The sequence below is a fragment of the Dendropsophus ebraccatus genome, chromosome 2 (assembly GCF_027789765.1).
Source record: "Dendropsophus ebraccatus isolate aDenEbr1 chromosome 2, aDenEbr1.pat, whole genome shotgun sequence".
In the NCBI taxonomy this organism is placed as follows: domain Eukaryota; kingdom Metazoa; phylum Chordata; class Amphibia; order Anura; family Hylidae; genus Dendropsophus; species Dendropsophus ebraccatus.
Genome location: NC_091455.1, coordinates 204,732,557 through 204,804,645, shown reverse-complemented (window position 1 = coordinate 204,804,645; position 72,089 = coordinate 204,732,557). Strand labels below are relative to the sequence as shown.

At 47.5% G+C, this 72,089-nt stretch overlaps 3 protein-coding genes across 8 annotated transcripts in view; 1 reads left to right on the top strand and 2 right to left on the bottom strand.

The window, feature by feature from the left end:
• LOC138783921 (microtubule-associated protein futsch-like) overlaps window positions 1–17,333 on the bottom strand; it is an 88,833-nt gene extending 71,500 nt beyond the window's left edge. For all 6 annotated transcript variants that reach the window (XM_069959243.1, XM_069959246.1, XM_069959247.1 and 3 more), the window contains exon 1: window positions 16,839–17,333. The gene's annotated coding sequence lies outside the window, so the exon portion shown is untranslated. The remainder of the gene's footprint in view (window positions 1–16,838) is intronic.
• Window positions 17,334–38,213: 20,880 nt separating this feature from the next.
• Window positions 38,214–50,656, bottom strand: CDC25A (cell division cycle 25A). Its single transcript, XM_069960581.1, has 17 exons — window positions 50,415–50,656; window positions 50,127–50,325; window positions 48,859–48,938; window positions 48,207–48,258; window positions 47,247–47,285; window positions 46,785–46,821; window positions 46,577–46,675; window positions 46,094–46,213; window positions 45,883–46,014; window positions 45,097–45,168; window positions 44,874–45,017; window positions 44,698–44,793; window positions 43,278–43,340; window positions 43,101–43,199; window positions 41,150–41,280; window positions 40,314–40,425; window positions 38,214–40,013 (listed from the first exon to the last, which is right to left on the bottom strand). The coding sequence occupies exons 1-17, from the start codon at window positions 50,488–50,490 to the stop codon at window positions 39,873–39,875; spliced, it is 1,692 nt and encodes a 563-aa protein (XP_069816682.1). The 5' UTR covers window positions 50,491–50,656; the 3' UTR covers window positions 38,214–39,872.
• Window positions 50,657–50,773: 117 nt separating this feature from the next.
• On the top strand, window positions 50,774–71,105 carry LOC138784885 (zinc finger protein 723-like). Its single transcript, XM_069960580.1, has 5 exons — window positions 50,774–51,053; window positions 64,354–64,480; window positions 65,906–66,013; window positions 68,162–68,254; window positions 69,623–71,105. Exons 2-5 carry the CDS (start codon window positions 64,354–64,356, stop codon window positions 71,047–71,049), a joined length of 1,755 nt encoding a protein of 584 aa, XP_069816681.1. The 5' UTR covers window positions 50,774–51,053; the 3' UTR covers window positions 71,050–71,105.
• The last annotated feature ends 984 nt before the right edge of the window (window positions 71,106–72,089 follow it).

Sequence of the window (72,089 nt, the reverse complement as noted above, 5' to 3'; positions counted from 1 at the left end):
GAGAACACAGAAACTAGGGCCTCTGCTGAGGAAGGAGATGCCTCTCAGACTACAAATAAAAAACACATACACTTATGTATATAATCTGCATCGCTCCCCTGGGTTATGGTATTTCACATTAGGGCTGGGCGATATTGGCCTAAATCAATATCGCGGTTTATCGCATATGTAGCTGCGGTAACGATAATTGGACGATAACTATGACACGCCCCCTTAGTAAGCCACACCCCTTTTACAGGCCACACCCACTCGGCCGTGCCAAACTGGGGATAGTTTGTTTCAATAAAGTTAAAAAAAGTACAGTAACTCAATGAGCAGCAACCCAAGCTAGGTACACACTACAGGACATGTATATACAGGTATACAGCTATGTGCACACTACAGGACGTGTATATACAGGTATACAGCTATGTGCACACTACAGGACGTGTATATACAGGTATATAGCTATGTACTATAGGTACCCAGAGTATATATGATGGGTATATACAGTATGTATGATGGGTATATATATAGTATATACAGGTGACAGTATAGGGACGTACATTATAGGGGGCTGTAGATGGCACTGCACTGACACGCTGTAAAGATATCGATCTATCGTTCGTGACAGACGCACATCCAAGGCTGAAGTAGAGGGTGCTGAACACAGAAAGGCCTTTGGCAGGGGGTCCCAAAATACAAAGCAGCAAGAGTCCGCAGCACACCAGCATATAGTGAAGAGATAAGCATGCTTGAAAATGATTCTGGAGTGAATTGAAACGTCGTATCCTGCACCTTATTTGATGGAATGAACCACTCTTCACTACATGCTAGTGTGCTGCGGACTCTTGCTGCTTTATCTATTCTATCTATTCTCTATCTATCTATCTATCTATCTATCTATCTATCTATCTATCTATCTATCTATCTATCATCTATTTCCTATCTATCTATCTATCTATCTATCATCTATCTCCTATCTTCTATCTATCTATCTCCTATCTTCTATCTATCTATCTCCTATATCTCCTATCTATCTATCTCCTATATCTCCTATCTATCTATCTCCTATCTATCTATCTCCTATCTATCTATCTATCTATCTATCTCCTATCTATCTATCTATCTATCTATCTATCTATCTATCTATCTATCTATCTATCTATCTATCTCCTATCTATCTATCTTCTCTACGGGGAGGTGGGCAGGGGTGTACGGGGGGGGGCGGGCAGGGGTGTATGGGTACACAGGGGAGCGGGCAGAGGTGGATGGGTACACAGGGGGGCCGGCAGGGGTGGATGGGTACACAGTGGGGCAGCAGGGGTGGATGGGTACACAGGGGGGCCGGCAGGGGTGGATGGGTACACAGTGGGGCAGCAGGGGTGGATGGGTACACAGTGGGGCAGCAGGGGTGGATGGGTACACAGGGGGGCCGGCAGGGGTGGATGGGTACACAGTGGGGCAGCAGGGGTGGATGGGTACACAGTGGGGCAGCAGGGGTGGATGGGTACACAGGGGGTCCGGCAAGGGTGGATGGGTACACAGGGGGTCCGGCAAGGGTAGATGGGTACACAGGGGGGCGGGCAGGGGTGGCTGGGTACACAGGGGGGCGGGCAGGGGTGGCTGGGTACACAGGGGGGCGGGCAGGGGTGGCTGGGTACACAGGGGGGCGGGCAGGGGTGGCTGGGTACACAGGGGGGCGGGCAGGGGTGGCTGGGTACACAGGGGGGCGGGCAGGGGTGGCTGGGTACACAGGGGGGCGGGCAGGGGTGGCTGGGTACACAGGGGGGCGGGCAGGGGTGGCTGGGTACACAGGGGGGCGGGCAGGGGTGGCTGGGTACACAGGGGGGCGGGCAGGGGTGGCTGGGTACACAGGGGGGCGGGCAGGGGTGGCTGGGTACACAGGGGGGCGGGCAGGGGTGGCTGGGTACACAGGGGGGCGGGCAGGGGTGGCTGGGTACACAGGGGGGCGGGCAGGGGTGGCTGGGTACACAGGGGGGCGGGCAGGGGTGGCTGGGTACACAGGGGGGGCGGGCAGGGGTGGCTGGGTACACAGGGGGGCGGGCAGGGGTGGCTGGGTACACAGGGGGGCGGGCAGGGGTGGCTGGGTACACAGGGGGGGCGGGCAGGGGTGGCTGGGTACACAGGGGGGGCGGGCAGGGGTGGCTGGGTACACAGGGGGGCGGGCAGGGGTGGCTGGGTACACAGGGGGGCGGGCAGGGGTGGCTGGGTACACAGGGGGGGGGGCAGGGGTGGCTGGGTACACAGGGGGGCGGGCAGGGGTGGCTGGGTACACAGGGGGGCGGGCAGGGGTGGCTGGGTACACAGGGGGGGGGGCAGGGGTGGCTGGGTACACAGGGGGGCGGGCAGGGGTGGCTGGGTACACAGGGGGGCGGGCAGGGGTGGCTGGGTACACAGGGGGGCGGGCAGGGGTGGCTGGGTACACAGGGGGGCGGGCAGGGGTGGCTGGGTACACAGGGGGGCGGGCAGGGGTGGCTGGGTACACAGGGGGGCGGGCAGGGGTGGCTGGGTACACAGGGGGGCGGGCAGGGGTGGCTGGGTACACAGGGGGGCGGGCAGGGGTGGCTGGGTACACAGGGGGGCGGGCAGGGGTGGCTGGGTACACAGGGGGGCGGGCAGGGGTGGCTGGGTACACAGGGGGGCGGGCAGGGGTGGCTGGGTACACAGGGGGGCGGGCAGGGGTGGCTGGGTACACAGGGGGGCGGGCAGGGGTGGCTGGGTACACAGGGGGGCGGGCAGGGGTGGCTGGGTACACAGGGGGGCGGGCAGGGGTGGCTGGGTACACAGGGGGGCGGGCAGGGGTGGCTGGGTACACAGGGGGGCGGGCAGGGGTGGCTGGGTACACAGGGGGGCGGGCAGGGGTGGCTGGGTACACAGGGGGGCGGGCAGGGGTGGCTGGGTACACAGGGGGGCGGGCAGGGGTGGCTGGGTACACAGGGGGGCGGGCAGGGGTGGCTGGGTACACAGGGGGGCGGGCAGGGGTGGCTGGGTACACAGGGGGGCGGGCAGGGGTGGCTGGGTACACAGGGGGGCGGGCAGGGGTGGCTGGGTACACAGGGGGGCGGGCAGGGGTGGCTGGGTACACAGGGGGGCGGGCAGGGGTGGCTGGGTACACAGGGGGGCGGGCAGGGGTGGCTGGGTACACAGGGGGGCGGGCAGGGGTGGCTGGGTACACAGGGGGGCGGGCAGGGGTGGCTGGGTACACAGGGGGGCGGGCAGGGGTGGCTGGGTACACAGGGGGGCGGGCAGGGGTGGCTGGGTACACAGGGGGGGCGGGCAGGGGTGGCTGGGTACACAGGGGGGCGGGCAGGGGTGGCTGGGTACACAGGGGGGCGGGCAGGGGTGGCTGGGTACACAGGGGGGCGGGCAGGGGTGGCTGGGTACACAGGGGGGCGGGCAGGGGTGGCTGGGTACACAGGGGGGCGGGCAGGGGTGGCTGGGTACACAGGGGGGCGGGCAGGGGTGGCTGGGTACACAGGGGGGCGGGCAGGGGTGGCTGGGTACACAGGGGGGCGGGCAGGGGTGGCTGGGTACACAGGGGGGCGGGCAGGGGTGGCTGGGTACACAGGGGGGCGGGCAGGGGTGGCTGGGTACACAGGGGGGCGGGCAGGGGTGGCTGGGTACACAGGGGGGCGGGCAGGGGTGGCTGGGTACACAGGGGGGCGGGCAGGGGTGGCTGGGTACACAGGGGGGCGGGCAGGGGTGGCTGGGTACACAGGGAGCTGCATGCATATGCTCCTCCACCTTGAGATCTGACCGGCGTCCCTGCACACACATGACATTAATGTGCAGCGCTCGCCGGGAGGGGGAGTTGGGGGAGCGGCACCAGTCCTGTCCGAGCGCCCTTCTCCTCCGGCCGGCGAGCGCTGCACATGTTAATGTCCTGTGTGTGCAGGGACGCCGGACAGGACAGGATCACTCAGGAACATTCTCCCCTGGACCCTGCTGCTCCTCCACTTCCCGCGCGCACACCGGCGTCCCTGCACACACAGGACATTAACGTGCAGCGCTCGCCGGCCGGAGGAGAAGGGCGCTCGGACAGGACTGGTGTCGCTCCCCCAACTCCCCCTCCCGGCGAGCGCTGCACGTTAATGTCCTGTGTGTGCAGGGACGCCGGACGGGACAGGGGGAGGGCGGGCGCTCACACTGGACGGGTGCCGGGGGCGGGCATTCTCACCTGGGCCCTGCTGCTCCTCCACCTCCCGCTCTGATTCCGGCGTCCCTGCACATAACGTGCAGCGCTCACGCCGGGCCGCGACTGCGTGCAGAAGCTCTTTTGGAAACACAAAAATACCGCAGATACCGTCCTGGCTCAGTTGAGGTCGGTTAACCGACGCCAGTGACGGTATCGGTATTTTTGCGGTATACCGCCCAGCCCTATTTCACATATTGTAATAAGATGAGCCCCCAGGGGGTGAAAAGATTGCTGACTCAGTTAATGGACACGTGGGAAAGAAGAGAGACAGCAGCTGACCGGAGGTGTAACGCGCCCGGGACGCGGCCTCAAACACCGGCGGCTGCGGTTGGCTCATTCAGCAGCTTTCAAGGTAGAGGAGAGGGCCATGCTACAACTTGTTGCTATTTACTCTCATACACATAACGCTTCTATGAATACCGTCACACTTCTTCTCGCCCAAGTAGGAAACGTCCCGGCTGCAAACCACAAACCTTTCAGGAACGGAGCATAAAAAGTGCAGCCATGGAGGAGGTCATCTCAGATTACTGTCAGCTTTACAACACCCCCAGCTTTCCCACACTCCTGAATGGCACTGGAATGGGTTAAGAGCAGGGATGGGGAACCTTCAGCCCTACAGCTGTTGTAAAACCACAATTCCCATCATGCCTGGACAGCCAAAGCTTTAGCTTTGGCTGTCCAGGCATGATGGGAATTGTAGTTCTGCAACAGCTGGAGGGCTGCGAGATTGACACCTGTCAGTTATAGCATTGAATGCTCTTATAGCAAGTCATGGAAGACCCTGTGTAAGATCCTTACTGATCAGTGACAGGCAGCAGGTCTTTGTATGGCTGCAGATGCTACAGGAAACAATGCTGGATCCAGGTTTAATACGACTTTTGCCGCCTGTGACATGAACATGTAGATTATCACTGTATAATTATATAATGCAATGTGGATAATTTAAGCCATTGAAGGGGAAGAGCCAAGTCTCTGGGTAAATGGAGTGTGTGATGGATTTCAGGTTACTCCCAAGTAATTATTTCCTACTGCCGAGCCATTACACAATAACTGCAGTTGGAATACCGCCATGTAGTGACAACCCCGATCCTCCATAATAGTCTATTTTAACCCAACAGAGGCAGGGATGATCTTTCTATCCTTGCTCTCCATACATTGCCTTCTTGCCAAGCTTGTGCCTTCTCACAGCAACCTAGCAGTAGAAGTGCGGCAGCAGTGTAAAGCATAGAGGAAGAAGCAGTAGCATCCCACCACTCCAGTAGACAATGCAGCTAAGATCATAGCCATCCCATAACACAGCCTATTAAAAAGGATCATCATGGCAGCGTAACAACCTAACCATGTAAAGCTGCCATTGGCATCAGATCACAAAGCATTTTAAAAGAGGAAGTTCATTGAAGAATAGATCTTTCAAATCAACTGGTGTCAGACATATGTAATTTACTTCTATTAAAAAAATCTCCAGTCTTCCAGTACTTATCAGCTGCTGTATGTGCTGCAGGAAGGGGTGTATACTTTCCAGTCTGACACAGTGCTCTCTGCTGCTACCTCTGTCCATGTCAGGAACTGTCCAGAGCAAGAGCAAATCCCGATAGAAATCCTCTCCTGCTCTCCAGACTGTAAAGAATACACCACTTCCTGCAGGACATACAGCAGCTGATAAGTACTGGAAGACTTGAGATATTTTAAAAGAAGTAAATAACATATGTCTGGCACCAATTGATTCGAAATGATTTTTTTTTTGAATTACCCCTTTAATGCAAGACTTCCTGCAGGGCTGTATTGGTTCTGCAGTCTGCGGTTACAGATCTATGAAGCATTGACGCCCATGGTGTCATCTGTGTGCGGTCTACAATAACAGACTGAAGCCAATAGTCCAGGCCCAGACCACTAATCCAGACCATGTAATGATGACACGTCCAGACGTTGTGGTCCCCCCACAAACTTGTGGATAACTTCCTAAGATGTCATACAGACATGTCAAAAGTTTTGATCGGTTAGGGTCTGAGTGTACCGAACAAGCCGGGAGAGGACAGTGCTGCCACTCTTTTCTCGGAATTAGAAGAAGAAAAAAAAAAAAAAAAAGTCAGACTCATAATGGAGGACTATGGCACCCAACTCTTACTATGGAGGTCTATGGCACTGCCGGCTAAAGCGCTCAATGCAGTGAAATCACCGCAAAGCAATGCCCCTAGGATTTCACTGCATTGAGCGCTTTAATAGACAGTGTTATCTTTGGCTGGTCTCCCTGAGATCAGTGATCTGTTTCTCTTATGGCTCTACTAGGCATTGCTCCCACCTAGCCAGAATCCTGCTCCACACTGATGAGGGGCAACACCCCAAAACAGCTGTCTATGGATGCATACCTTGCCTTTGTGTCTCCCTTGTCATTACATTGACTTATAGGGCCACTTGATACGGTGGTCTTCCAACAGGAGCCACCCCTTGGCTGGGTCCTTCCCGGAGGGATATCTGGCTAGTCCTGTGTTTCAAGACTCAAGTGAGGCTCCACAGGCTCTTCTTTTGCACTTTGAGCAGTAAGCTTTATCTACTCTGTGGCCGTTTGCCCTTACAGCATAACTTAAAGAATGAAAGAAAAGGGCCACCTCACCCAGGACGCTACAATCTCCTACCTCCGTATACCACAATTACAGAATTATATGGGATTATTGGGGGGGGGAGGGATGACACTGTGTATGGTGGTGCATCGGCCACTATGCTTTTAGGACTAGAGTTTAGGCAACGCTTCCATGCTGGATCCGAAGTCTCACCTGTCAGGGAATATTTATTACACCAATAAAACAAAACTCCCTATAATAGTGGCAGCTCCTAATACCTGCCGGTGACACTGCTCAGGTTTATGGGTTGTGAAAGAGGAGATGTTAAATCCCTATAAATACCGACAAATTATACAAAGGATTACACGGGGCCGGCCGCTGCGCACATTCACACTGCAATCTCACTGCACCACATATAGGTTCCTATAGGGGACAAGAGAAAACCAGAGAAGGAAGGATCACTGTGGTTACAAGATCTGCAAGCTTCCAATGCCTGCATTCACTGACCGCAAGCAGACATGTGCAAGCATTAAAGGGGTAGTTCACACAATTTTTCTTTCAAATCAACTGGTGCCAGTAAGTGCCAGAGATTTGGAATTTACTTTTAATAAAAAAATCTCAAGTCTTTCAGTACTTATCAGCTGTTGTATGTCCTGCAGGAAGTGATGTATTCTTTCCAGTCTGGTGAGCAGGTGAGGTTTTCTATCAGGATTTGCTGCTGCTCTAGACAGTTCCTGACATGGACAGAGGTGGCAGCAGAGAGCAATGTCAGGCTGGAAAGAATATACCACTTAATTCAGGACATACAACAGCTGATAAGTACTGGAAGACTGGAGATTCTTTAATAGAAGTAAATTACAAGTATCTGGCACCAGTTGATTTGAAACAAAACATTTTTGCTAACTAGCCCTTTAAGGCAAACATTATCACCAGACGTATTTTTCATACTCTACAAACAGTAGGGGGCAAGGGTGAGGATCTGACTAGTGATGAGTAAATGGCTGGGTTACAGCATCTCCTAAAGTGTCCAAGGAGGGACAACCAGGGACTGGGTCATGGTACTTGAGGCTTGTTGATGGACGTGTGGGGGTGAATGCAAGCCAATCCCACAGAAGAGCTGCTGTAAAGCAAATTGCTGAAAAACTACTTTATGTCAGATCACACAGAGGACACTGCAGCTCTGTGTATGGGGTCCTGCAGACCGCCCGGGTACACATGCATCTTTTACCTGGGGAAGAGATGTACTACACATCCAGCTCCAGGCTGCCCTAATATATCATGGCATAGGCACTACAGTGCCCACATGCTGTGCGGTATGTGTATACATTAACATTAAGTCCATGCCACCCAACAAGGCTCAAAGCACAGACAGGAAGTTCTGAACACATAGGCCCAATGTCTACAGCTCTACTCCTGCTGCCTCAGATTACTCAGTAACTATTACACATACCTCAATGTACAGGGATGCCTCTGCTATAACACTACGGGCAGTGCCCTCCCTCTGCAGCCGGGCACACACCTCAATGTACACAGATGCCTCTGCTATAACACTATGGGCAGTGCCATCCTCTGCAGCCAGGCACAAACCTCAATGTATGCAGATGCCTCTGCTATTACACAACAGTGCCATTCTCTGCAACCGGGCACACACCTCAATGTACACGGATGCCTCTGCTATTACATTACAGGCACTGCCCTCCTCTGCAGCCAGGCACACACCTTAACGTACACAGATGCCTCTGCTATAACACTACGGGCAGTGCCATCCTCTGCAGCCGTGCACACACCTCAATGTACTCGGATGCCTCTGCTATAACACTACGGGCAGTACCATCCCTATGCAGCTGGGCACACAGCCCACAATGCCACCAGTGCTATACAGAACAACGTGCAGTGCCATTCTCTGCAATGGGCACACATCTCAATGTACACAATCCCTCTACTATAACATTACAGGCACTGCCATCCTCTGCAGCCGGCACACAGCCCACCACTGCTATACAGAAGCACGTACAGTAAAGACAAAGGAAGTAAGCAACGTTACAGTATGGCAGCCGTGTGCTTCCACGCTGGCTGAGGGTGAAACGTTATCCCTCCTCCGTGCTCGGATCCTCTGATGTAATGTCACAGCTATCTCCTCCTGACCACCGCTGCACCGAGCCAATAGCTGTCTCATCCCAGACAGAATGAACAGAAGGCCGGCCGGCCACGCCTGGAGCTGGAGGCTGTGTCATCTGCCAACAAAGGGGGGATACACGCCAAAGCGCAACACACTATACTGATAGAGAGGTGATGCCATCAGGAAAGCCCCCCATCCATATGTCCTATAAGAGCATATAACTCACTGCGACAGAGCAGTAGGAGACCCCATTCTGTGACCCTCCTGTAATAACTATAGACGCCGCAGAGTTCCCCAAACTGTGATTCTCCAGCTGCTGCAAAACTACGACCCCGGTCACTCCCTCACAGCTGAGGGTGAATCCTTACATCTCAGATCAGTGTCCCCCAACCTCTAGCTCGCCAGCTGCTGCAGAACTACAAAGCCCATTGTGCCTTGACAGCCAAAAGGTGAACTTTAACCTGACCTGCAGTTTTGCAAGAGCCGAAGTGCTACAAAACCCATCATACCCCAAAACAGCTGAAGGTTCATCCTTTGATCCTTGGTCAGTATTTCCCCAACATTTATAGTTTTCCAGTTGTTTCAAAACTACAACTCCCACCATAACGTAACAACCTGCCGCAGATCTTTTGATCTGAGCATGTTCGCTCTTAGGGCATCATGGGAGTTGTAGTCCTTCGGCTGTCCAGGCATGATGGGAATTGTAGTTTTGCAACAGCTAGAGGGCAAAAGGTTCCTCATCTAATAGAACCGGACCAGAGATACTAGATTTACAGTAAAAGGGAAATTTACCATGTGTACCTTCATCTCTCGCCATGGAAAGCACCATATAATCCAGAAATCCTATGTGTATCAAGACTCTTTAAGAAAATTTGAAAAGGACACTTTCTTATTGCACCTTTACTACTTGGCCTCAATCACACGTTCAATTTCACTTTCGCTATTTCTTCTCCGTGATCTGTGGGGAATGGTCCACAATTTTATCCGCAAAAACGTTGAATTGGTAAAGAATACAATAAATAAAAGACATTCGTAATTTGCTTAGATGTGATCTGTGTTTTCCACTGACAACATGGATGTGATATAGACTTCTATTGGCTAATCAGTGCTGTAATATAATCTACAATACAACATGTCCTGTTACTACGCGGGTTGCAGATCCGTGAAAGCGCAGAATGTGTGAGTAGTCCAATAGAAATCAATTGGGAAGTAGTTGATTTCTGGACAACTTTACTGAAGGTGTGAATAAGGCGAAAGGGCTTATTCTCATGTCCCCTATTTTACAGATCCTACAGACGGGGAAGCCCTGTAATGGAGTATTTCCCCGCCCGGCATGATGTATAAATATCATGCCAGGAGCGGGGAAACTGTTTAAATCTTCGCGCCTACGTCACAACAGTATGTCCGAGATTTAAACAATTTCCCCACTCCCGGCATGATACTGGACGTGAGAATAAGCCATTACTCCAAAAAAAAAAAAAAAAAAAAAAACGCTCCCATATACACATATAACGCATCCCTACTGCATGTGGGGGCTCCCCTAGATTTAAAATGCGGACAGTGTCTACAGGGTTGTCATCCAGCAAAATTAGTTACACCTGAAAGTCTAAAAACCATCCATGCAGCAGCTGGATCAGGATGAACACATGTGGGTGTTGAAACTGGGAGTGTACATAAAAAACTATAATTGGCAAGATGAATGCATTACATAGCAGACATTCTAGAAGTAGAGGCCTCCTGGACTGGTTCCACTGCTGTATTACAGGGTTGGTGTCTTCCTCCCGCCCCGGCCTATGTAACATTGCAAAATCAACTATTCATAACCACAGTCATTAAATATGGATGCCTGCGAAAGAGATGGTGAGAGACAGGCAACCTGGTAGCTGACGGAGGAGTAAAGCCTGCGGGGTGAAGCTGAGATACTCCAGCACATAAGTGTCGAATTCAATCAACGCACGGGAAAGGAGCCGCTCTACGCGACGTGTCGCCATACGAGTGACGCATTATGCACAGATGCTGAAAACTGCACCATCGCCCATGGATAGTCATGTGAACACACTGTCGCAAAACTACAACTTCCATCACGCCCTGACAGCCGTTTGCTGGATGGTAGTTGTAGTTTTGCGACAACTGGAGAGCGAAAGATTAATTGAGCGCTCTAGGAAGAGACCCTTTAAGTGCACACATGAGCACTTATGGGGAACAGACTCTCTATTAGTTCCCTATTTAGGAAGCGCAGTTAATTTCCCCCCCCCCTCTTCACATTGGCATTGCTGAACTATTTTTCTAACCAGAGAAATTAAGTTTTTGCTATTAATGCCAGAGCTGCACACAGCAAGTGGAGCAGAAAGAGAGGGTACGAGGACAACGCCAGCCAAGTGCGAAGATGTCAGCGATTAACTGTGTCACTGCCGGCGGCTGCCTGACACTACACATCTAACACAGACAAGGCCTAGATATACAGCAGGCCCTCGTAGAGTCACATGTGTAGGTGTAGTGATACTGAGAGTCTTGTACTATGATAAAATGATAGCTGTAGAGAAGGGTTCCCACAGACCTGCCACTACATAGGCTGATGCCCATGTCAGCCGTGTGTGCCAGCCAGGCTCTTATCAGAGGGGACCGGTAATGACAGCAGGATTGGCAGCCGCCTGTCCTCGTCTGCCCTCACAGCGGCCAGGAATCCCCATATAAGATGCTTACAAAGCCTGTCACGGCAGACAGATGATTGAGGAGAGAACGCTCCACCAACCCCCATACATCTATTCATTGAGGTCAGCCACATGGGAGTCCCAACAACTTCCCATTTAGTAATGATATCTGCTGGATGACCCTATAATAAAGTTTTTTCTTAAAAATCTTAATCTAAATTTTAACAGTTGTCAATGAATAGAAATGTTCCAACAGCAAGCGGAGATCTTAAAAATTCACAGGGATTGAACCATATTATACATTATACCCCGCCCCCCCAGCAATCTGCTACAATCTGTGGGGAAGCCTGACAGTAAGTGCTCAATTTCCCTGCAGCGCCACCACAGGAGAAATGATTAGTTGCAGTGTCCAATCACGCCATTGGGTTGTCTGAATACTGCAGGACAGAAGAGATTCTCCGGGGTGAGAGTCGCTCTCTGTAGCCGATCTCTACTCTGGACAAGATACCACAGAGCCGTGTGAATGAAGATTTCTAAACCAGACCACGACATGACACAGCACTGAGCACAGTGACTGCAGTAACACAACCACCAGCCTGAGCAGCTTTTACGGCCCAGGACCTCCTTTAAGGAGGGACCCTGTGAATATCATTTCATTTTGGAGTCCACTATGGAAACTGAAAATGGGGCATGTTTATCTCTGACGACCCACACTGTATAGTTTATGTATATACATAGAATAATCTTTGTGTGTCACCACTTCAAGTAACATTCTTGTGGTTTACACAGGACAGGCCTCCTTAGCGCTGGGCCCCCTGTCACTCCTGAGAGTTACCATTCACAGTCCGCAGTTCTCCTGCCTCCCCACACCTCCCACCCATTTATTATCACCGTCATCACAGTCTGCAGAGCTGAGCCCAGAACTTTGCTCCTTCACCCAGAGCACCACATGTAAACACCAACAGGGACGTCGCAATAGACAGGTATATAACACTGGATGAGCCAACCCACTGCCTCTGTATTACACCGCGTCCTGTCACCTCTCCCTGGATAGGACCTTGTTACATTTCCCTGTATACTGCTCTGTATCCTGTCATCTCCCTGTATATTACACTGAACTGAATCAAGGCTCCTTTGCTTGTATAGTCTGCTATTACTCTGCATATGATCCCCCCTGTATATCCTGTAACCCGTACACAGCACCCCCCTCCATTCCCATCTGTATACAGGCCGTACACTGCACCCCCACCATTCCTATCTGTACACAGCCCGTACACCACACCATCCCTCCCATATACAGCCCCTACACCGCACCATCCCTCCGGCATACAGCCCCTACACCGCACCATCCCTCCGGCATACAGCCCCTACACCGCACCATCCCTCCGGCATACAGCCCCTACACCGCACCATCCCTCCGGCATACAGCCCCTACACCGCACCATCCCTCCGGCATACAGCCCCTACACCGCACCATCCCTCCGGCATACAGCCCCTACACCGCACCATCCCTCCGGCATACAGCCCCTACACCGCACCATCCCTCCGGCATACAGCCCCTACACCGCACCATCCCTCCGGCATACAGGCCCTACACCGCACCATCCCTCCCGTATACAGGCCCTACACCGCACCATCCCTCCCGTATACAGGCCCTACACCGCACCATCCCTCCCGTATACAGGCCCTACACCGCACCATCCCTCCCGTATACAGGCCCTACACCGCACCATCCGTCCAGCATAGAGCCCCTACACCGCACCATCCGTCCAGCATAGAGCCCCTACACCGCACCATCCCTCCCGCATACAGCCCCTACACCGCACCATCCCTCCAGCATACAGCCCCTACACCGCACCATCCCTCCGGCATACAGCCCCTACACCGCACCATCCCTCCGGCATACAGCCCCTACACCGCACCATCCCTCCGGCATACAGCCCCTACACCGCACCATCCCTCCGGCATACAGCCCCTACACCGCACCATCCCTCCGGCATACAGCCCCTACACCGCACCATCCCTCCGGCATACAGCCCCTACACCGCACCATCCCTCCCGTATACAGGCCCTACACCGCACCATCCCTCCCGTATACAGGCCCTACACCGCACCATCCCTCCCGTATACAGGCCCTACACCGCACCATCCCTCCCGTATACAGGCCCTACACCGCACCATCCCTCCCGTATACAGGCCCTACACCGCACCATCCCTCCTGTATACAGCCCCTACAGTGCACCAACCCTCCTGTATACAGCCCCTATACATCAATATTGTACACTGCATCGCCACAATTCTTAACTGTATACATCATGTGCAGTGCACTCCTACCATTCCTCCTGTATACAGCCCATACACTGTACACCATTCCCCCCTACATATGGCCTGTACACCCCACCATCCCTCCCTGTATATGGAGCCTGTACAACCCGACCAATCCTCCCTACATGCGGCCTGTGGACCCCACCATCCCTCCCAGTATATGGAGCCTGTACAACCCGACCAATCCTCCCTACATGCGGCCATGCGGACCCCACCCTTATATGGAGCATGTACACCCCACCATCCCTCCCAGTATATGGAGCATGTACACCCCACCATCCCTCCCAGTATATGGAGCATGTACACCCCACCATCCCTCCCAGTATATGGAGCATGTACACCCCACCATCCCTCCCAGTATATGGAGCATGTACACCCCACCATCCCTCCCAGTATATGGAGCATGTACACCCCACCATCCCTCCCAGTATATGGAGCATGTACACCCCACCATCCCTCCCAGTATATGGAGCATGTACACCCCACCATCCCTCCCAGTATATGGAGCATGTACACCCCACCATCCCTCCCTGTATATGGAGCATGTACACCCCACCATCCCTCCCAGTATATGGAGCATGTACAGCCCACCATCCCTCCCTGTATATGGAGCATGTACACCCCACCATCCCTCCCAGTATATGGAGCATGTACACCCCACCATCCCTCCCAGTATATGGAGCATGTACACCCCACCATCCCTCCCTGTATATGGAGCATGTACACCCCACCATCCCTCCCAGTATATGGAGCATGTACACCCCACCATCCCTCCCAGTATATGGAGCATGTACACCCCACCATCCCTCCCAGTATATGGAGCATATACACCCCACCATCCCTCCCAGTATATGGAGCATGTACACCCCACCATCCCTCCCAGTATATGGAGCATGTACACCCCACCATCCCTCCCAGTATATGGAGCATGTACACCCCACCATCCCTTCCCATACACGGTATCCCAATAACCTGGCTTAGAAGACAATCAGGAAGCATCCAGGGAACCACCCCCACAGCTCAGTATCACAGACAATCCACAATCTGTCATCCTACACTGTAACAAAGAGAAGGAGATGGCAGCACAGACAACGACTGCAAAATCAGAGCCTGAAGACAGAGCGCGGACCCCCAACCCAGGATACAGAAGCCTTCCGAAACCGCACAAAGTAATTGTACTCAACATAGTAATAGGACAAGAATAAAGGGAGGGGCAGTCAGTCTGGAGGGTGGGAGCAGTCAGTCAGGGAGTGAGGAGACCCTGGAATCAGTATGGAAGGTGGGAGCATTCAGTCAGGAGACCCTGGAATCAGTATAAAGGGTGGGAGCAGTCAGTCAGGAGACCCTGGAATCAGTATAAAGGGTGGGAGCAGTCAGTCAGGAGACCCTGGAATCAGTATAAAGGGTGGGAGCAGTCAGTCAGGAGACCCTGGAATCAGTATGGAAGGTGGGAGCAGTCAGTCAGGAGACCCTGGAATCAGTATGGAAGGTGGGAGCAGTCAGTCAGGAGACCCTGGAATCAGTATAAAGGGTGGGAGCAGTCAGTCAGGAGACCCTGGAATCAGTATGGAAGGTGGGAGCAGTCAGTCAGAGAGTGAGGAGACCCTGGGATCAGTATAAAGGGTGGGAGCAGTCAGCATGGTGGAAGCAGTCAGTCTGGGATCAGTATGAGGGTAGGAACAGTCAACCAGGGAGTGAGTAGACCATGGGATGAGTATAGAGGATGGAAGCAGTCAATCAGGGAGTGGGACCCTGGGATGAGTGAGTATATAGGATGGGAGCAATCAGCATGGTGGAAGGAAGCAGTCAGTCTGGGATCAGTATGAAGGGGGAAAGAAGTCAGTATAGAGGGTGGGTGCAGTCAGTCAGGGAGTGTGGCGACCCTTGGACCAGTACAGAGGATGGAAGCAGTCTGTCAGGGAGTGAGGGACACTGGGGCCAGTAAAGAAGGTGGGAGTAGTCAGTTAAGGAGTCGTTGGGACCAGTAAAGAGGATGGATACCGTCAGTATAGATTAGAGGATGGATGCAGTCAGTTAGGACACCCTGGGATCAGTAGAGGGGATGGGTGCAGTCAGTTAGGACACCCTGGGACCAGTATAGAGGATGGGTGCAGTCAGTTAGGACACCCTGGGACCAGTATAGAGGATGGGTGCAGTCAGTTAGGACACCCTGGGATCAGTATAGTGGGTGGGTGCAGTCAGTTAGGACACCCTGAGACCACTATAGAGGATGGGTGCAGTCAGTAAGGACACCCTGGGACCAGTATAGAGGATGGGTGCAGTCAGTAAGGACACCCTGGGACCAGTATAGGGGGATGGGTGCAGTCAGGGAGTGAGGGGATCAGTATAGAGGATGGGTGCAGTCAGTTAGGACACCCTGGGACCAGTAGAGAGAATGGGTGCAGTCAGTTAGGACACCCTGGGACCAGTATAGAGGATGGGTGCAGTCAGTAAGGACACCCTGGGACCAGTATAGGGGGATGGGTGCAGTCAGGGAGTGAGGGGACCAGTATAGGGGGATGGGTGCAGTCAGGGAGTGAGGGGATCAGTATAGAGGATGGGTGCAGTCAGGGAGTGAGGGGATCAGTATAGAGGATGGGTGCAGTCAGGGAGTGAGGGGATCAGTATAGAGGATGGGTGCAGTCAGGGAGTGAGGGGATCAGTATAGAGGATGGGTGCAGTCAGGGAGTGAGGGGATCAGTATAGAGGATGGGTGCAGTCAGGGAGTGAGGGGATCAGTATAGGGGGATGGGTGCAGTCAGGGAGTGAGGGGATCAGTATAGGGGGATGGGTGCAGTCAGGGAGTGAGGGGATCAGTATAGAGGATGGGTGCAGTCAGGGAGTGAGGGGATCAGTATAGAGGATGGGTGCAGTCAGGGAGTGAGGGGATCAGTATGCAGGATGGATATAGTCAGTCTGCAGGTCCGGCGCAGTCTGTCAGGACCCCGGGCGCGGCACGGCAGACATATCCCGCCATCCACACTCACCAGTGACCGCGGCGGCCTCGCTCCTCCTCGCGGACAGTCAGCGGTAAATCACGGCTCCGCACACTCGGCCGCCACCGTTAGAACCAGCAGAAACCTCCAGAGACCGGCCGCTCCCCCTCAGCGAGGACACTGACAGACTGAGCCGTCGGCCAATCACAAGTACCGATAGAACGCTAGCCGGGCGTCTTAGCCAATGATTAAGAACAATGCGGCAGTGAGGCGGAGCCAGCGCCGGAGGATCATCCAATCAGAAGGGAAGAAACTCCCTCAGCCGCAGCTGGCCTAGAGGAGGGACTAAGACAGACAGGCGGATAACGGACGGGGGGATCCAGCCAATCAGTGGGCCGGATAGAGACGCTTTGCGCCAGTAGAAGCGGCGGGGAAAGTCTATAGAAATATATATCGCGTCAGGCCTGGAGTCGCGGTATACGGAGGTGATATTAGGGGGAGGCCTGTGTGACACGTCCGCCTCATACAGAGAACTTGCTCCAACTCTCGCTTACTTCAGACAGCATGCTGCCAGCCAATCAGGATTAAGGAGGGGCCGTGACTGACAGGCGAGTGCGTCATGTTTAGCCAATAGGATCGCGGGGTAAGGGCGTAGCCACAGGAGCAGGGATTTCCCGCTGGAATTCTGTGAGGCAGCGGATGAGGGAAAGTGTCAGTGACCTCCGGAGTCTACTAACCGACGTGTGTACAGCAGAATAGTGAGTGCTGCTCTGGAGTATAATACAGGATGTAACTCAGGATCAGTACAGGATAAGTAATGTGATGTATGTACACAGTGACCCCACCAGCAGAATAGTGAGCGCAGCTCTGGGGTATAATACAGGATCAGTAATGAGATGTATGTACACAGTGACCCCACCAGCAGAATAGTGACTGCAGTTTAATACAGGATGCAACTCAGGATCAGTAATGTAATGTATGTACACAGTGACCCCACCAGCAGAATAGTGAGTGCAGCTCTGGGGTATAATACAGGATGCAACTCAGGATCAGTAATGTAATGTATGTACACAGTGACCTCACCAGCAGAATAGTGAGTGCAGCTCTGGGGTATAATACAGGATGCAACTCAGGATCAGTAATGTAATGTATGTACACAGTGACCCCACCAGCAGAATAGTGAGTGCAGCTCTGGAGTATAACTAAGGATGCAACTCAGGATCAGTTATGTAATGTATGTACACAGTGACCCAACCAGCAGAATAGTGAGTGCAGCTCTGGAGTATAACTAAGGATGCAACTCAGGATCAGTTATGTAATGTATGTACACAGTGACCCCACCAGCAGAATAGTGAGCGCAGCTCTGGAGTATACGGGCTGTATTACACGGCTCGATTATCATGCAGCAAGGGCTGAATATCATTTACAATTTTTTTTACTAGGCCATCTGATTCCTTTGCTGTGAGTTGTAGTTTTGCAACAAGTTGAGGAGCACTGCCATAGGGTGGCATCATTCTTGTACAGTCATGGCCGAAAGTTTTGAGAATGATACAAATAATTTTTACAAAGTCTACTGCTTCAGTTTTTAAAATGGCAAATTGCATATACTCCAGAATGTTATAAAGAGTGATCAGCTTAACAATATTTGCCTAGAAAATGAACTTTATCCCCAAAACACATTGCAACATCATTGCAGCCCTGCCTTAAAGTGACAGTACCACCAGGCCCAGGCTGAAGCACTGGAGGCGGGCCGACCCATCCCCAGTGGGAAGAAACCCCAGCCCCTCCATGACGTGACTCCATTAGAATCAATGGAACCCTATCATAGAGGGGCTAGGGTTTCCTCCCACTAAGTCAGCCCGCCTCCAGTGCTTCAGCCTGGGCCTGGTGGTACAGTCACTTTAAGAGGACCAGCTAATATCGTTTCAGTGATTTCTCCATTAACACGTGACAAGGCACTTCTATGGTGTTCCATGGTCTTGTGGTAGATGGTCTTTGCAGCAGGATCGGTACACAGCAGTTGTGCCTCTATAACTGGCGATACTCTCTGTATACACCGCGGAGCTCCCTAAACCACTCTATAATAATTTGGTTGTAATAAACCATTGCTGAATTCAGGTATAACAGGATGGGTGAGACGGGACAGACCACCATTCACTATCAGCTCTGTTTGCTGGGATTCCTGTGCTGAGGCCAAGCAGAGTCGCTGGATACCGATGGCTTTAGTTCCAGCATTGATTTATTGCTTGTTTGTATAATGTGCTGCAGAGAGGCTGTATACACCATACGACGGCTACGTGGTAACCGCAGAGCCTACAGCATACATCCTGCAGCGTATACAGGAACACTAACTTCTATACATGTGCTATGTATGAAGACAGTAAATGGTCAGCACTCACGCCACGTTGTTTACACATTTCACACATGTGGGGCATGGACAGTGACAGTCCCCCTTTACATTTTGGGTTACGACCTCTTTATTTATGAGCCGTTGTAGGACTTGATGACACAGAGCCATGATTAAGGGCGAGTGAGCCCGAAACGCGTCGGATTTTAAACATTATCAAATAAAGTTATAATTTTAGAGAGCTGGAGAAAATCTATTTGTCTGTCTTCATGTGCTATGTAGTCTGTTACTCTCTAGTATCAGCCATGTCAGGCTGGGGAGGGGGGGAGGTGACTGTAGGACAGGTTATATACAATCTATTACTCTCTAGTATCAGCCATGTCAGGCTGGGGAGGGGGGGAGGTGACTGTAGGACGGGTATATACAATCTATTACTCTCTGGTATCAGCCATGTCAGGCTGGGGGGGAAAGGTGACTGTAGGACAGGTATATACAATCTATTACTCTCTGGTATCAGCCATGTCAGGCTGGGGGGGAAAGGTGACTGTAGGACAGGTATCAACAATCTATTACTCACTGGTATCAGCCATGTCAGGCTAGGGAGTGGGGAAGAGGTGACTGTAGGACAGGTATCTACAATCTATTACTCTCTGGTATCCGCCATGTCAGGCTGGGGGGGTGGGGGTGACTGTAGGACAGGTATATACAATCTATTACTCTTTGGTATCAGCCATGTCAGGCTGGGGAGAGGTGACTGTAGGACAGGTATATACAATCTATTACTCTCTGGTATCAGCCTTGTCAGGCTGGGGGGAGGTGCCGCACTCTAGTCCTGCCATACAGATGACTATAATCCAATCATTGTGCAGGCAATGTGTTTCCCGGTCTTCTGGATGGCGTCCATAGTCAGCTGCTGTTTCTTATCAATGTCTCTGGCTGAGACAGACGGGGGCGGCCCTCAAAGCTGTGAGAGATCTCAGCATTTTCATATGTGCAGGAAAGGAAATTATTATTCTTATACTGTGGCCAGGACAAGAGACAACTGATATTGTGCTTTGGTGTTGGGCAGGGTACTGCACGCGGGCTGCTTCATTACTTACATTTAGATTGGCAACCAGAGGACCAATGTGGCCTGGACTGGGATTGACTCAGAGCTGGACCAGAGCGTAGACATCTGTCAGCTGGGATCCTTCACTCCTTACTTCCTGCAAATTCACTAGAGATAAGGGCAGCTAAAGGCGGTCAGGGCATGCTGGGAGTTGTAGTGTTACAGGAAGCACTGCAGGAGGGGTTACCAGACACTCCCGGTTCTACTGATATCTAATTATCAGATTTAACCTGTTGTCTCCAAACTATTATAGGGTCCTATGATGCTGCGTTTACACGGAACGATTATTGTGCGAATTCGCACGATAACGATCGAATTCGAACGATAATCGTACGTGTAAACGCTGCGAACGAGGAATGAGAAATCGTTAATTTTGATCTTACAACATGTTCTAAAATAATCTTTCCTCGTTCGCAAAATAAATAGTGTAAACAGTCGTTCGCCGATTTAACCAATGTGTGAAATAGGCTTAAGTGATCGCAAAAGGATCGCAAAACGAATTTCCATACGATATATCGTACCGTCTAAACGCTGACCCTTCTGAAAAAAAATCGTTACTCCGACATCCTTAATCGTACGATCGGGCCAATTATCGTTTCGTGTAAACGCAGCATTAGACGAAGCAATTTTTAACTACTAACGATAAACCATCGCAAACGAGATTGTTTATAGTTAACCTGAAATCGTTTACCATATTACACAGAGTTATAGTCGTTAGTTACGATCGTTACTATGATCGTTTACTCCATCTGATCCCAGCAAAACAATGAACAATGTGCAATTACACTGAATGATTAGTGAACAAATGCCGAACTGAGCAAACGAATGTGGAATTACAGCAAACTATAAACGATTTAAAGGCCCTATTACACGAAACGATTATTGGCCGATAATCACCTTGTGTAATAGAAGACAACCATCAGCCGACATGAACAATGCCGGCTGATCGTTGCAGTCGTTTGTCTTTCAACATGTTGAAAGACAAAAGACTTAGGGCCCTATTACAGGGGACGATTATTGTGCAAAAATCGTTATATCGTTCGAATTTAAACGATCATCTTTCTGCGTAATTGCAGGCAACGATCGGAAAATCGTTTTATGTCGTTGATCGTTGATTTAGATATGAACCTAAAATTATCGTTAATCGTTCGCTGTAATTCCACATTTGTTCGCTCAAGTTCCGCATTTGTTCACGAATTGTTTAGTGTAATAGCTCATTCTTCATTGTTTAGTTGAGATCAGAAGGAATAAACGATCAAAGTAACGATTGCAGTAACGATCGTAACTAACAACCATCGTTCTGTGTAATATGATAAACGATTTCAGGTTAACGATAAACAATCTCGTTTGCGATCGTTAAAAAATCGCTCCGTGTAATAGGACCCTAATGGTTCTTTTTACATGGAACGATTATCGTTCTAATTTTCACGATAATAATCGCATTTGAAAAATAATCTGCTTCTGTAAACACAGCGAACGACCGAGCGGCGAATGATAAATTGTTCATTGCGGTCTTCTACCAAGTTCTCAAATCATCGTTAATCGTTCTCTGAAAGTTTCACAGATCGCTTCATGTAAACAGCCTTTTAACGATTCACCCTATGTGTGACATAGGCTTAAGTGATCTTAAAACGATCGCAATAACGATTTTTTCAAACAATATATCGTTCCGTCTAGACACTGATGTTTATAAAAATGACATTGTTACTTCCAAATCGTTAATCGTTCGATTGGGCGAATTATCAATTTGTGTAAAAGCGGCGATAGCAGCGATTTGCTGCTGTCGCTCCGCGGAACAGGAGCGGCGGCAGCACACCGCTGCTATCTGTTACGGGCTGCCCGGACAATCAAGCAATCACCCAGGCAGCTCCCTGCGGCCCCCTCTGTATTCACCCGCTTGCTGCCGATGCGTGTAATAGCGCCAACAGCGCTTGTTTGCTCCTCTCTGTCGCCCTGTGTAATAGAGGCTTTAGGCTCAGATCTAAATCAATGACACCCGAACGATTTTTCAATCGTTGCCTGCAGTTACACATAAAAATTACCATTTAAATTCGAATGATATGATTTTTCGTACGGTAATCGTCTCGTGTAATAGGGCCCTTACACAAAGTGTCCTGTTTATTAAAGCCGCCAGCTAGTATCAGGTTGGACCTCCTTTGGCCTTAAAAGGGAACTCGGGATAAGAAAAACTTGTTTTCTATTCAAAGTACATTAAAAGTTATATAGATGTGTCTATGCAATGTATTACTGTATCTGTACAGTTCTGCCACACTAGTAGCTGATAGAAATCCAGGAAGTGAAAAAAAAAATGGCCCCTGTGCCAATTCACATTGTTTCCTGCTCCTTCTGCTATCCCCCCCCCACCAGGAGACAAATCTCCCATGCCTCTTTCTCACATTGTGTGTGTTTGCTGAGTACAGGCTGATGGTGCAGACAGGGGGCAGGGCATGATGTCACACTAGGCTTGGCTGGATCCCCCAATCCCCTGAGTGATTCACCATCTCAGACCAGCCAGAAGCAGGTGCAGCACTAATTTTACTGATTGGGATGGGTGGGGGCTGTGATGGTCAGCTGAGGGAAAGTATTGCATTCTGGGAAATGCTAAACCAGGAAAGACAGAAACACAATACAGAGCAAAAACCCCCCAAACAAATGGATTTTTGGTAGTTTCAAAACTGGGATAGACAGGTAAGTAATACGTTATGCTTCTGCAAAAGTTTCATTTTTTTTTAACCTCTACCTGGAGTTCCCCTTTAAGAACCGCAGTGATTTTAATCGATATAGATCTCATTGGGTGAAGAAATGGATCAATACACAGATGGGTCCTAGTGTCCGAATGTCCATCCACAAGTATTAAAGGAGCCAGGGTGCATCCATACAAGCTTCTCCCCACCAGTACGCCTCTGGATCTATCTGACTGGCCATGTTTCTTCACAGAGATCTGCATCCACGTGTGGCTTCTGACCATTCACAGCTGAATATACCGCCCCATGGAAAAGGGAGTGCTCTGTATGCCTGCTGTAGCCACCTCTACAATGATTATCTACGGGCAGCCCCCCCGCATGTGTCATACAGGAAGTGAACTCTCATCATCATCATAACAATCGCTAATGTTCTGGTTATTGTGGTTTGTGATCTGTAAAACTTCATAGAAATGCTTCATAATTTACATATATATCCAAGAAGATGCATAACCTATACCAGCTGTACATATATCATTATATACAGGAGATTCCCGGGTTATACCAGCTGTACATATATCATTATATACAGAAGATACCCAGGTTATACCAGCTGTACATATATATATAATTATTTACAGGAGATACCCAGGTTATACCAGCTGTACATATATATTATATACAGTATATATCCAGGTTATACCAGCTGTACATATATATTATATACAGTATATACCCAGGTTATACCAGATGAACATATATAATATTATATACAGAAGATCCCCAGGTTATACCAGCTATACATATATAATTATATACAGGAGATCCCCAGGTTATACCAGCTGTATATATATATATATATATATATATATATATATATATATATATATATATATATATATATAATTATATACAGGAGATACGCAGGTTATACCAGCTGTACATATATAATATTATATACAGAAGATCCCCGGGTTATACCAGCTGTTCATATATAATGATATACTAGTGGTGTATAGATGTGTATAAGGTTACAATCCTGCATCCTCCCCGTTGGTCCCATCATTGTGTGGAGCCTGGGATGCAGGTAACACTATATCTCAGCTTCCTATCATGTTACCCCTGTGTACAGGGTAATTACCATCGCTGAGTGTTCCCTGTGATCCCTCCCCGACCTGATGTGACTCATCCGCAGACTGTGAGTAGTGAAAACCCCGTACATTACACTCTCCACATTGGATTAGTTGTTCCCTATTGAGTCTATTGGTGACGAAAGCGCTCAGAATCTGATAGAAACAGAAGTGAAAGACAGAAGTGATTGTGTCCTGTCAGCGGGAATAATAGAGAATAAAGCTGTGGTTATATACAGAGATCCGAAAGCCATATACCAACCACAACTATGACATCACCAGCGTATCACTGCAGAACAGCAGAGGTGATACCATATAGTGATTAACTGGACAATACCTGCACTGATACATTGTAACAAACAGGAGAGAGGTTGTGACTCAGGATCAGTACAGGATCAGTAATGTAATGTATATACACACTGACCCCACCAGCAGAATAGTGAGTGCAGCTCTGGAGGATAATACAGGATGTAACTCAGGATCAGTAATGTATGTACACAGTGACCCCACCAGCAGAATAGTGAGTGCAGCTCTGGAGTATAATACAGAATGTAACTCAGGATCAGTAATGTATGTACACAGTGACCTCACCAGCAGAATAGTGAGTGCAGCTCTGGAGTATAATACAGGATGTAACTCAGGATCAGTAATGTAATGTATGTACACAGTGACCCCACCAGCAGAATAGTGAGTGCAGCTCTGGAGTATAAGGTCTATTTCCTTATGAGGTTATATGAAGATCCAGCCGATGTCCATGGACTCGTAACAGGAAGAGGTGGATGATGCTGGCCGCGTCCTGTGGACTTGTAGGACTGGTTTAGTTACATAGTAACGTCTCAGGTATTCCAGGAATTGCGCTCTTGTCCGGATCAGATGGGTTGTGATTCTTATTCCATCCTCATCTTGTCACTTGTGCTGAGCACCATCCTGGAGAATGAATGAGAGCAAATATATTTACAGGGATCTGGTCAACAACAATTGGCATCCCATTTCTGGAGTCTTACGCTTCCAGTCACACGTTATATGGCATCATGCATAGTTTGGGTAATACTCTAACAGAGCTCAGAGTCGCCATCCTTCCTATGTCACAGCACCGGGACATATACAACGCGTTCTATAGGAGTGTAAATATCTTATGATATTATGTACTCTGATGATTTTGCAAGTTTTCCCACCAACAAAGAATGGAGAGGTGAGTATTTTTTATCACACGTCACCTGTGAGAGACGGATTCTATAAACAACATTCCATTGTTTGATTTTTCCAGTAATTAAAGGAGAAGTCCGGCAAAATTTTTTTATTAACCCTTAGAGGACCGGGCCAATTTAAATTTTTGCGTTTTCGTTTTTCCTCCTTGTGCTTAAAAGGCCATAGCAGTTGCATTTTTTCACCTAGGAACCCACATGAACCCTTATTTTTTGCACCACTAATTGTACTTTGCAATGACAGGCTGAATTTTTTCATCAAGTACACTGCGAAAGCAGAAAAAAAAATTAATGTGTGGTGAAATTGAAAACAAAAACGCATTTCTTTTATTTGGAGGGTTCTTGTTTTTACGCTGCTTACCCTGGGGTAAAACTGACTTGTTATATATGTTCCTCAACTTGTTACGATTACAACATGTAACATGTATAACTTTCATTGTATCAGATGGCTTGTAAAAAATTCAAACCATTGTTAACAAATATACGTTCCTTAAAATCGCTCTATTCCCAGGCTTATAACGCTTTTATCCTTTGGTCTATGGGGCTGTGTGAGGTGTCATTTTTTGTGCCATAATCTTTACTTTCTATCGGTACCTTGATTGCGCATATGCGACTTTTTGATCGCCTTTTATTACAATTTTTCTGGATTTGATGCGACCAAAAATGTTCAATTTTGCACTTTGGGATTTTTTGGGCGCTTACGCCTCTCTTACCATGCAAGATCAGGAATATGATAAATTAATAGTTCTGGCGATTATGCACGCGGCTATAACAAACATGTTTGTTTATTTTTTTATTATTTATTTATAACATGGGAAAAGGGGGGGTGATTCAAACTTTTATTAGGGGAGGGGATTTTTTTTATTAATAATGACCCTTTTTTATTTTTTTTATTTTACACTTATACTAGAAGCCCCCCTGGGGGTTAGGGTTATACTCCCTGGGGTTAGGGTTATTCCCCTGGGGGACTTCTAGTATATGCACACTGATCTCTCATTGAGATCTATGCTGTATAGTTATACATCATAGATCAATGAGATAAGCACTGGAGTGCTTCCGGCTGCTGCAGCCGGAAGAAATCGAGTGCCAAGCCGGAATCAGCGCCATTACGGCGCAGACCCCGGCCCAAGCCGGATGTGTGGATTGCTCCTCCGGGACAACGTCCAGGGGGGGGCGATCCACCCCACTAAACACCAGGGATGGACTGCAGTAAGTATTTGGATGCAGCTGTCAACTTTGACAGCTGCATCCGATTACTTAAAGTGACACTGTCACCCCCTTTGTGCATTCTGACATCTCTACACAGGTGTAAAGGGTAAATTTAGCGTTTTTCATACCTTATTTCATATCATATGTCATGGTGTTTGTTCAAGTAAAAAGTGATCTTTTATCAACTGCAGATTGTATTAAGTGGGCGTGACATTAGCGCCACTTAGCCCCGCCCACAACTGCATAGTTGTCCCGCCCCCTTGACGCCTATTGTTTGGCCGACGTAAAGGGGGTGGGGTCTAGACCTTTGGGCCAGCCTGTTCCAGTGGCTGGTGAGGGGGCGAGGCCAACTGTGGCATTGTGGGCGTGGCTAAGTGGCCTTTACACCTGTGTAGAGATGTCAGAATGCAAAAAGAAGGTGACAGTGTCACTTTAATTAGCGGGCACAGGCTACGAGCGGCACCCAGGACCAAGGTGGTTCAGAGCGGGGCCGTTGCACAGTACCGTTCTGAACGTCCCTAGACGGCCCAGGATGTAAAGGTACGCCCAGGGTCGCCCGGGTGTTAAAGTATTGTATTGCCCCCCAAAAGTTATATAAATCATCAATTTACACTTATTACGGGAAATGCTTATAAAGTGCTTTTTTCCCTGCACTTACTACTGCATCAAGGCTTCACTTCCTGGATAATCTGGTGATGTCCCTTCCTGGATAACATGGTGATGTCACTTTCTGGATAATATGGTGATGTCACGCCCCTACTCCCAGAGCTGTGCCGGCTGTGGCTGCTGGAGAGGATGATGGCAAGGGGACACTGAGCATCCCTCTGCCATTATCCTCTCCAGCAGCCACAGCCTGCACAGCTCTGGGAGAAGGGGCGTGACCATCACCATTTTATCCAGAAAGTTAAGCCTTGATGCAGTAGTAAGTGCTCTCACAGACCTATAAGGGCCCAATTAAATGGCCCACATTGTACTTAAAGGGAAACTATTAGCAGGTTAGACTAATCAAACCTGCTGATATGTCTCTATTGTGCCGGAGATGTGCAGGTATGTCTCATACCTTCATCCTCTGCACCGTTTTGGTGCATTGAGTCGTTTGCTACAAAGTTCGGTAAGACCGTTAGGAGCGATACCCAGCCCCGGCAGATTGAGGCGGATCACCGCTATGGGGGCAGGACAGTGCTCCAACCGGCCATACCAGACTGTGAAGGAAACTACTAACTGCATCGGAGTGGCAGTGAGGATGAAGGTAAGACACATACCTTCATCCTCTGCATCTCCTGCAAAATAGGGAGCTATAAGCAGGTTAGGTTCATCTGACTTGCTGATAGTTTCCCTTTAAGTGAACGCTGATCTGCTACATCAGTGCTTGGTTACGAAGCCTATTTCATGGCTCAATAATCGTGTGAGGGCTGCACAGACATTGTTGGTAATGTTCATGCAGCCTGTGCTTTACATAGGAAATAATAAAGATGTATACTTACCCATGCTCCCCCGGTGTCCTGCTACCTTCCCTGCTCACCACAGCTGCCACTGTCACTTCTGGCCCTGTCTGTTTAGTGACAGGCTGAAAATGTAGAAAAAGATATCTGTCAATCTTCCTAGGTCTGGAGCACCATAGGCCTCTTGAGGTAAGGATGATTCTGAAATAGGTCTGGTCAATGACCTAAAGAGAGCTCCGTCTTTAGGATAAAAATCTTGAAGAACATGCAAGGTCCCCCTGCTAACGCCAGCGCATGTCTGGGCCCGATTGAAGTTTTCCAGTGACCATCTGGATGAGTCACAGGAATCATGGGAGGTCATGTGGTCGGACCAATAGGACTTTTTAGTATCAACTCCACTCGCCATGTTTGGAGGATGAGTGCAACCCCAAGAACACCATCCCAACCGTGAAGCTTGGGGGGTAGAAACATCATACTTTTGGGCCTTTTTGCAAAGGGGACATGATGACTGCACCATATTGAAGGGAGGATGTATGGGGCTATGTATTTTGGCCAACAACCTCTTTTCCTCAGTAAGAGCATTGAGGATTGGTGGTGGCCGGGTCTTTCAGCATGACAATGACCTGAAACACACAGCAGGGAAAACTAAGGACCGGCCCCGTAAGAAGCACTCCAGGGTCCTCGAGTGGCCTTGCCAGTCTCCACACCTGATCCCAATAGGAAATGTTTGGAGGGAGCTGAAACTCAACGTCGCCCAGCGACGGCCCCAAACCTGGAAGATCTGGAGAAGATGTGTATGGAGAAGGAGGACATAATCCCTGCTGCAGTGTCTACAAACCTGGTCAGAAACTCCAGATAATGTCCAACAGCTGTAACTGCAAACAAAGCCTTGTACTATAAGGAACAATGTGGTAATGAAAGTGTATATTTTTGCTTTACCATAAGAGGTTGCTGTCTATATATTTGTAACTGTTGCACAGCTGCAGTGAACTAAGGGTTATTCTTTTGTTTGTGATCTGTACCAGCCAATGAGAGCTTCTCTTCTACCTATCTCTATTCTCCTTTCTTCTAGCACTGTCTTCTCTACCACTCACAGGAGCTGTTACATACACCCTGTAGGAAGTTGTCACATGGGGAGAGGAAGTGTACACCCACACTTAGTCAGTTCTCTTCTGTTTCTTAGTGGAGCAAGACACACAGATCAGGCATCCCTGCTAAGTTAGCCAGGGACCTGGCTCTGCTAGGTTTCCCGTCCGGGACAGACCAGCTGTAGTGTACAGACGCTTATGGAAGATATAGAGACTTTTCTTTTTAAAGCAACATGTCTACCTATAATGCAGTGCTAAACAACTAAAGAGAGGACAAGTCAGAGATCACCCCAACCCACGCAGTAAACATCTCTAAAAGTGCAGGACAGTATCCTAACAGTAGAGGAACTGATCCGGATAGAGCAAACGCAGGTGATACCGGGAAACCCTCGGACACTTCACTTAACTCAGGTAACTAGGACTGGTGCTTGTGTCACCCTGATAGGACGGGTAACTCGACATTGCAAGGCAAAAGGTGGTATAGCAACAAAGGTCAAAACAGGCGCAAGTATTCTCTCAAGTATTCACTTCTCAAGTATTCTTCTGAAGTTCCGGCGGAGCACAGTACTACATTGGTTTGGGACTCTCACGACCTACTCCTCTCCACTACTCTGAACTCTCCTTACTTTCCTCCGCACGCAACCAAGCCAGCACTGCTATTCTCCTTTCTACCTTAAACAGTTCTCGGTGCAGATCTAGTAAATTCAAATTGTATATTACTATTCACTTGTATCGCGGAAGATCTACCAGTAAAGAACAAGTTTTATTTATTCTACTGGGACTGGAAATGACACTAGCACCTACACACAGGCTACACCTGTGGACTGGGGCTTGTGTCACCCTGATAGAACGGGTAACCCGACACTGCAAGGCAAAAGGTGGTATAGCGACAAGGGTCGAAACACGGGCACAAGTATTCTCTCAAGTATTTACTTGTCAAGTATTCTTTTTCTGAAGTTCCGGTGGAGAACTGTACTACATTGGGTTGGGACTCTCACAACCTACTCCTCTCCACTACTCTGAACTCTATTTACTTTCCTCCGCATGCAACCAAGCCAGCACTACTACTCTCCTTTCTACCTCAAACAGTTCTCGGTGCAGATCTAGTAAAGTCAAGATTGTATTACACTATTCACTTGTATGACGGACAATCTACCAGTAAAGAACAATTTTATTCTACTGGGGCTCAGTGGTTATTACACTAGCACCTACACACAGGCTACACCGTCCTTGGGTTATCTTCCCTTTTTTGTGTGTGGAGGTACTGACAATCTGGGTGGGTCACATCTCCACTCCGGACCACCGTGATAAGCGCCCAAGGGACCCATCACAACCCGGCAGGTCACCGACCATTGGGGGAAAGTATAGCCAGCCACAAAAAAAACTAAAAGGTGTGCCTTCATACCTGTGTGCTGAGTTAGCACTGGCATCACGACAATCTACCACCTGGCTAAGCTATACTCCACCGACCAACCACAGCACCATCTAGCAAGTGACCAGTCGCAACTGCAACACCACACGGCAGCCCACCACACCCGCTCAGCCAGTCAGTGACTAGGACAGGACACCACTGCTGGCGAAACGGGCAATCACTCAGTCGGGCCATGACATTGCTGCAGGAACAGCCGAGTGCGTGATGTACCTCGTTTCCTGCTGAAGATGGCAGCAGTCAATGGGACCAAGAAGTGGCACAACGGAGGGGTACGTTTTTCTATTTTCTTACACACTCCTCACCCGTCTTCCTGCTAAATGCTAGACAATGTTTTTATAGATTCTGTCTCTCACAGGTGACGTGTACCTATGATAACACTACCTATGATAACTGTCCCCCCTCCCGTTATGTATATCATTCCCTCTTGCAGATGTGGCATTCGAGGCTGTTTCATCACTAATCCTGCACCAACAGACATGGCTGCCGGAAACACTGCGACCTGATACAGACCCCAGGGCAGCCGGAACATAGGCCGTGATTTCACAGGCTGCATGTGGTGACATCACACTTTATGGGTTCTGCAGTCTCCCTGTGACTTCTACTGTATTTTACCCTATACAAACTTCCTTCAAGTAGATGCTGCTCATTAATATTACTAAGATACTTTGCAGCTTCTTATCCCCAGTTCCCAGACACAGAGCTGAGCTGATCCACAATCTAAAGATGACTTAGAGGAGGACGTGGTGTATGAGGGGAGCCTGCCGCAGCCAATCCCGCTAAGATGGCATTGTGAGACCCAGCAGGGGGGATTAATCTCCATCTTTCGTCTATCTTCTTACCAAAGTCTCAGTCATCCTGCACGGACACATAGGTTGTACATGGCAAGTGTGATATGTTTACCTACTATCCATTTGTCCTCACACAGTGTATCAGTCCAATCATCCCTACAATCTAATCTCCATATTTTACAGAGTATCCCGTCATCCATGACCCCAAGAGCTGACAATCTAATCTCCCCATCACACAGTGTATCTCTCCCATAACACCCTGACCCCAATAGCTCACAATCGTATCTCCCCATCACACACAATGTATCACTCCCATAATCCCTGACCCCAAGAGCTCACAATCGTATCTTTCCATCACGCAGTGTATCACTCCCATCATCCCTGACCCCAACAGGTCACAATCTTATCTCCATATTTTACAGGGTATCCCATCATCTCTGACCGCAAGAGTTTACAATCTAATCTCCCCATCACACAGTGTACCATTCCCATCATACCTGACCCCTGAATCTTATAGCTCCCTATGTCACACAGTGTATTACTCCACTCCCATCATCACCTCAAGAACTAAGTCTAATATCCCTATTGCATACAAAGTATCACTCCCATCATCCTTGACCCACAAATTCACAATCTAATCTCTTTCACCCACTGTGTTCAACTCCCATCACCACTGACCCCAGGAGTAGGCTTGATCGAACTTCGGGAAAAGCTAGGTTTGATCGAACACGGACCTTCCGCATTTGTTTGCTGATGTCTTCACGGTCCATGCGGAAGGAGGAGACATCCTGGGGACGGCCTGGAATTCCAGGATTTAGCGTAGGTAATAGGCTGTATCCCAGAATTCCAGGATGTCTCCTCCTTCTGCACGGACTATGAAGGCATCAGCAAATAAATGCGGAAGGTCCGGCTAGTTTCGAGTTCGATCGAACCTAGCTTTTCCCGATGTTTGATCAAGCCTACCCAGGAGCTCACAATCCAATCTGCCTATCTCCCCAACAGTGTATTGCTCCCATCATCCCTCACCCTAGGAACTCACAATCTAATGTATCGGGATATATAGATATTCAGCTATTTTTAGTATTATTTTGTGAAATGAATTGTACCATTCTGAAGGAAATTATTCGCAAAATGTAATTTTAGCTGGAGGTGAGGGGGACCCAGCAGACAGGGCAGCCATGATGGCGACATTCCTCACCAGCCATAGGGAGTGAACACAATACCAAGGCTGAGATGGGAACAGAGCAGCTGTCTGCAAACATCACTGTCCCCAAAGGTCACATGTGAGCAGGAATGCAGCAGAGTATGAGACATGTGCGGGATTCCACTGCATAATCCATCCCGGGACCTGCCGTCTGCTGCAAGGGAATTTACACAACTGGATATGGGCCAGGACACCAGCGCCTGGAACGACTACTCTAGCTGAGCCCAGATATCAATCTGCACTCAACCTTCTGTTAACAGAGGAATCAGGTCCATGATAATTATTACAACTAGAGATGAGCGAACCTTGAGCATGCTCGAGTCCATCCAAACCCGAACTTTCAGCATTTGATTAGCGGTAGCTGCTGAAGTTGGATAAAGCCCTAAGGCTATGTGGAAAACATGGATATAGTCATTGGCTGTATCCATGTTTTCCAGACAACCTTAGAGCTTTATCCAAGTTCAGCAGCCCCCACTAATCAAATGCCGATCGTTCGGGTGGACCCGAACCTGGTTCGCTCATCTCTAATTACAACATATGCAAATACTTTTTGGGAACCACCATGGGCACGACAACAACCCCAATGCAGGAAGACCAGTTGAGTATAAGCTAGTGTATAGTGTTCCTAGGGAACTGCCATGGACACGACAACAACCGCAGAGCAGGAACACCAGTTGAGTTTAAGATAGTGTGTAGTGTTCCTAGGGAACAGCCATGGACACAACAAGCCCCACAGCAGGAACACGTCAGCTGAAAAGTATAGGATTATTATATAGAATTTTCCTCCCTGCCATAGGGCAATTGGCATCTGCCTCATGTTTTTTTTCTTCCCTCTGAATCAACACAGTAGGGTTATAGGTTGAACGTGATTGGTTTTTTTTAACCTTATTAATTATGTAACCATATGCATGCAGTGTATAGTGTTCCTAGGGAACTGCTATGGACACAACAAGCCCCACAGCAGGAACGCTATAACATGAAGGCAAAGCCACCTTCTCAAGGTGGTGGGAGAGAGCTATTTTGCATATCCTTTCTTCTCAGCTGTATAGAGAGCATTGGCATGCAGTGTATAGTGTTTCTTAGGAACTGCCATGGACACAGCAGTAATCCCTGAGCAGGAACACCTCAGCTCAGAGTATCAGTGTCAGTATTTATTAGAAGAACATGGGTTAGTGTTATTCGGGCAGGGTAAGGTATTATTGGAGGACCAAGTAACTGTATTATTTGTGCAGTGTAGGGCAGTTTTATTACAAGACCTTGTCTTAATGTATCCATACACCTTCAATAACTAACGGCCGCTGCCCGTCTTAGCCATACACAGGAATGTTTGTCATGGCCAGGCGATCATGTATTCTCTATGCCGTGGCTTATCACCATCTGGAAAGCCCCACACACCTTAGATAAAGTCTAAGGTGTATGGCAACCTTTACTGTTATTTAGGCATTGAAGGACAATATTTTTGTAGGATCCATGTGGTAGTGTTATTCGGGCAGTATTATCAGAAGACCATGTGGTAGTGTTATTTATTTAATGTTATCAGAGGACCATATGGTAGTGTTATTCGGGCAGTATTATCAGAGGACCATGTGGTAGTGTTATTTGGGCAGTATTATCAGAAGACCATGTGGTAGTGTTATTCGGGCAGTATTATCAGAAGACCATGTGATAGTGTTATTTATTTAATGTTATCAGAGGACCATATGGTAGTGTTATTCGGGCAGTATTATCAGAGGACCATGTGGTAGTGTTATTCGGGCAGTATTATCAGAAGACCATGTGGTAGTGTTATTCGGGCAGTATTATCAGAAGACCATGTGGTAGTGTTATTTATTTAGTCTTATCAGAGGACCATGTGGTAGTGTTATGTATTTGGTGTTATCAGAGGACTGTGTGGTAGTGTTATTCCGGCAGAATTATCAGAGGACCATTTGGTAATGTTATTCGGGCAGTATTAGGCAGTATACTGGATTCGTGCACAATGTATTGGACAGGCCGCTTGTTCCATACGATACATGTTACGGTATGAGGGGAACCATAGTGACTGCAGACTGGTGCATTATATGGTTCTGTATAGTAGACTGTATTCTGCACACATGGGGTATGAGGCCTAGAGTAGCTTTATGTTGGGCTCCGCTGCTCCAGCTCGTGGTCATGTTTTGGGGGAAGATTTCCGTGTCCCTGTACCAGTAACCAGAGAGACTCCCCTCCATGCGCCTCATTCACAGTGATTGTATTTTGGGCTCCTAACCTCATCAGGCAATGACTGAGCAGGCAATGACCCCAACCCCCCCCCCCCCGAAGTGTGTCTGACGGTGATTCACGTCCCGTACGATCCAGCGTCTGTCTGCAGGCACTAATGTGTGTCAGAATCCGGCCAGTCTGTGCATGCTCTGCAAGTCCCAGCGACAGGGGCAAAAGGCGCTGCACACCAGGGGGAAGGAGGCGCCCAGCTTGCTTTATGGGCCTCAGGGCCATGGCGATAAGCCGCCCCACTTTTTATTTGCCCCTGTTGTTTGGATTCCTAATATGGGGGGGGGGGGGGGGGGGGGGAGTTGATCTCAATGTGAGGGTGGGGGAGCAGATGAGCAGCTTCATTGTAGTAAACTGTGTGTGACAAGCTAATAATATTGTATTACACTCCAGAGATGCACATAATGTGCTTATTGATTTATTGGCCGCCTCCTGCCCCCAGGGCCACAGCCCACCAGAACGTATCAATCAGATGGAGCAAATTGGGGGGTGGTACTCTTTCTAGAAGAAAGCGGGCATGTCGGCACATTGAACGTATCCCTCCCTAGGAAACTTTCCTGGAATCAGAGAACTTTGCTGAAAACTTTAGTGTTATGCTGAGCATGGATATTTGCAGCTCCCACGTGTGACCGCGCAGCTGACAATCAGATAACCGGCAGTGAGTGCAGACACCAGTGAAGTGGCTACTTGTGGGTGATGACAGGAACAGGGCAAAGCCTGTTTGTAGGTACAGCAGCGCCATCTAGTGGCAGACTCGTGTACAGACATGCAAAGGCTGTAGATCCCCATGTAAATTTGTCACGGCAGTAGTCCACCTTGCTTCAATTAACTGTCTCTGTCCTAATTGATCCTAAAAAGTAGTACCAGGGCCGCCGCCAGAACCCTGCATATGCAGTGAAGTAAACTCAAAGAACATTTACTATGGCACAATGCTGTCCTAATGGGTTACTATTAGAGAGGAGTGAACCTGGAACATGCTCAAGTCCATCCCAACCCGAACGTTCGGCTTTTGATTAACAGGGGCTGCTGAAGTTGGATAAAGCCCTAAGGTTATATGAAAACCATGGATATAGTCATTGGCTGTATCCATGTTTTCCAGACAACCTTAGAGCTTTATCCAACTTCAGCAGCCCCAGCTAATCAAATACCGTACGTTCTGATTCGGATGGACTCGGGCATGCCCGACGTTCACTCATCTCTAGTTACTATTCCTAATATATATGATGAGATAAAAGTTACACCAAGCAGGTATTTGCTCTCCTTTTGGAGAGAAGAGGGACAGGAACGCCTCCTGGTGTAGTAGGTAGGGTAAGAGCTCATCAAGAAAAGAGGCTCACCTGGTTGAGTTGTGCTATTTGTTAGGCACAACTCTATTAAGCATGTTAGAGAAGATACCGCTTCAGCCAGAAAACCCCACCGGGGGCCTTAACAAGATGGCACTGTGTGAACCAGGGAAGGCACACTGGCCCGGAGAAGGTTCGGCACAAGCAGGCACAGATATCTGTGTCTCCAACATGGTCGAAAGGACCAAATAAGATCTGCAGGTAAAGTGATGAATTTTATTAACGCGTTTCAGCCCTCCGCATTGTAAGAGGCCACCTAGGATGCAGAGGGCCGAAATGCATTGTTAACATAAAATTCACCTACTTTACCTGCGTATCTTGTTTGGTCCTTTCGACCACGTTGGAGACACAGATATCTATACCCGCTTGTTGTGCCGAAGCTTCTCAGGGCCAGTGTTCCTTCCCTGGTTCACACCTTGCCTCATTATAGGGTCAGTTCACATTGAGCAAAATTGTCGGAATTCCGCCATGCTCAGTGTGCTGCTGTAAGTGAATGGAGAGGGCGCGCACGTCCGCTGGCGCCGCTCAAAGAACTAACATGTTCATTCTTTGAGTGGAGGGGAAGCGGATGAGAGCGCACGCTCTCCCATTCGCTCAAAGCAGGACACTGAGCTCTCCAGCGAATTGCGCCATCTTTACTCAGTGTGAACTGCCACTTACTGTTAAGACCCCCGATATGCATCCTGCTCCCAGTCTCATGTTGTTACACACGTCCTCCCTGTAATACTGGATGTTGGACTGATCGTCGGCCATAAGGAATCTCCTCTCTCTCGCCCTAACAAAACTGATGTCGAGTTTACTGTAATTACTCCCCTCTTACTATAGATGAAAACACAGCCTTCACAATTCACACAGTCCCCTGTCTATTCCTTCACTTCAGCCTGTTAAAATTAGTTTTTTTTATTTTTTTTTTAAACAAGGTCTGCAGTGACCCCCGCAGGACATTATCCTGTAGACTGCTTTCACGAAGGTGGCACTTATGTCTAATGGTCACAGTAACATCCACATGCCAGGACCCAACACTTCCAGCCACAGTACATTCTGGTGCCATATGCTGCCCTGGTAAGGGACAGACCAGGCCATCCATGTGAAGAACATGAACCATCCCAGCAGGCACCTTTTCTTGCTCCATGACCCTGTTAGTAGTGGACAGGTGATCTTACTGGTCTGACCATACATAGTAAGACTACGTCCTGTGTAATCTTTTTATCTTTGCCAGCTGGAAGTTTTTCAGCAGTTTACTCTACAGCAGCTCTTCTGTAGGATTAAACCACATGTAATAGATTTCACACATCACCACCACCTCAGTTCTCCATCCTTCAGAGACTTATTAACTACAACCCAAGGGTGATGTAATAGGCCAAGTCCTTAGCCAGCAGCACTTTGCTCATCTGATCAGTATTACTTATCACAGACTACAATTACACACAGAATCCAGGTAATAAGAGGTTAAGATGATATAATGGGAATAATCCAAAGATACAGCACAGTATTTCAGATTTACACCAGAAGCCTGAAGAAAGCCGCCATTGTGGACCAGAGTTACCAATACCAGAAGCTTACATCAACCACCACTCATGAGTGACAGCAAACAATGGTTACCTATTGATTTAAAGGGAACCTGTCAAGTTTATGTTACCTGAACCACAAGTCAATAGGTTAGTCAGGAGCAGCATGGAGTGTGCACAGGGAGAGATCAATCATTGCTGGCAAGATACCAATAGAAACCACCGTTGACTTGTGCTTCACACAGCATAAAAGTAATAAGATCTCTTGTAATGAAGCAAAAACTACAAACCTATAGTTCAGCAACAGCTAGAGGCCACAGGTAGCAATAAAAAAAATATATTTACATATATATATATATATAAATATATAAATGTGTCCAAGGTTTATAGTGGTCAGGGTGCAAGTATTCAAACTGATAGGAACAAGTGAGATGCATCTACCTGGTACTGTGGGACCATTTCATAGCCTTACATTATGCAGGAGTGTCTCATGCTAGAGCTGGTAAAAGGCTACTTTGCAGACTTCTCCCAGTTCATTCTCCTGAGCACTTAGTAAGCCCATGACACCCCCTTCCTCAACAAGGTCTAGGACAGACTTTAATACACAGCAGGAGCGACATCAATGGCCATTACTGCACTGTGCCCACCAGAATGAGGCCCTATGCCTCCCCAAAAAAATGAACACAGGACAGAGGTTTTATGTCATTTATTTTCCTGTAAGAAATGCAAGGATACAAAACTGCATATTCCCAGCAGGACATTGCAAACCCTGGAAGTCACATGACCAGTCAACACAACGCACATATACATGATCTCTGGACAATCTGTACCAGGTCCAGGCTGCAAATACAGAACGGGTGTAAGTGGTAAAATGTAACCCAAACCAACCCCTGTCAGACACCTTTAAATTACACTAAAACAGTTGAAGACACTTTGATCCACAAATTTAGCATGGTTGCTTCTGTCTGTGCAGGAAACCATTGGGTCGTCCTCGGATATGACAAAGCACAAGTGTTCCCAACCTGATGCAAAGACTACAACCCTGCATGCTCTTGGCATGATGGGAGCTGTAGTTCTGCACCCATGCTGGTGGTAGTCTTCACAAAGATTACCCAAAGCTGCCTTAAAGACCTGTCTGCAGGTTGTGAGTGGTATTGCAGTTCAGAGCAGAGCTGTACCACCAAGCACAAGCCATAGACCGGTGTTGTGCATGTTTACTCCTGTACAAACCCAAGACCACCCAATGGTTTCCTGCAAAGCCACAGCTCTTTGGAAGCCCGATCACAACCCACCCCCATTTTACAGCTTAAATATTAAGTCTACAAGAGTTGTCACTTCAGACATATCTTACCTTACGGACCCATCAGCTAAACTTTGAGTGAGAATCAAGTTACAGTAAAACCTATTGTGACTCCTGGTTATGTAGATTAGGACAAACTGTGAAACTGACCCAAAAAGAAAAAAAAAATTAAGTGCACACAATGTAAAAGCAATGCTGCCACATAAGAAAACCCCGGAACATATATAAAAGTTAGTAGACGCGACCTTGATAGGTACATTGTCAATTGGACAGAAGAAAGTTGCGCCAGTCATGCCAGGTGGATAGTGGGCTATGGCACAGAGACACTGCAGGGCTGACACCTTCCTATAGAAGTGAATGGGGACAAGTAACCGCAATGTATGCCAATCCAAGAAGACAGATTTTGAAAGCCAAAGCCAGGAATGGATTTATAAAGGATAGATCCTAGTCTTTCCTTTATGACCTGATCCCTGTTTAGTCTGTTCCTGGTTTGGGCTTCAAAGATCTGTCAGATAAATCTGTCTGTAAACGCATTAGACCCTACAGGTGTGAAACATTTCTTGCTTTGGTCCTCGGTCACACAATGGTTAAGAAGTTTACTTAGGTTTAACCCCTTATGGTATAAGGGGCCACAGGGTAAAACCACAGAATAAAACCAATTGCTATAATATGAATCTTTGATTCAATGAAAACTCTCAAACTGAGAAAGGGTTAAAAACATAAAATACAGCGGTACATTAGAGCAAAACCTCAGCTGATGTTCCTCCAGGGATTTGTGTACCAGTAAAAAAAATAAAAAAATTGGGTGGATCCCTGAAGATCCTGCTGTGGGTCACATGATCAGCAGGTTTCATGGGACCAAACATAAGGACTCTGGTGCAAGGTGCAGACAGGACATCCCAGTTTGTGGATTTACATGATACGGCTGCACCAGGCAGTCCAAAGTAAATCCCCAGCTCACTGAACTAAGTCTGCTTCACTTTCCAGGGTCCGGTCAGGCCTCGGACAGTCCCAAAGATGGACCCAGTCAGCAGAAGCAGCACACAGTATTCAAAGCTTCTTAAGACGGCTGTACAGCTCCCGCTTGCTCTTCTCTCCGGCCCAAGTCCGGCTTTTCATACGACACTTTCGCAGATCTTCTTTAAAGTCTTCATGGTGCATGGGACGGTAACCTTGTGGCTCACAGAATGACTAAAGAAAAGAATTTGATATACCAAGTTACATGAACCCTTCTATAGTTCAATATAGAGACAGTCTAGTGGGGTTGGGCTCCTTCCAGAACTCCGTTTAATACAGACTCCCACTTTGCATCATCTTCCAAGCTTGTAGGGGGTATTCCCATTACCAGACGTTTAAGATGGGACACTGGTGGGCAACCTGCTGCCCCCCAGCTGTTCTAACACTTAAACACCATCATGCCTATAGAATTACATACATATGGCCCTGCCCTAGTCTGTAGTCAGTCCAATACAATAAAAGATTAGGATTTACCTTGTACTTGTGAAAGAAATCCTTGTAGCCTCCTGACAGTATGTAAAGCTCTGGATAGTGCAGTTGGGGGTACTCATTCATGTCTCGATCCTTCTCTCGTAGGAACTTGCACCTATAAAGACAAGACATTTAGATCCAGCCATTTTTAGCCCTGCAGATTGTGTATAAGGAACAGTAGCAGAGCCAAAGCTGCTGATGTTAAAGGGAAACTCAGCGCAGATATTCATTTATCCGTGCTGCCAGTTTCCAGTTGCCTGTCACATGAGCATTGCATTCTTTAAGTGCTACTCTAATCCGAGGTCTTTGTAAAAAAATTACCTTTATTAGGCAGCGACAGTGTCAGAGGCAGGTCTGTAACACTCTGCTCCCCACTGTCTTTAGGCTGCCCCCAAGAATGATTGAAAGCCGAATCACATTGAAATTCCAAGCAACCAGAGAGGTTGTCAATCATTCTTGAAGAGCCGCCTGAAGACAAGTGACCGAAGCGCAGTATCACAGACCTGAAACTGCAGAATAAAGTTAAATTTTTTATAAAGATGCCAGGTCACAGACAAGCACTGAGGACAACTGGCAGCATGGATCGATGAATATCTGTGCTGTCAGTTTCTCTTTAAGCACTCCAGGGTTTCTTGAACACATTAGAAAGCTGCATAAGGGTACAAACACACACACAGCAGATACGCAGGAGATACGCAGCAGATTTGGTGGTGCAGATTTGATGCTGTGTTCGGTTATTTAGATCTAATCTGCTGCGTATCGCAGCAGTAAATACGCAGCGTATATGCCGTGTGTGTTTGTACCCTAACAGTGAGATGATTACAATGGATAACACTCACATTCTGGGGCCACGCTCTGAGGAGAACTCGCAATGGAATATGATGATCACTCGCTTGGCTCCTTGAGGCTGGATGGGATTCCTCAGCAGGAAGTCTTCTACCTCTTGCTCCATGTGCAGGTTGATGGCTCCCTGTGAAGGTATACAGTATTTTATAGCGCTCTGGTTGATGAAATTTGCACTAAGGTGGCTAGCAGCAATGTGTTTTAGGCCTTGATGCCTGAAGTAAAAATTTTAACTTCAAAATACAGTTTCCTGAACAGTTAATTTTTTTCCCAAAAGAATTTGACTGCTAAAGCCATTCACATCCAGAGCAAGAATAAAGCAGGAATACACTTCATTTTAATTAGCCATATGCGTTGATGTCAAATATCTGTGCACATGTGCCAAGAACAGCCTAGTTTAGTTGTACTGGCAATGCTGATGCAGTCGTTGCATATTAAGAACGGAGACATTGGCACCTGGAGCAGTTAGTGTGTCTGGATAACATACACTGTGCCAGGACCATACCTGAGCACTTCATTGCCATGCAAAATACCTCACCCGTAACGGATAATATGGTCCATATGTGGGTTGGAGGGGCAGCTTTAAGTTTCACATTTTACTTAAAGGACTCATTCACCTAGATCAGAGGATTTACAAGTCAGACGAGGATCTTGCTCGTCTTGACGTTCTTGATGCCTGTGAGGCTGTAAAGAACTCCCAATAACCTAATAGCCAAACAAGAGGCTATTACAGCCTTTCCTGGACGCAGAAACTGCTTTTAATGGGGGGGGGGACCCCTAACAGCAGCTTTGAAGACAAGAAAACTGCCAGCCACATTTACATACAGCAGATGGTTCTGCATCACTGCTTAGCTATGGACTGGCGTACACAGCATGGCCTACAGCAGTGCTTCACAATTCCAGTCCTCACCAACAGGTCATGTTTTGAGAATATCCCATACAAAGATCACCTGTGATACCACCTGATGCACTGAGTATAATTATATCTGTGAAATACTAAGGAAACCCTCAAAACATGACCTGTTGGTGAGGCCTGGAATTGAGAAGCACTGGTCTACAGTTACACTCCATTCACAAGGAATCAGACTGGGTACTCTGAAACATGCTCCTGGACCGTTTTAGCTTGAACCAAGAGTTCTAAGTTGGTGCTGTGAACCAATTAAAGGGGTTGTCCGGCGATAAAAATTATTCACAGAACACACATTACAAAGTTACACAACTTTGTAATGTATGTTATGTCTGTGAATGGCCCCCTTCCCCGTGTTTCCCCCCACCCACGCTAGACCCGGAAGTGTGGTGCATTATACTCACCGCATCTCGTGTCGTCCACGGTCTCCGATCCTCAGCAGTGACGTCTTCTTCGGGAGACCGGCGGATCCTTCCGAGTGCCGGCCGCCCTCTGCAGCGTCATCCGAAGCTCAGCCGCGATTGGCTGAGCATAACTGTGGCCGCGTCATCAGCCGCTCAGCCGCGATTGGCTGAGCACAGTTATGCTCAGCCAATCGCGGCTGAGCGTCGGATGACGCTGCAGAGGGCGGCCGGCCCTCGGGAAGATCCGCCGGCCTCCCGAAGAAGACGTCACTGCTGAGGATCGGAGACCGTGGTCGGCACGTGACCGGTAATGTATAGCGCACCACACTTCCGGGTACACGGGTGGGGGTGGTGGGACACGGGGAAGGGGGCCATTCACAGACATAACATACATTACAAAGTTGTATAACTTTGTAATGTGTGTTATTCTGTGAATAATTTTTTATCGCCGGACAACCCCTTTAAGTTAAATTAAAAGTCAGTTCATATATCAAAATGGCAGCTCCATACAGACAGGGGACATGGGACCCCCTTCCCTTAGTGGGGACCCAAAGGTCAGACACTTAGCTATGCTACAAAAAAGTGATCAATGTCAGAAAAGTGTCACAGCATTGACTAGACTAGATATACACTCACCCTTATGTGACCCCCTTCATACTCGTATGGGTATCTGCAGTCTATGACCACACATCGCTCAATGAGAGAATCAAACTGCCCACTAAGGATCACAGTCATCTGAAAGGCAGAGACAAATGGATCAGTACAGGGTCTATAGAGAGCACAGATATACAGCAGCCCGTGTCATACACTCACCATCTCCGGAGTGATGTATCTCAGCTCCTGGTGTCTTCCGCTCACAGTTGGAAATAAGAAAGCCTATAGAAAAGAATCAAACCCATCTAGTTAGACTGAAGCTCCACAACACATCCAATAATAAAGCATCTACAAGATCCTACAATCATTCTTCAGGTCTACAGCTTCAAAGTGATGTGTTACCATAGCAAAATGACTACAACACCGCTGTAAGAACTGGGGTAGTGAACTTTGCCTTTAAAGTGGTTATGTAGTGCTACAAAAACATGGCCAGTTTCTTCCAGAGACTGCACAACTGTCTCCAATTTGGATGTAAGTTTTGAAACTTCGTCCCATTGAAGGGAATGAAGCTTATTTGCAAAACACACCTGAACTGGAGACAAGAGCGGTGCTGTCTGGAGTAAAAAGGCCATATTCTTTGTAGCACTAAATAACCCCTTTAGGGTGCCTTCACACCTACCGGATCCACAGCGGATCTCACTTCTGCGGATTCGAAGCGAGAACCGCTGCGGATCCGGTACCATTGACCCCCTATGATCGCACATACTCGCAGCGGGATTAACATCCCGCTGTCAGTATGTGCTTGAACCCCCCGCAGCCCGAATCTACCATCCCCGGCCACATCCCCCCCCCATCCCTCAGCCCGCATCTCCGATCCCCGCAGCAGAGCATACAGTACCTGCTCGGCGGCACGGCTGCAGTGAGGCTGCCGGCTCCAGACCCACTTAGATCAGCTGAGCGGGACTGCAGCCGAGCAGGCGTGGGATGGGCTAATGCGGCGTGGGATGGGCTAATGCGGCGTGGGATGGGCTAATGCGGCCAGGGATGGGCTAATGCGGCCAGGGATGGGCTAATGCGGCCAGGGATGGGCTAATGCGGCCAGGGATGGGCTAATGCGGCCAGGGATGGGCTAATGCGGCCAGGGATGGGCTAATGCGGCCAGGGATGGGCTAATGCGGCCAGGGATGGGCTAATGCGGCCAGGGATGGGCTAATGCGGCCAGGGATGGGCTAATGCGGCCAGGGATGGGCTAATGCGGCCAGGGATGGGCTAATGCGGCCAGGGATGGGCTAATGCGGCCAGGGATGGGCTAATGCGGCCAGGGATGGGCTAATGCGGCCAGGGATGGGCTAATGCGGCCAGGGATGGGCTAATGCGGCCAGGGATGGGCTAATGCGGCCAGGGATGGTAGATTCGGGCGGCAGGGCTGCGGGGGGTTAAAGCACATACTGACAGCGGGATGTCAACCCCGCTGCGAGTATGTGCTATCATAGGGGGTCAATGGTACCGGATCCGCAGCTGATCTCTCTACGAATCCGCAGAAGTGAGATCCGCTGTGGATCCGGTAGGTGTGAAAGCACCCTTAAAATGAATCTGTAACACATTGATTCAGACACATGTGAACAGTTTGTTCCTTTACCTTGGAGAAGTCTCCAATAAGATCCCTTTGGTCATTGTCAAATACACTTTCAATGGTTTCTTTAGAGAAGGACTTTGACCGCATTAGACACAGATCCTGCAAGATACAGATGGTTAGCGAATGATGGAGATCTACAGGAGACAGTAATGTACCGTGATCCCTCCCAAGACACTCACCTTCTCAGGCTCATGGTCTTCTGTCACCTCGAACATGCTGCGCCGCCTCTTTATTTTCTCTGGCATGTCTGCATGTGGGATCTCGGACCTCTTTGTTGCATGTCTAACATTAGGATTATATGAGGGGGAACTGGCCTCATAACACTGGAAGAATGAAGAGCACAACTTAGGATTGTTCACGATCATCCGTATACAAAAGGAAATCAACAGGGCAGATACTTACAAGCTCGGGGCGGTTCAGAACCAAAGGAGCAGTCCAGAGACTGGCAACACCACAAGGAATCTCAGCATCAATCTAGAAAGGTAAAAAAAAAAAAAAAAAAAAAAAAAAACACCACACAAACTTAGGGTAAGACAGTGGCTACAAAACTGCTTAATATTTCACTATAACCATGAATTTGGATTTTACATTGTCAACTGAATTGTAGTTCAGCCGTTAGGAGTGAGTTTGGCTGGGCTGCAATACCCCACCCATCTAGGTTATGGTGCAGGTTTGAAAACACTGTATAAAAACAGTAACCCCCTCCTTAACATTTCCTGTTCATGTCAGACAAATGTATGGGGCAGGGTAAGGAGCCGAGCCCACATACACTTAGTACAGGCTAGGTTACTACCACCACCATCCATCAGCAGCTGCTGGGATAAGTAGTGACACTTAAGCTGGAAACCCACTATATTATCCTCAATAATCCCTGTGCGTCAGACAGGCGGTGGTGAGTGTTATACATGGCTGCTGATTACTGACTGAGGTCCCCAGATCTGTCATGACAGTATTGCACAATCCACAGAGGGGAATACATTAATGCAGTTTCACATATTGCAGGCACATACTGGACCTTTGTGATACCTGCAAGTGAGTCACATGTAAAGCTCAAATTAAGCTGACCACAGATTTACCCTGCATTGAATAGTCCAGAAGTTTGGCTAGAGTACTCCCTACGTCCCACAATGACGGCTATACGTCACTTAATATAACCCTGTATCACCCACTATTCTTGTTAGCCCTTACCTCCTGATCCTCTCCATCCAGCATGTCTAAGAAGCCATCATCACTGCTCTCCGTTGTAGTGGACGTGCAAGAGGACTTCCTCACCAGGACCAGATCATGTACTGAGTCTGAGTCCTTCCCAGGGGGAGAGAACTAGAAGAGAAATGAGATGTCAGACCTCATTCCACCACCCTGTGCATTTACACCATACAGTGAGTGTATAGCCTCATACCATGCACGCTGGAGCTGAGTTCTGCCTCTGCACAAGCACTTCCTTTCCATCTCCTTGGCATCGGGGTCGTGAGAAACTTCTGAAAAGTGGTCTGGCTGGGACTTTGAACTGGAAGGGTTCCTGAAGGAATAAAGATATGAATGATCATGCACTAAGATACAGTATGGAGCTGTACCACCCTATATAATACAATCTGAGATAAGGCAGCATAACTGAACACAAAGTTGCCCTGATTTTCAAGACCAGCAAGTTTACACTCACAGGAAAGCTAAAGCCCAAAAACCTTTCCTGACCAGTCCTGCTTACAAAGCTGAGTGCTTTGCAGAAGATCAGTAGGTAACAGCTAGGCTGGGGCTCAGGACCAGGTCAGTATGGAGCGTTGGCTTTCTAAGCCTCCAGAGGCCGACACCACACAGAAAACATTCACAATGGAGATGAAACAGGAAACCAGGAAGTTAGAGCTCACAACACTAAATTTCTTACATTTTCTTTGTTCTCATCATCACCGTGACTGAATGCTTCACAATCCAGGGAATCGGAGAGATTTCTCTTGAAGGCCGGGCTGGAACCAAGGAGTTTTTGCTGAATTAGAAAAAATAAAATAAAAATTGTCCTAAAGATAGAAACGTGGAACGTCCAGCACATTACATTTTACTGTGCAATAAACCCACACAACATTTCCGTCACTTACCGGCAGTGATCGCCGCCTCCCCAGAGGTAACTTTACACTAAAAGAAAAAAAGTGAGATTCTTAAAGAGACTCAGTAGGTTTTGGCTGTCCTAGCCAAGAGGAGCATAAACTAGTGACGCAAGTGACATCATTCTGTTCAGCTTCTATGAGGAGTAGGGAACCTTGGCACTCCAGCTGTTGCAAAACTACAACCCCCATCATGCTTACCTTTGTCTGTCCAGGCATGGGGGGGGGGGGTAGTACTAGTTTTGCAACAGCTGGAGAGCCAAGGTTCCCTACCCAGACTTGCATTGTTCTGTGCAGCAGATTCAGAGATCTCTGCTTGCCATAAGGGAACAGTCATAATACAAGGACCAGATACAGTATCTCATTGCTTATAGTTAGGATAGGATTGTGCAGCCTTGGTATTAGTCTAATGGTTAATCTTGTATTCAGATACAGCAGCAGCGTCGGGAAACTTACCTTTTATTTCGGCCACAATCAAAAAGCTTCTTCTTAAACCTGAAAGAGAGAAAACAGCATTAGCCATGAGAAGAGTGCTTTAACCCCATGGCACCATCTGCCATACATTTACAGCACAGGCACTATCAGTAATACCAACCCATGACTAGTGTGGGACGTGATCACAAGAGCAATGTCTGCACCATCTACATATCACAGCTGAGACTGCCACACCAGCAGGGACGGAGATGGCTGCAATCCTAGCTGATTATCTGCAGCATGTGTGGGGTTAATCAGCTAGGATTGCAGCCATCTCCGTCCCTGCTGGTGTGGCAGTCTCAGCTGTGATATGTAGATTGTGCAGACATTGCACATGGTACCAGGGCAGACAGACTGATTGCTGCGCCCTTAAGAGGATTAATGTTAGATGACTGATAGCAGACCGTGTGGCAATGCACCATAAGGTATTGTTACGTGATGGATTTACAGCATCAGCATGTGAATGTCTCATTGTCAGGGATATTTGGGGCAGCACCAGGAACATTAACAAACTTGTCTAACAAGACGGCTAGGCCAGGAATTCTTAATATGTCTAAGGTTAGGACCTTGCCGTGCACAGACTCCAACCTGTGGCAAAAATTACTCCCATCGTGCCCAGACAGCCCTACGCTCTTAAATCACATACTGCTGCAGGCTGTCACTGCTGAGGGGAGTCTGGCAGGGGATAGTCTGTGCTGGAGACCAGAGACCCATGCTGACTGACGTGATATCACAGCTCCATGGGGGATCTGGTCTGCAACATGAATAATACTCAATTGCCCAGATTTATCAAAGGGGGTAAACTGTCCAAAGCAACCAATCACAGCTCAGCTTTTTATTTTACCAAAGATGAAAGAGGAGCTGTGATTGGTTGCTGTGGACAGTTTACACCCATTGATAAGTCTCCCCCAATATTCACAAGGATACTATGGAGGCACTTACGTCTCTTCCAGGTCCTTGAAGTTCATTGCGCTGGGTGATTCCAGACCAAGACCTATTTAAATAAAAACTGTTACCAAATTGGCTGTGATAGCCGCCATATTGGCAGTCACCCTGTCTATTCGTAGGTTTGAAGTGTTAGCGACACAACTGTACAGACATCCCCACCAGCAGCAGTTACTTTGCAGCACTAATGCTGTGGTTCTGGGGGACTGACCCATCACCAGACACACGAGGCAGATCTATAGCCGCATTCAGCAGCTGATAGCCAGACATGAACCCAGAGGGTCTCAGCGCTGGAGATAAGTGGTGATGGTGGGGGAGGGGACGGCTCAGCACTTCCTCTCACTAACATCGCAGTCAGCACCTCTCAGCATGAGGCGGCAGATAACAGGGAATAAGAGTATGCAAAAGAGGAGCAAATGGCCATGAGGAAACATACTGTCTATAGACACCACTGTATTCTGCTCTATAGGGAAAAGCTGCTGAAGGCTCAGGACATGATGGGAGTTGTAGTTTCACCACAGGCAGAGTAACAGATAGTCATCTGACCCAGTCCACCATGCAGTATTAGATCTCCATCAGAATCTACTCAATTTAAAGGGGCAGTCTGGGATGAAACAACAACGTGTACAATAAGTTTGATGCTCCTTACCAGCATCCATGGACTCCGAAGAATCCGATCTCTGCAAAGAGAAGCGGTCGGAGAGTTTCCTCTTGGGGGTCTCACACTGACTGCAGAGACAAAGAACAATGAGGTTAGAGACGCAATGTCAGAATAGTGAGTGCAGCTCTGGGGTATAATACAGGATGTAACTCAAAATCAGTACACGATAAGTAATGTAATGTATGTACACAGTGACCCCACCAGCAGAATAGTGAGCGCAGCTCTGGAGTGTAATACAGGATGTAACTAAAGGATCAGTAATGTAATGTAAGTACACAGTGACCCCACCAGCAGAATAGAGAGCACAGCTCTGGAGTATAATACAGGATCAGTAATGTATGTACACAGTGACCTCACCAGCACAATAGTGAGTGCAGCTCTGGAGTATAATAAAGGATCAGTAACGTATGTACACAGTGACCCCACCAGCAGAATAGTGAGTGCAGCTCTGGGATATAATACAGGATATAACATAGGATCAGTAATGTACTGTATGTACACAGTGACCCCCAGCAGAATAGTGAGTGCAGCTCTGGAGTATAACAGGATGAGTAATGTATGTACACAGTGACCCCCCAGCAGAATAGTGAGCACAGCTCTGGGGTATAACTAAGGATATAACATAGGATCAGTAATGTAATGTATGTACACAGTGACCTCACCAGCAGAATAGTGAGCACAGCTCTGGGGTATAACTAAGGATATAACATAGGATCAGTAATGTAATGTATGTACACAGTGACCTCACCAGCAGAATAGTGAGTGCAGCTCTGGGGTATAATACAGGATGTAACTCAGGATCAGTACAGGATAAGTAATGTAATGTATGTACACAGTGACCTCACCAGCAGAATAGTGAGCACAGCTCTGGGGTATAACTAAGGATATAACATAGGATCAGTAATGTAATGTATGTACACAGTGACCTCACCAGCAGAATAGTGAGTGCAGCTCTGGAGTATAACACAGGATGAGTAATGTATGTACACAGTGACCCCCCAGCAGAATAGTGAGCACAGCTCTGGGGTATAACTAAGGATATAACATAGGATCAGTAATGTAATGTATATACACAGTGACCACCAGCAGAATAGTGAGTGCAGCTCTGGAGTATAATACAGGATCAGTACTGTATGTACAGTGACCACCAGCAGAATAGTGAGCACAGCTCTGAGGTATAACACGATCAGTACTGTCTGTACACATAGCCTCCCCCGATACACTACAGTATAGGCCGGTGCCATGCTGCACGTTACCTCCCGAGCCCCGCCAGCTGGTCCAGGTTGAGGGTGAGGTTGGTGACCGGGGACAGGACGGAGGCGGTGTCAGCCTCGCAGGAGAACAAGGCCTTGACCACGGGGAGTCCGGAGGGGCGGCGGTCCCCGCGGATGTGAGCCGGGGCCGAGCGGTACATGTCCATCCTCACACAGCGGTCTCTGCGGCCGGGCACAATATCTGTAATACAAAGCATGAGGGGTGAGGAGCGGCGGGCGCCATAGACACAGAGCGGACCCGCAGCACATGGCGGCGGACACGGCTCATACCTTTAGCGGCGTTCGCTGTAACCTGCGCGCTCTCCCGTAGACGCAGGACTTTGCGGACGCCCTCACGGCCGGACATACGATGACTCTACCGGGCTCGGCCCGCAGCTCCCCTCTTAACCTTTACCGACCACCATTTTCACCGCCCAGCCCGCCTTGGATTTGGCGCCAGTCACGTCCAACCAATCAGAACGCAGAGCGGCAGGAGGGCCAGCCAATCAGGTGCGATCGCAAAACAACATCCTGTACGCGCAGAGTCCTCGATGGCGCCAATCAGAAAAGCCATCGATTGGTCAAAGACAATGGACTCGTGATAGACGGCGCAAGCAACCAATAGAAATGTAGCTAGCTTACCACGTGACGGATGAGTGCCATGCACGTTATCCAATAGCGAACAACGTAACGGCCTGACAGAACAGATGGTGACAACATCGAGGCCCAATTAGCGCTCACGCCTCGGAGTGATAGGACGCGTAACCGGGATTATAGCGACGAGTCCGAGATAAGGCTGCTGACCAATCAGGTCGCAGATAGCGCCGTGATTGACAGGGAGGGGGAGAGTCGGGATGTGTAATTAGAGCCGGACGAGAAGACAAGAGGAGTCGAGGTCAGAGCTGTCAGCTCCGCTCCACCCACACTCAGGTAATGACTGATTAGCCAGCGGGAGCCGGGATGCGGACCTCAGCAGCCAATCACATTACAGCTTTCATTTGTTTCCTGATGACGTGAGAATGAACACTGCAATCTGATTGGTTTAGAAGAGAAACCCTTTTTTATTCCATAACCAATGACGACAATGCTTATTAGCACCGCCATTTAATTGTGCTTTAATCATGCTGCGTTTACACGGAGCAATAATTCGCCCAATCGAACGATTAACGATTTCGAAGTAACAATGTGTCTTTAATAATGATCAGCGTTTACATGGAACGATTATCGTTCAAATTTTTGCGATAACGATCGCATTTGAGTGATAATCGGTATGTGTAAACACAGCGAACGACGAGCGATAAATCGTTCATTTTGATCTTTTCTCAAATCGTCGTTGGTCGTTGACTAAAAATTTGCAGATCGCTTTGTGTAAACAGTCTTTTACCGATTCACCCAATGAGTGAGATCAATCGAAATAAGAATTGTTCATAAAGGTATATCATTACGTCTAAATGCTGATCGTTATAAAAAACACATCGTTATTTCGAAATCGTTAATCGTTCAATTGGGCGTATTATCGCTCCGTGTAAACGGACCATTAGGCAGAAGATATATAGTTTGGAAAAATCGTTATTGCGATCGTTTTAAGATCGCTTAAGCCCATCTCACACATAGGGTGAATCGGTAAAAGACTGCGTACACAAAGCGACCTGCGAATTTTTAGCGAACGACCAACAACGATTGGAGAACATGCTGAAAGATCAAAATGAACGATTTCTCGCTCGTTGCTTGATCGTTCGCTGCGTTTACACGAGCTGATTATCGCTCCATCGCAATCGTTATTGCGAAAATTCAAACGATAATTGTTCCGTGTAAATGCACCATCATAATGTACCATTAACCCAAATGACAACCAATATAATATTACAGATTATAACCACTACGGAATTCTCGTGGATAAACTCCGCGGAATTCCGTCGGCTGTCCGCACGCACGGCCGTGCACCTTTCCGCCGGCTCCATAGACACCATTCTATGGGCTGGCGTATTTCGCTATCCGCCGAAAGAAGTGACATGTCGCTTCTTTCGACGGATAGCGGAATACCCCGACCCATAGAATGGTGTCTATGGAGCCGGCGGAAAGGCGCGCGGCCAGACAGCGGTATTCCACGGACATTATCCGCGAGAATTCCGTTGTGTGAACTCACCCTTAGGCTACAAACTCACTTGGCGGATCCACAGCGAATTTGCGGGTCCCTGCCCTCTATCCCCTGTGGGCAGACAAACTCGCAGCAGGATGGACATCCCGCTGCGAGTTTGTCTGCAGCCTGCCCCGTTAACCCCTCAGTCGCCGGAGCCTATACTTCACCAGGTCCCCGCTCCGGCTTGCTTCGGGCGGCAGCCCCGCTCAGCCAATCGGTCCCGCTTAGCCAATCAGTGCGCTGTGACGGGGCAGCGCACTGATTGGCCGAGGGGGACGTGCCAGAAACTGCTGAAGCAAGCGGGGACCAAGTAAGTTTGTAGCCAGCCCTCCATTTTTGCCTTAAAGCTGCAGTGACTCATCAGATCTTCGCTATACGGATGATAAATTTGTATTCAACGGTTGACATCACTGTGCTGGTCCGTTCACACTACGGAATCGGAACGGAGATTCGGTTCGGAACCCCCACCTGCTATCTCTTTTAATGGGAGCTCTCGCGCGCCTCTCCGCTCAAAGGGCCTGTTCACACTGAGCAAATTCGGCGGAATTCCTCGGCGGAGAGCTCCCATCTGCCTCGGTGTCAAACAGTGTGTCTCTGCGAGGGCTCGTACGCCATGTCAATTGTTTGAGCGAAAAGGCGCATAAAGCGGAGGTGCGCGAGGCCTCCCATTGAAAGACATAGCAGGCAGGATTCGGCGGGGGTCCTGAGCGGAATCTCCGCATTGATTCAGTAGTGTGAATGGGCTCGTAAGTGGTGACCGTAGTGTTACCCACCTCTCCTAGAATCCTGCATGGCAGTAATATAGTCACACCGTGACTAATGCTGGGTTTACACGCAGCGATAATTCGCCCAATCGTACAATTAACAATTTCTAAGTAACGATTTTTCTTTTATAACGATCAGCGTTTAGATGGAACGATATATCGTACAGAAAATTCGTTTTTCGATCGTTTTCCGATCGCTTAAGCCTATCTCGCACATAGGAAAAATCAGTGAACGACTGTTTACACGGAACGATCGGCAAATTTTTTGCGAACGACGAACGATGATTTAAGAACATGTTCAAAGATCAAAATGAACGATTTCTCGCTCGTCGTTCGATCGTTCGCTGTGTTTACACGTACGATTATCGTTCGAATTCGCAAATTTGCACGATAATTGTTCCGTGTAAACCCAGCATAAGGGTCCATTTACACAGAAAGATTATCTGCCAAAGATTTGAAGCCGAAGCCAGGACTGGATTTAAAAAGAGTAGAAATCTCAGGCTTTCATGTATGACCTGATCTGTGTTTATAGTCTGTTCCTGGTTTTGGCTTCAAATCTTTGGCAGATAATCTGTCAGATAATCTCTCTGTGTAAAAGGGCCCAAATGGTGCATTTACACAGAGAGATTTATCTGACAGATTTTGGAAGCCAAAGCCAGGAACAGACTAAACAGGGAACAGGTCATAAAGAAAAGACTGAGATTTCTCCTCTTTTCAAATCCAGTCCTGGCTTTGGCTTCTAAAATCTGTCAGATAAATCTTTCTGTGTAAACACACCATAATGCTAAATTTACACGAGGCGATTATCGGCCCGATCGTGGCAATCAATGCGCTGAAGAGGGGAGCCAGGGATGTCAAAAGACCTGCTGCGCAGAGCAGGTAACGTATGCTCTTGGCCGCGGCGTTGGGGGAGATTGGAGCGGCGGCAGCGGGCGGGGGGGGGGGTGGCGATCGGAGCGTCAGCGGGGGTGGCGATCGGGGCGGCGATCAGAGCGGCGGGGGTGGCGATCGAGCCGGCGCAGGGGGCTGCGGATGAGCGGGGGGCGGGGCTGCGGGCGGCCGGATGGACTATCGCGCGACGACTGTTTACACGGAACGATCGGCGAATTTTTTGAGAACTACGAACGACGATTTATGAACATGTTAAAAGATCAAAATGAACGATTTTTCTATCGTTCGCCGCGTTTACACATACGATTATCGTTCGAATTCGATCTTTATCGCGAAAATTCGCCCGATAATCGCTCTGTGTAAATTTAGCATAAGGGTTCATTTACACAGAAAGATTATCTGACAGATTATCTGCTAAAGATTTGAAGCCAAAGCCAGGAATGGACTTAAAAAGAGGAGAAATCTCAGTCTTTCCTTTATGACCTGATCTGTGTTTATAGTCTGTTTCTGGCTTTGGCTTCAAATCTTTGGCCGATAATCTGTCAGATAATCTGTCTGTGAAAATGGACCCTAAGGATTTTGGACACTGATTTGGTTATAGGGGTCTCCATCCTCCCCCGGGGCCCTGGTGCATGTTTTGCCTTGGGACCTGGAAGTCTTTGTTTTTAATGATTTTTTGTATCATTCTTTTGTTTTGTGATCTCAATGTCAATGGGATTGTTTTACATAAGATTAACAAGTGGGACAAACACAGGGATGGGAGAGCAGCCAGGGACAATGGCGCGGGCGGTGCAGTGTTTATATGTAAATACGAGCTGCACATTCCTGACGACATCTGTTACTGCAGTGTATATATACGCTTCTGATGGATATATCAGGCCTATGTATGGGCAAAAGGAACAGGTAATGGGCCGGTGTATGTACACATATCAGAATAGTGCTACTCCATATAGCAGTGTCCTCCAGATGTTGCTGAACTACAACTCCCAGCATGCTGACAACCTCTATTCCCCTATGTTGTGATGCATCATGGTTTCCACGCCTGCGACTCTCTAGTTTTTGCCTCACATTGTAGAAATCACCAGCGGTAAAAAATCTTTAGCGATCTGCAAATTATCAGCGAACGACCGGCGATGATTTGAGATCACAATGAACGATTTCTCGCTCGACGCTTGATCGTTAGCTGTGTTTATAGGGGCAGATAATGGATCAAACGCGATTGTTATGGCGTAGATTTGAACCATAATTGTTCTGTCTAATGCTACGTTTACACGGAACGATTATCGGGCGAATTTTTGCGATAACGATCGCATTGAGCGATAATTGTAAACGCAGCAAACGATCAAGCAATTAGCTAAAAATCGTTCATTTTGATCTTTGAACATGTTATTAAATCGTCGTTGATCGTTCGCAAAAAATTCGTAGATCGTTCCGTGTAAACAGTCGTACACTGATCTTACCTATGTGCGAGATAGGCTTAAAGGAGAAGTCCGGCCAAAATTAATTTTTGATATGTTGTTACTTATGAAAAGTTATACAAATTTCTAATGTACATTAATTATGGGAAATGCACATATAGGGCTATTTCCCTTAATTTAGTAGATCAGGAAGTGTTAGAAATATCTCTGAAGAAGTGACGTCACGACCCAGGGTGTAATTCCTATGGAGTGTCCAGCAGGGGGCGCTCTCTATATAGAAGTCTATGGGACTTTATTGTTTCTATGGGTTTCTATGTAATGTAATGTAATGTAATGTAATGTAGTGTACAGTGCTTTATTGAATGAATACATCTATGGAATACTTTGGGGAGCAAGTGTCCTTGCTCCCCAAAGTATTGCATAAATGTATTGATTCAATACACAGTAAGCCCGCCGATCCGCCGCATTTCCGCCGCATTCCCGCCGATCCGCCACACGCTGATCCGCCGCATTCCCACCGATCCGGACCATATACATTGAACTACAGCTCCCATCATCTGCTTCTAGTATGAACAGGTGATGGGAGCTGTAGCTGGGTAATGGATATGACATGCCGGCGGGCGCAGGGGGGAGCCGCTCAGTACACAGGAGCGCTCCCCCCTCCTCCTCCTCCTCCTCCCGTGATAACTTCCGCCTATACCAATGCTGAGTCCCTGCCTGGCCGCCGCTCTCCGCTCACATATACCGGCTCCCGGCATCAGCGCGGACACCAGGATGCATCGGGAGCCGGTATGTATGGGGGGGAGAGCGGAGAGCGGCGGCCAGGCAGGGACTCAGCATTGGTATAGGCGGAAGTTATCACGGAAGGAGGAGGGGGGAGGGGGAGCGCTCCTGTGTACTGAGCGGCTCCCCCCTGCGCCCGGCGGCATGTCATATCCATTACCCAGCTACAGCTCCCATCACCTGTTCATACTAGAAGCAGATGATGGGAGCTGTAGTTCAATGTATATGGTCCGGATCGGTGGGAATGCGGCGGATCAGCGTGTGGCGGATCGGCGGGAATGCGGCGGAAATGCGGCGGATCGGCGGGCTTACTGTGTATTGAATCAATACATTTATGCAATACTTTGGGGAGCAAGGACACTTGCTCCCCAAAGTATTCCATAGATGTATTCATTCAATAAAGCACTGTACACTACATTACATTACATTACATAGAAACCCATAGAAACAATAAAGTCCCATAGACTTCTATATAGAGAGCGCCCCCTGCTGGACACTCCATAGGAATTACACCCTGGGTCGTGACGTCACTTCTTCAGAGATATTTCTAACACTTCCTGATCTACTAAATTAAGGGAAATAGCCCTATATGTGCATTTCCCATAATTAATGTACATTAGAAATTTGTATAACTTTTCATAAGTAACAACATATCAAAAATTAATTTTGGCCGGACTTCTCCTTTAAGCGATCGCAAAACGAATTTTTAGCGAACCACGATTTAAGAACATGTTAAAAGATCAAAATGAACGATTTATCAATCGTTCGCCGCGTTTACACGTACGATTATCGTTCGAATTCCATCGTTATCGCAAAAATTCGCCCGATAATTGTTCGGTGTAAACATAGCATAATGCTAAGTTTACACGAGGCGATTATTGGCCCGGTCGTATGATTAACGATTTCGTTTAGATGCATGATATATCGTACAGAAAATTCGTTTTGCGATCGCTTAAGCCTATCTCACACATAGGTAAAATCAGTGAACGACTGTTTACATGGAACAATCGGCGAATTTTTTGCGAACGACGATTTAAGAACATGTTAAAAGATCAAAATGAACGACTTATCGATCGTTCGCTGCGTTTACATGTACGATTATTGTTCGAATTCGATAGTTATCGCGAAAATTCGCCCGATAATCGTTCCGTGTAAACGTAGCATTAGGGTCCATTTACACAGAAAGATTATCTGCCAAAGATTTGAAGCCAAAGCCAGTAATGGATTTGAAAAGAGGAAAACCTCAGGCTTTCCTTTATGGCCTGTTCTCTGTTTATAGTCTGTTTCTGGCTTTGGCTTCAAATCTTTGGCTTCAAATCTTTCTGTGTAAATGGACCCTAACAGAGCCTTTTAAAGGGCTTAATGATCACGCAGAAAGGGGTACTCAGCATCAGTATATAGAAAATAATAAGAAGCTATACTTACCTCTCCACGCTCCCCCCGGTGTCCTCTTGTCTGCAGACAGCCCGCTCAGCTGATCACTGATTGTGGCCCTGTCCCATCTCAGCCAGTGATTTGCAGAATGGGCTGTCAATGCAAAGACAGGTTCGGAAGTGTTGACAGCAGTTGCGGTCAGCGGGCAATGCAGAGACAAGGCAGGAGGACATCTGGCCTATTGGGCTGATCATTGTCTTTATAGCTAAATAACACAGAGAAAATGTCTCGGCACTACTGCAGTTGAATCGGACCTTCTGAACACTTTCCAAAAAGACCTTGTGCAAACAATGGGTGGTGCTCATTCATCCATGAAAGTCCATCCGAAATACGCTTCACCAAGTAAGATAAAGATGAGGCACTCACCCTTCTTGTCTTCTTAAAAGCAGGTAACGTTTATTTTCCATAACTGCAGGTACAGACCCAGACATGTGCACGGGCGACAGCCTGTTTCGCGTGCGTCACTACACGCTTCCTCTCGGCCCTAGGCTCCCCTAGCAACCAATCACAACTCAGCTTTTATTTCTCACGTTGCTCTGAAAACTGAGCTGTGATTGGTTGCTATTGGCAACAAGGTGGAACGTACAGTGTGATACATCGTCCACACGGGGTAAGGGTATGTGCACACTACGGAAAACGTGCATAATGGAAGAAGTTGTTCATTCTTCGGGCCGAGAGTGGAATCCGCCTGACCATAGAATGGAGCCTGTGGGAATGCTGGGGGGAGCAACGGAATCCGCGTCAAGTTATCCACATGATTTCCGTAGCGTTCACATACCCTAAGACAGAGACAAGAACAGTGTGATGAGAATTATGACGCCTTCTCCCATAGCAACCAACCACAGCACAGCTTTTCTTTTACCAGAGAAATGAACGTTGAGCTGTGATTGGTTGCTATGCAGCGCCATAAATCCCCCCCGTTAAAGGGGTAGTGTGGTCTAATGGATTTTCTTTTTCACTAAATAACACACATTACAAAGTTATACAACATTGTAATGTGTGTTATTTAAGTGAATGGCCCCCTCCCCTATGTCTCTCTCCTCCCCCCCCCCCCCCCCCCCGACCACAGACTCGGAAGTGTGGTGCATTATACTTACAGAGTCACTGTCGACCCCGGCCAACATCTTAGGACAATCACGTCATCTTCTTGGGACCACTCCAGCCCTCCCTCATGCTGGCCCCCCTCCAGCGCGTCATCAGCTGCTCACCCGCGTTTGGCTGTGCATAACTATATAAGTATAATGCACCACAATTCCGAGTCCGTGGTCGTGGGGGGAAACACGGGGAAGGGGGCCATTCACTTAAATAACACACATTACAATGTTGTATAACTTTGTAACGTGTGTTATTTACTGAAAAAATCCTTTAGACCTCACTACCCCTTTAATGCAACTACATTCTGCCCAAGTAAATAAAGCTGTCCACACGTTGCATCAGCGTTCCTTTCTGACCAGTTTCTGGCTCGGGCCCAACGTTCGCTGTGTCAGTACACTAGCACGAACTTTCGAATGGTATCGGGGCTCCCGAATCATAATGCGCAGAGATCCACTCCGCAGGACATCGTCTGTGCTACAGACAGATTGCGGAGCTCGTGGTAAAGGGGTTATCCAGAGCTACAAAAACGTCGCCACTTTCTTCCAGAGACAGCACAGCTCTTGTCTCCAGTTCAGGTGTGGTTTGCAATTAAGCTCCATTCACTTTAATGGAGTTATGCTAGGTTTAAACGTAACGATAATTCGCCCAATCGTATGATTAACGATTTCGAAGTAACGATTTTTTTCTTTATAACGATCAGCATTTAGACGGAACGATATATCGTACGGAAAATTCGTTTTGCGATCGCTTAAGCCTATCTCGCACATAGGTAAAAATCGGTGAACGACTGTTTACACAGAACGAATTTGATCGTTATCGTGCAAATTCGCACGATAATCATTCCATGTAAATGCAGCATTGAAAAACCAACACCCAAACTGGAGACAATAGTGGTGCTGTATCTGGAAGAAAGTGGCCATGTTTTTTGTACCACTGGATAACCCCTTTAATGCTCCCTAACGCGCCAGTACAGGGATTTCACGTCCATACTTCACAAAGCAAACATGGGAGAAATGAATGCAGCCTATGTCTATATACCCTCCTGAGCTCAGGCAATGGGTGTTGATGATTGATGACATCATTTGCAGCACCTGCAGCGGTTTGAGCTCGGCTGCCGACTATTGACAATGATTATATAGGAGAGACCACTCACCCAGTCTGTAACACCAGGTAGCTACCAGATCCTCCACGAATAAGATGGCGCGAACGCTCCCGATCCAGGTAACAGTCACTTCAGCTTTCTTTACGTCGGAAATCATAAATGGCTGCAGTTATAAACAGTGTTTGCCATGTATCGTGCAGTTTATACAGTTCCCCAGGTAGTAACATGTGGCGGCAGTGTTTTTACATTGTTGCACACTAGCCCCCCCTGTTAATACACCCGTACGCAGTGCAGATGATGGACTTTTTTTACCTTTATATATATATAATGTGGTTGTCTCTTAGAATGATGTGACTTTGGACACATTTCAGCCCCATTCAGTATAGTGGATCCGCATCATGACAATCCCATTGAAGATGACGTGTCAGAATTCCTGCAAATGTTGGTGCTGAAATCGGTGTAAAATTCCATTGTGTGAATGAGGCCTAAGATTTACTCCATAGTTTATACTGTACAGCGATGATGGGTCTCGGGTAGAGATGAGCGAACCTGGAGCATGCTCCAGTCGATCTGAACCCGAACTTTCGGCATTTGATTAGCGGTGGCTGCTGAACTTGGATAAAGCCCTAAGGCTATGTGGAAATCATGGATATAGTCATTGGCTGTATCCATGTTTTCCAGACAACCTTAGAGCTTTATCCAAGTTCAGCAGCCACAGCTAATCAAATGCCGAACGTTCGGGTTCGGATGGACTCGAACCCGAACTCTGTTCGCTTATCTCTAGTCTTATCTCTAATCTGTTCACATCTGCATTGTGACCCGAACCGAGACTTCATAGAGGCCTCATCCAGACACATCTGGTGGAGTTTACAGCACAGCAAGTGTGAACAGAGCCTTACAATGTAATGGCGCACAGCAATATATCTAGTGGATATATAGACAAAGATTTATACATGCTTGTATAGATACACAATATGGCTATGTTCACAGACAGTTAAAACAATGGCCATTGACACTGCAAACAGCCGCAGTTTTACTTGTTTCTGCGGACGATACTGCCATATTGGCCGCAGTAACATCATTTTGTTTCTATTTGGATTGCGGGCACCTTTGGGTGTGCCTGCACTCCAATCAATCATAGAACTCTGTGCAATGTACGGCCGTCAGGATGGTCCTACATTGTGTGTTCAGAGTGGGAACACTGGCCGTTATTTATGCACTAGCGGACGCAAATAATTCAGTTATGTGTGTGGCCGTAGCGAACAATGTCCATTCAATACAGCATGTGGACAATGGCCGCTGTTCCCATTGAGTTCAATGCAGTGCTTTATTTTATGACAAGAACAGACATTGTTTTAATGCGTCAACGGCCGTTCTTGTCATAACAAATATACTGTGTGAACATAACCTATGACTGTATATGCGTTCTCCATATAAACATATAAGATTGTCGGCAGAAAAAGACCACCTGGTCCATCTAGTCTGCCCTGTTAGCAAATGTATATGCCCATATATACACACATACGCCATATATACATACACCATATGCCTATACATACATCTGTTACAGTCTTCTTTAGGAAGTAGAAAGGCAAAGTCCTGGCTCTGTGTCTTAAGCAGCAGCCGCCTCCGTAAACCTGGTGAGCTGAGCATGTATATATACGGGTAAGACGTGTTGTATCTTCCCAGCCCCATAGAGTTTGCATGTGTGTGAAAGCGCACATATTCCAACGCTAAATTTTGGGGGTTTTATGGGCATTTATATGAATGTCTGGTGCTGACATTTGGCACCCCATTTGATCATCTGTACACCTTAGTGTATATATATTTTATATTGTGATTTATTAATTGTATTAGATCCGGCCCTCCGCCTATTCTCCACAGGGGGCCCAGCTTTTCACAGCCCTTACAGCCCCTAAGTGTCAAATCTCCCACCTCTCATAGTCTAGACCACACCAAGCTCTTATAGCAGAGCCCCCTGCTGGGGGACCGAGCCACAATGAGCCGGATTAAAGAATATATAGATGTCCAGGAGCCATTATTCCATAACGAGTCCTGGCCGCATAACAGTTACGTCTTGCAGATCTCTGGATGGAAGACGAATGTCGGGAGGGAGATATGCAGAACTAGTGGTGGAAGCTGAATAGAAAAACCACGTTTGGAGACAGAGGCCTGGCCGGGAGAGATGGTACCAGGACCATCTCCCTATGACCTCCTGTTTAAAAGTTATGCCCCACCTTAGGATTGTGGAAGTTTTTACTTTAGGTCCATAGAGGAGGAACTAGGGGATGAGAGGGGGAGTGTCTGACCAGGGGTATATGTACTGGGTCTTGGCAGCAGGCGGGGTTCTTCCGCTTGTAGGCATAAATCATGATACAAATCTGCACCTGCTGGCAGCAGGTTTAGATTTGTTGTGTAAATCCTGTGCCAGGCGCAGAGCCATCCGTCTGTACTAAGACGCATACGCCTCTTAGTAAATCTGGCTCGGAGAAAAGGAGCAGGATTTATTTAAAACTGGTGTATGAGTATGCCAGTCTAGATAAATGTCTGGAATACAGAACAAAACAAAGTAATTGGTCAGCACCCAGCCAATATATTCATGCTTCTGGGTTATTGCCCCTTGTATAGAGCACAAAGGTAAAGCCCCTGGATCCCGGGGTAAAAATATAAAAGAAGAAACGGATTCCTTCAGCTCATAAAATTCATTCAAATTTTATTGTGTATCTTTAAAATTACCGACGTGTTTTGAACCTTCTCGGTACTTAGTCATGGTATGTCATGGAGTGTTAATATACAGGGTTAATAGACATACAAATAAGTACAGTGGTACCTTGGTTTAAGAGTAACTTGGATTAAGAGTTGGATTATGACTTGGTTTAAGAGCATTGCTTTGGTTTAAGAGCTCCCTGTACTGTGGGAGTACGGACAGAGAGCGCTGCATGTATGTACCCACATCTGTCCTGCTCATTCCTTTATGCTCCCTGCAGTCTCTGTCCACCCTTGTGTTTCCCATCCTCTCCATTACGGGACAGTAACCTATAATATCACATATTCTGCTGTTTCTGAATGTTTGGTTAATCTGATTTACATGTTTTTCAGAATAATAAATTATTATTTTTGGAGTGTGGAACCAATTGTCTGCATATCAGTGATTTCTTATGGGAAAATTTGCTTTGGTTTAAGAGTTTATTTGGATTACAAGCGCGGTCCCGGAACGAATTATGCTCGTGATCCAAGGCACCACTGTAACACATAAAAGAACATATTAAAGTCCACATCACAAACATGTGCATATATTTGGATATATAGTACAAAAACACCATTCATGCCATAGGCGCAAAGCACAGTCTTATCACGTCATAACAGTAATATATACAATGTATCAGTACACGTGTTATGCGATATAAGCATGAGCACCCAAAGCCAGATCTTATATCCAGAACTTGATATATAACATATCTGTGTACATATTTTACACATTTGACAGTACCAGTACCCCCTACGATCTCCTGATCAATGTCATAAATGTTCCCCTTTATCTCTATACATCTACATTACAGCTATATATACACCAGATCACTGCTTGAGTGGTGGTCAGTAAACTAGACAATGAGTTATCAACACTGGGAGGAAAAGAGCAGCAAAGGAGAAGGAGGCAAATTAATGTACCGTATTTGTAAAAATATTTAAAGTTTACCTCTTGTTGTTGGCTTTGGTCAGCCATTACTGGGTTTGCCACTCATTACCCCTTCGCTGGTCTCACCTTCTCTTGTCTTTGGTCGCCCATTATTGGGGCTGTCAGTCGTAGCTCCTTTACTGGTCTCACCTTCTCTTGTCTTTGGTCGCCCATTATTGGGGCTGTCAGTCATAGCTCCCTTACTGGTCTCACCTTCTCTTGTCTTTGGTCGCCCATTATTGGGTTGCTCTTGTCTTTGTTCGGCCATTATTGGGGCTGTCAGTCGTAGCTCCTTTACTGGCCTCACCTTCTCTTGTCTTTGGTCCCCCATTATTGGGGCTGTCAGTCGTAGCTCCCTTACTGGCCTCACCTTCTCTTGTCTTTGGTCCCCCATTATTGGGGCTGTCAGTCTGAGCTCCCTTACTGGCCTCACCTTCTTTTGTCTTTGGTCGCCCATTATTGGGGCTTTCAGTCATAGCTCCCTTATTGGTCTCACCTTCTCTTGTCTTTGGTCGCCCATTATTGGGTTGCTCTTGTCTTTGTTCGGCCATTATTGGGGCTGTCAGTCGTAGCTCCTTTACTGGCCTCACCTTCTCTTGTCTTTGGTCGCCCATTATTGGGGCTGTCAGTCGTAGCTCCCTTACTGGCCTCACCTTCTCTTGTCTTTGGTCACCCATTATTGGGGCTGTCAGTCATAGCTCCCTTACTGGTCTCACCTTCTCTTGTCTTTGGTCGCCCATTATTGGGTTCCTCTTGTCTTTGTTCGGCCATTATTGGGGCTGTCAGTCGTAGCTCCCTTACTGGTCTCACCTTCTCTTGTCTTTGGTCGCCCATTATTGGGTTCCTTTTGTCTTTGTTTGGCCATTATTGGGGCTGTCAGTCGTAGCTCCTTTACTGGCCTCACCTTCTCTGTCCTTTTCTTTGTAGATGCAGGTGACGTTTGATGATGTTGCCGTGTATTTCTCGGAGGAAGAATGGAGGGACCTGAGCCAAGGCCAACAAGAACTGTACAAAGATGTTATGAAGGAGAATTATTCAAGTCTGCAGTTCTTGGGTAATGGAAAAACCCATGAATACTGTATAATACTGTATGGGGGTCAGTCTCAAGAACCATGTTAGATTAGGACTTTATCTACACCCAGAATACACCTCATAGAGTGCCAACATGGTGCGGACCCTCATATCATTTGCCACCATGGGGTTGGTAGGATGCAGCAGAACAATGGAAATGTCTAGAGGTGGTGTAAACCTAGCCCTATCCTACTTATCTGCATTGATACACTGTAACAAGCCGTGTAAGCAGACCAAGGCCAGGAGAGCTTATTGTTTTTTATAATTCTTTATTTTCTTTTCACTGACATCAAGAAGAGATCTTGGTGAGCAGCTGGGAAGCGATATATGAGTGTAGCAGTGTATGAGAAAGTGTAGAATATAATGTGGTTATATATTCAGCTTAAATTGTCACCATCATTATAAAAAAAACTTTTGACATGTCAAAAGTTTTGAACGCTCCAGGTCTGAGTGTTCAGATCCGTACCGATTGTGAGAACAAGCTGGGAGAAGACCATGCTCACTGCAGTCCCTTCCCAGGCTCTGTGTCACTTGATGAGTCGGACTCATAACTTTACGTCCGATAATCGCTTAGTGTAATAGAAGACAACGATCAGCCGACATGCATGATGTCGGCTGATCGTTGTCTTTCAACATGTTGAAATGTCAACGATGAGGATAGCAGCTCCCTGCGCCCCGCCTGGCTCTTACCCTTTTGCTGACGGCACATGTAATAGCAACAGCAACCTGCAAGTGCCAGTACTTACCGTATATACTCCCCTGTCGTATACTCAATAAACCTCGAAATGTTGCTCTAAATATTTTTTTTTAAAATGAGGTTCTTAGCAAACCAATTGATCCAATAGAGTGTACCATCTCACCACGTTAAGGTGACCTGAGGTTCTCTTGGGCTAATCAAAGCCTACAAAACTGGGAATAAAGGATCCAACTAAAGGAGGTTGCACACTGCTGTGGCTAATATACAGACAAAAAAAGCTACAGCAACCTGCAAGTGCCAGATGCTATCTCTCTGAGGTCACCTTAAGGTGGTGAGATGGTACACTCTATTTGATCAAATGGTTTGCTAAGAATTTCATTTAAAAAAAAAATAATCTTTACAGCAGGTTTTTATTGTGTGTACGACAGGGGGAGGGGGGGTATATACAGTAAGTCCTGGCACTTGCAAGTTGATTTGCAAGTCGTGTCAAAAGTTTTTTATAACGACAGTGACACTTTCATAAGTCTGCAAAGCATTATTAGTTAGTGATCCCCATGTATCTTTGAGGTAGAATGTGAGACCATCACAGAGCTTGTCCCATCGGAGACACTGATTACATTATATGTGGTTATATATGTGTGAGGTTTTTAAGCTTCAGACCCTACGTCACACGGTGAATGTTGTAACCTGCAATCTGTATCTGTATTTCAGGAATTGACGTTGAAACACCAGAGCTATTCTATCACATTGAGGAATGGGAGAGTCCGCACCCGACTATCATCAGGCGACGTAAAGTATTGAGGGTCTACTCACATACAGGTATAGAGCGTAAACTGACCAAAAAATTGGGAACCCCCTGATAAAGTAAATCTTCCAGTAACATTGCTGGGTGGCAACAGATTTAGTCACCCAAATGATGTCTATTGTGGACCCTACTCAGCTTTTCTGGAATGGTCAATGGTCCTGGTGAAGCATTGACACATCCAGCACTCTCATAAGGACAGCCAACATCCAGAACCAGATAAAACATAGAGAAGACAGAAGTGATTGTCCTTTGCGGTTAGCGTTTTACATGCTTAGTCAGTCTCCTAACTGCAGAGCTGTTTGTCTCCTCTTCCTGCTCACTCATTCCCCTTGGCTCCTCCCCCCTTCATAGATTATAATGGATACAGCAAACACATCTTTCCTTTGCTCCTCTGTAATATAGACTTTTTTTGTCTGAGAATGAACAGATTAGAAGTAAGGGGGGGGAGGAGGCTGGAAATCAGCTTTTTGAGTGAGAGTCAGAAAGAGTCTTTTTTGCCTAATAAAAAGTATTACAGTTTTTTTTTTTAAATCGCTTGTACTATTGATTTCTGCAAAAATGTTTTAAATGACAGTTACACTTTAAGGGTCATATTACACGGCCCGGTCAATATAGTCAACGAGCAGCTATCTGCTAGATCAGTGTTGTCTGCATAGCGGGGTCTACAGCACTGTACTCAGACCCAGAAGGTCTTCTTCACCTTCCAAATCATAGCAGATCCACTTCAGGCTGGGGCTTACATCAGGGGACAGGACTGTGGAGGTAATCTCTTCATAGCTGTAACCCCCCTCTCCCCATGCTCCTTCATGCTCCCTGCAGTCTCTGTCCGCCCTTGTGTTTCCCATCCTCTCCATTCCTGTACAGTAACTTATAATATCACATATTCTGCTGTTTCTGAATGTTTGTTTCATTAGTTTTACATGTTATTCAGAATAATAAGTCATTATTTTTGGGGTGTGGAACCAATTGTCCGCATTTCTATGATTTCTTATGGAAAAATTTGCCTTGGTTTAAGAGTGGATTTGGATTACAAGCACGGTCCCGGAACGAATTATACTCGTAATCCAAGGCACCACTGTAATTGTTAGCAATGTCCGTGCAGCTCTTGTATTCATACATTACCTCCCCACACTCCCCAGTGTTTTTTTCTCTTCTGCCGGCATCCTCCGGTGCAACTTCAGAGCCTGTCTCTGAAGTGACAGGCTACTCAGCCAATCACTGGCTGCTGTGATCCCATCCCGGCCAGTGATTGGCTGAGCGGCCTGTCACTTCCGTAGAAGCGAAGAGAACACCGGGGAGCGTGGAGAGGTTATGTATGAGCTATTATACATAGTGGCGGTGGCCGATGATTTTAGGTCAGGAACAAAAGACTCGATCAACTGATGATCCCTGTCAGCGGCTGATCATTGTCTTTAGTACACGGAGCAATAATCTGCTGAATCGGCCTGATCGGTCCTTAAGTAAGCACTCTGAAGCATGCCGATTAATGGGATTATCATCTGCCCATCCTTCCAGAGCAATGTCCGTCACCCCGGCCAAAAGGGCTTGTCCTACCATCGAGCTGCTACCTGCAGGTATTACATCTGAACCTCTTATTGGTCAGCAATCTCCCTCTCTGTTGCTGTCACAGAGGATGACGTCCAAGTTCCTACTCATATTTAGTTTTTTTTAGGAACTGTCCATAACACCAATGCCACTTTGTTCTAGGTCTTAGTACAGCAGTCGGACTCACGATAATCTGACACATCCTAGCTACAGTATATGCCACTAATGTCTGTGCTGAGACTACCTTGAAAGGGGTTATCCAGCGCTACAGAAACATGGCCATTTTCTTTTAGAGACAGCACCACTCTTGTCTCCAGTTCGGGTGGGGTTCTGTAACTCAGTTTCATTGAAGTGAATGGAGCTTAATTGCAAACTGCACCTCAGCTGGAGACAAGAGTCGTGCTGTCTCTGGAACAAAGTGGCCTTGTTTCTGTAGGGCTGGATAACCCCTTTAAGACTTGTTTCTATATTTACTATAGCCATAGGCTGTATGCATGTTATCCATGCGGTATAGCTTGATCATCCCATTCCCAGGCTTTTGGGGTCCTTACCTCATTGTAGATGTTGTCCTGGCTTCATATATGTCTATATAATCCATATCTGTTTCTATTCCCTAGAAACTGAGAGCCCAAAGCCAAAAGCATCGAGGAGGAAGAGGCTGGTGGAGATCCTGCCCGCACCGTCCACCCCCCGTTTATTTGCGTTATCTAGTAAGTGACTGGAACTGGTTACTGCAGCTCATGTCGCCATCGCTACACGGTGTATGAAGATAAACCACTTCCGAACCCATTCACTGTATAGAGAGGGAGCTGATCCACAGGAACAGTCACTGATCAACAGGGTGCGGACTCCCAGCATGCCCTCCGATCAGTGACTGTTCCTGTGGATAGCTCGTCAATCTGTTTTGCCTGGAAAACCCCTTTAGGGTGCGCGGATTCGCAGCGAGATCCACTGCGGATCCAGTCCCGTTCATTCCTTTAGACCTTATACTCACATGCTGTGAGTATGTGCTTCAACCCCCCGCCGCCCACGTGTCAGTTTCCCAGCTCCAGTCCCGCTCAGCCAATCAGTGCACGGCAGCACTGATTGGCTGAGCGGGATCGGAGCCGGGAGCCTGACATGCAGCCATGTCGCCAGAGCAGGTAATGTATTCTCTCGGTGGCGGGCTGCGGGGGGTTAAAGCACATAGTCACAGCGAGATGTCAATCCCGCTGCGAGTATGTGCTCTATAGGAATGAATGGGACTGGATCCGCTGCCGATCCGGTGGGTGTGAACGCACCCTTAATTGTTCCTGCTTTGTCACCATCCTCGCAGGTGGATCTGACTGCGACAAGGCTTCTTCTGAGGACAGATTCAAACATTTCTTATTATTATGTGTATAACAAAGTTTTCTAGCTGTTGCAGATTTACTCACATGAATTTAAAGGAGTTGTTAAATTGTATTTTTAAATTGTTTTTTATGTTATACCTATTTTTAAATATTTTTTGTGACATTTCTTCTATTTTGTAATCTTTATTTTAATATTACATTTTTCTATCTATATTATAAAATAATACTGACATCTTGCAGTTTTTATTCTCACCACTGGGGCTAAATCTAAGCTAAGGCTTCCTGTTGTGTCTGTGGTGATAAGAGGAGGCTGCTGTAAAGTGATCTGTACAGCATTGCAGCATCATGTGACACCAGTACATAGAGAAGACAATAGAAGCTCCCTGTGAAATTACCTCTTCAGAGGTCACAGAGCGCACTCAGTAATGTCTCACATTTATCTCAAGGGGACAGACTCTGTCTATTGTCCTCTATGTCCATGAGACTTGCTGTAAAGCAGGTTATTAAATGCTGTTAAAAACAGCTCAGGCAAGATGGCTGCCCCAATAACAGTGAAAAATTGTAAAATAAAATAAAAAAAATAGTCAGAAAATAGAAACAGATTTAAATAAAAGAACAAGGTTTTGTATCTGACTTACTAATCAGTAAAAGAAAATTTAGGTGACACATTCCCTTTAACTCTTATGACATTGGATCAACCATTGGGGATAACATCTGGATTTAATAAAACCCTTCTTTGTGTTGTAGATAGTGACCTCCTCTTAGAAAACCAGCCCCAGATGGAAGGGATCCCTGACCTTGCCACTCCTGGGGAAAAGAAAAGGTTAAAGGACCTTCAGCCAAAATGTCTGACATGTAAAGGTGTCTATAAATGTTACTGCGGCATCGCAAAGGCCAACAGCAAGAAACAGTTTGTTTGTCTCGACTGCGGGAAAGCGTATAGCCAGGAGCATCATCTCATCGGGCACCAGAAGAGTCATTACCGAGGACAACCTCATAAGTGTCCCATATGTGAGAAATACTTCAAGAAGGCCGCCCAGCTTAGGAAACACCAGAAAATCCACAAAACCACCGAGTACAAGTGTCATAAGTGCCAAGCAGTATTCCAGACAGAAAAAAGCTTGAAGGAACACCGGAAAGTTCACAGGGAACTGAAGCCGTGTCCACAATGCGGCGAGAATTTCAGATCGTTCCAAAAGCTAAAATCGCACATAAGAGAAGCTCATTCAAAACTGCTGGAATGTTCCCTGTGTCACCAGCGCTTCCGTTACAAGACCGCGCTAGTGAGCCACCAGCGAGAACATGTGGGGAGCGAGGTGTACAAGTGTGATAAGTGTGACAAGGTCTACACCAGGATGACTTATCTTCTTAGACATGCCGAACTTCACTACAAGGAAAATGGTGGGGATGGCAACCTCCAACCTAAGAGTCCTTCAGAGGAACCTGAAGGAGATGACAGCCACTCCTCAGCCCACACCCAGGACGTACAACCATATCCTAACTACCATGAGGTCACAGAAGAAGAAAAAGCTCCCCCCATTGTCATTCCTTCAGATCCTGTCTTGGTTATGGATGCTGTAAAGGACAAAAAGTTCCTGAAGAAGGAACGTCCTACAGAAGAACTTCCTAAAAGGTTTAATGTTGTAAGACTCTTTAAGTGTAAGAAGTGCAAGAAGTGTTTCAGGCATCACAGCACGTTAGTGCGGCACATACTGTCCCACCAGCTCACGCTCACGTGTCACAGCTGTGGGCAAAAGTTTGAGAGACTTCTGAAACTGTATCTGCACACGTGTAGGCATGAGAAGAAGAAACCGTACAAGTGCACGTTCTGCAAGAAGGCGTTCAGCTTCCAGTCACTTCTACGTCTGCACCTGCACACACACGATACAACCAAACCTGGTAATGGTTGGTTAAAGCCTACCAGGTCCCCCCGATATCCGTCCAAGGAGACCCCACCAAACTCAAAGTTTACACTGCCATCTAGTATCCTACTGCATCAGACGCCCCATGGGATCCAACCAGGCAAGAGCCCATCTGATGCTTGTTCTCAAAATGTCTGCAATATTAGGATTTCTCCGACTTCTCCGATTAAAATCCCAGAGATGAGGCCATGTCAGGACATGGTGGTCTACAAGGACTATGTGAAGCGCGTTTGTTATAGGCCCTGTGAGTGACAATACACAATGTAAAGTGGGATCAAATCTAATTATTAAAAATGAAATGCAATAAATATTATTGGTGTCTTGTCAAGTAATTGCCAGATTTGGGGGAGGGGGGCATTTTGAATTTGTCTTTAAGGCCTGACCCAATAAAAGTTGTCATAAAAGTTGTTAAATCCTGTAAAGTGTGCAAGTTTTCCCCCTATTCAACACACTGTACCACCAGCACAGTCTATTGGGGAAATATTATCTCCTCCCCCAGCAAAATAGTGAGCGCAGCTCTGGAGGTAGCTGGAAAACAAGACCTGGTGTAACAGCAGGATAGTGAGTGTAGAGATGAGTGAATCGGGCAGAGGTTTGAGTTTGTACAAGCCCAAACCATCAGCATTTGAATTCTGCTCTCCTCCTGTTCCGGGGGGGAAGGTGCAGACAGCCGAGTCCCACCTGGAAAACAGGGATGCAGCCTATGACCTAGGCTGTATTCCTGTTTTCCAAGAGGGACCTACCCATGGAAGGGGAAGAAAGTGGGATTCAAATACCAATGAAGGAACCCGAACACCTGCCCAGTTCGCTTATCTCTAGTAAGTGCAGCTCTAGAGGTAACTGGGGAAAAGACATGATGTAAAAGCAAAGAGAAAACAAATACAAAAGGACGCTCCCTAGTGCACCATCATCAGTCTGAATTCCATGCATGTCATATCTGTGTAATCTGTAAAAAATACAGACCTCATAGATTTCTAAGGGGGAATCCATGCCGTGATCACACTCCACGTTATGCCATGTCTTAATTTTTTACGGAACAAATCCGTGGACAAACAGAACGTGTGAATAACCCCCTAGAAATGGGCTATAAAATTGTCTGTGATTACGGACAACTTCACGGGGCGTGTGAATAATTTTACACGGAACGATTTATCATTCAAATTTGGGGGATAACGATCGAATTCTAACTATAATCATACGTCTAAACGCAGCGAACGATAAAGCGACGAGCGAGAAATCGTTCATTTTGATCTTTCAACATGTTCTCAAATCGTCGTTGATCGCACGCAAAA

What these genes read in the sequence shown, in the direction of transcription:
- CDC25A (XM_069960581.1), bottom strand. Translation starts at nt 50,490, where the DNA reads ATGTCCGGCCGTGAGGGCGTCCGCAAAGTCCTGCGTCTACGGGAGAGC. An exon ending in ATGAAGGGGGTCACATAAGG is followed by an intron (nt 41,281 to 43,100) that starts GTGAGTGTATAT and finishes ATACCTTCACAG; the next exon opens with GGAGCCATCAACCTGCACAT. An exon ending in TCAGAGCGTGGCCCCAGAAT is followed by an intron (nt 40,426 to 41,149) that starts GTGAGTGTTATC and finishes TTGTCTTTATAG; the next exon opens with GTGCAAGTTCCTACGAGAGA.
- LOC138784885 (XM_069960580.1), top strand. Translation starts at nt 64,354, where the DNA reads ATGCAGGTGACGTTTGATGATGTTGCCGTGTATTTCTCGGAGGAAGAA. An exon ending in TTCAAGTCTGCAGTTCTTGG is followed by an intron (nt 64,481 to 65,905) that starts GTAATGGAAAAA and finishes TCTGTATTTCAG; the next exon opens with GAATTGACGTTGAAACACCA. An exon ending in CCGTTTATTTGCGTTATCTA is followed by an intron (nt 68,255 to 69,622) that starts GTAAGTGACTGG and finishes TTTGTGTTGTAG; the next exon opens with ATAGTGACCTCCTCTTAGAA.